Source organism: Onthophagus taurus, chromosome 1 (genome assembly GCF_036711975.1).
Source record: "Onthophagus taurus isolate NC chromosome 1, IU_Otau_3.0, whole genome shotgun sequence".
NCBI lineage: Eukaryota > Metazoa > Arthropoda > Insecta > Coleoptera > Scarabaeidae > Onthophagus > Onthophagus taurus.
This window is the reverse complement of record NC_091966.1, coordinates 31,768,997-31,841,085: the sequence shown is the minus strand read 5'-3', so window position 1 is coordinate 31,841,085 and position 72,089 is coordinate 31,768,997. Positions and strand designations below refer to the sequence as shown.

Genomic DNA, 72,089 nt, shown 5'->3' with positions numbered 1-72,089 from the left:
ACGCAATACAAGAACCACTGAGGTGATAGTGTAAAAAAAAATTAAACTTCTAAGAAGGCAACTTACATTATGTGGTGCGCAGTTACGTTTAATCTTTGTATAGAAACCATACTAAGTTTGACAATAATCAGATTAAAATAGGTACAAAGCAGATCTCATTGATAGTAGTTTTATTTTAACCTACCATACCTGTAATCTATAAAACGTAGAAAGAGAGGTTATAGAGGTTTTATTGGAACATAATAGTGGGTAATACTGCGTTATAATCGTTCTTTTGGGAACTATTCAATAAAGGAACGAGAGAATATCGGGTTAGAAGTCAGACATGGATATTGGTATTTAAAATATCACCAGTCATTAGGCTCCAGTTGCTAAAAATTGGAATTGTGTTACAAAGTAAACCATTAGGTTAAATAAAAGTAACAATACCACAATGATTAGTGATACTCATAAAACCGTTATAAAATTAATATAAAAGTGACATTCAAAGAATTGACGAAGTAATGAAATGATTTGTAATGGACTATTATGCAAAGCAAAGTTGATGATGCCGATGAATCCTCAATTTATAAATCAAATATTGAATTAGAAGTCATACATCTCAAAACATTACCGCTTGGGCATAAATAATTTTATATGCGTTATTACTGATTGGACAAGTTGTATAGCAGGTTTCTGAACTCCAATATAAAAACTTTTGGTCATCAGCAAGGATGTTATTAGCAAGAAAATTTTCTGAAAAAGTGTAATGAAAATGTAAAGACTACACGAACCTCAACAGGATGAAGTATTCACGAGGACGAGTGATTTTTGACCAATATTTAATATCAAATATTTGTATGTGTGATAGTTAAAGCTATGGGCATGGATGGAATTAAAAGTTTCCATTGAAATTTTCATAACTTCTTTGATGTTAAATATTTTCGACCAACGCCAGTCAAGATTGAAATTCCATCAATGGTTTCGAACATCCCTTTACCACGAGTTTCTCCTTTTTCTTTTAGCGGAATCCTGGACAAAAACTCTTCATTAATAGCAATCTGCATATTCTTCAATATCTTTTTTGTTTACTTCTCATATTGTTGCTCATAATCTTGAGATTTTTGGTATCAGTGTAGTGAGATAATCATGCTCTTTTATAGCAGATATGATATCTGTTATTTCTGAAGTCTCCGAATAATACATTTGAAGTCTTCAACGTTCAAAAAATACTTTTTACAAGTAGAACGAGATTTAAGAAAAGAAAGAAAAATTTCTCGAAGCCATCTTATTTCTGTATTATTGTCCCATTTTTTCAAATTTTAAGTTAAAGAAGATTTTTTGTCAATTTAATCCACTAAAACCACCTACGCAAAGAAAATTTTCTTAGCCAGTTTATTTTTTCCTTTGGGAAATCGATTTTCTTTGAATTTTTGCAAATTTGGTGTTGATGACAATTTCCGATCAACTTAATTTCAATTGCAACGTATTCCTCATTCCTTTCACATTCCTCATACAAATATCTTCGATTTCCAGATTTTTATAATCAATTTTTCTTGAATTTTTGAAAATTATCAAATTTTCTATTTACCAGAATTTACAAAAGCTTCTATTTAACTTAAGTTTAATTTACCGCAACAATACATCATAATAAAAACATTACCTCTTTTTCTTGTTTTTTTGCAAGTTTGAAGTTTCTTTGCTACTTTCCATTTTTTTTTAAATGATTTTTTGAGGTTGTAATAGAAAAATTTGTCTTTATTTTATTAAAAACGTCTATTTTAAGTTCCACATAAATTCCAAAGGTAACATTACCTAAAATCTTTTGAAGTCAAACTTATTTTATTTATTAAAGCAATAAAAAAGGGTTTGTTAAATAAAACGTTGAAATATTCTCATGACATTTACCAATATAAACACAAAAATGATATGTCTTCTCGCTTTGAACTCGCTTATGTTGATAACAACGCTTCCCTTTGATTCTTGGAGATTAGATAACGGAAAATAATCCCTATCGTTACCGCATTCAGCCCTCAATAACCCACACAGAGTTTACTTTTACCTTCCCGGACTTTCTTTGATACTACGATAACTAAAGCGGATCTGAGCAATTTCCGCACGCAAATCAGTTTTGAATCCAACATCCTTGTAATTTGCTATATTAACTCGTCTCGCTGTTTTTATGGTGTACGATAATAACATTTTGTCTCCTCAAGCTTTTGTTGCGTATCAACACCATAGCATACAAATCTTGACTCTGTTGAGTGATTTATATCAGTTTGCTTGAAATTCTATAACTCGAAATTTCTGTATGTTTAGTTCCTCCTATTCAATATTAGCTTTTACGATTTGTGTCCATGGAGCCTTATCCTGTCCATGAAAGTTGTTGTCGCATTAAAAGCTTGAAAAATGGCAAAAACAGCGATCTAAAAAGTTTCCTTATTGTTAGCCACTCTAATTATCTGTAGTTCTGGTTTAATATAGGCGATTCTTGGAGTGCTACTTCTTTTGAACTCTTTAATATTCTTTAGTCTTTAGACGTGTTGCACTTGTTGAAGCAATATTGGTGGAATCCGGATAGGAATATGATGCTATCTTAAAGCAGGCTTCATAGAACTTGATTGTGTGCAGTCTTAATAGAAGCAAGGTACAAACTTAATGTGGAAATGATGTAGACTTCATATAGAGTTACTGGGATCCCAACTGACACAGTTGTAACTAAACCCAATTTGATGGAGACATTGATTGATTTTGATTAGACTGTATACCATCAGGGGTTGTGTTGCAAGGGTGTTCAGCTAATCACTCTTGCAAAACTTTTCTTCTTGCAACACCCATCGGCAACCCAAACAAGAATACACTTAGAATTAAAAACTGTTTTGGTAGCCGTATTAAAAGGTTAGATATGTTCTGTGGCCCAATTGATTAAAGTAAAAATAGATAGCCACTTACACAAATAAGAAAGATACACAACCATAATGTGTAATGGATTTTCTGGAAAAATCGTCTAGCGCCTTAGTTATTACACACAGCTTTACGTCTTTTTAATTTAACTACTAAAATGCAGAGTTAAGCATACTTAATTTTATCCTTACCAAGTTCACGTTAAGATATTGTAAATTCTACACTTTTACAAAGACAATTTTTAGTTGTAAATTTTGAAATGAAATACCGGATATCTTTTAGAATTCACACTTTTTGTATTTAATATTCTAAGGAATGAAATCTCTCCATAAAATTTTTAATAGCGCACCTACATGTAAACTGCATATAAATTTTACATTGCTAGCTCGACTCCTTTAATACCCGGTGCATCGATGTTCCGCATCTGGGGCAATAAGAGGCCGTCTCGGCGCAATATCCGAAGTCCATAATATCACGTCTTCGGCTAACACAATGGGTACCGAAATAAGACGCTGGCGAACGGCGAGGCGGGGAATCGTCGTCGTCGTCTACATAGTCTGATGCGCGTGAGTACGAAGAAGAAGAAAGCGATGCGATGCCGGCAAATCCGAACCGGCGATGGAACCTACATTAGGAGTTATTTGTGAGGGAGAGCACAGAGAAGATGAAAGGAGACGCCCGGAGTTCCCTAAGGAATCGGGAGGGATGCACAATCTGCTTACCGCTCTTGCGAGGTAAGTACTCGGCACACCGCAGATCTGTCGTCTACAGAAACTCACATAGAAACACAATCAAAGGATTACAAGGGTGTTCCGCTTTGAGGGCTAATTTGCAAGAACGTCGCGACGTTCCATGCGCAAGCTCTCTGATCCAATATTGTCAAAATTCAACTGTCTAGATTATTTTACAAACCTGTTCATAATATGCTAGTTTTATGCTTAAATTGCCGCTAAAATCTATCTTGTCCATGTATACATGAACATTTTGCGTTCGAAAACGTGTACTCGTTAAATAACGGTTCGTTATTACTCCGTTATTGTGTTGCCGCCGAAATATCGCAACAAAAAGGTTTGAATTGAATTTACCGTTGCATGCACGCGCAGTGCTGTCGAGGGGTTTGAATAAAATATGAATATGGAAGTTATTATGCGATGGATGGGTCCCTCGTTTCCAATATTTCCGAGAGCGGTCTCTATTTTGGCGGATAAATTTAGAAAACCGAACAAATACTACACGTAGTATTTACGCACTAATTTCGACGGTGTTACAAACAAAATAACACTGTATATCAAGTAAATATAGAACATTCGGAAGTTGAAAAACAACACATGGTTCGTTTCACGCGGTGACGTCCCGGTCTAAATCATCGATTTTTTTGCCGGTCCAAGCGTCTAGAAACATCGGAAAGAAACAAACCGGGAAAAAAGCCTCCAACCCAAACATAAACTTGCCGCTTAAACATGTATCATACTTCCAAAGAGCATGTATCTGTCACTCAACAAACGTAGATGGTCGGGGAAAGAAAATAGACTTATAACAAGCTTATAAGTGGAAGAGGGACGAATAGATCTTCAACTTGTTATTTTAACGTGACGCCAGCTGTTAGTGGTGACATTTTCCAAGTCGGAAAGTGCTTGTGGTGATACATTTAATATCCGGGACATACTCTTTTTATAATTACAAATTATCTAAATATTAATACCTCGATTTAACGGATTAATACAGGAAAGGGAATGGGTGTTATAGCCAAAAGTCCGTTATAAGAATAATTTTAATGCACAAAAATTCGGACGGTTATAATTGTACCAAGGACGGTAGAATCTAAGAGTCAGCGCTGAAAAACAATTAAAACTGGAACTAACACTAGACCTAGAACTAGAAGCATTTTAGAAACTTTCTAGTTCTAGGTCTAGTGTTAATTCTAGTTTTATTTCAATAAAAATATACAACATAGCGATATGTAGTGCTAACTAGTTCCAGCTAGCATTGTTACTGGAACTAACATTAGACCTAAAACTAGAAACATTAGGGTTTAGCCGTTTGTCTCTTAAGACGGCTAAACCCGAATGTTTCTAGTTCTAGGTCCAGTGTTAGTTCTACTATTAGTTCAAGAAAAATATACAACAATCCAGCGCAGAATAATAAATAAAATTAGAACTAACATCGTCAACAACTAGTAGTTTTGAGGAACATATACAATATGTTCTTATTCCTATAAAGTAATTGTTCCAAATACCTGTTATAACTGTATAATAATATACTATAACGTAATGATATATATAAAACTATGCTATAACGTAAGTACTAAAACTGATGGAGAAAGATGTTGTGAATAAAAAATATTCCTGATGCATCAAAAAATCATAATCCACACTTACTTCATATTTATCTATCAACAGTTTCCAGTGATATTGCATAAATCACAAAATGTCAAAATTTAACTATGTTTTTTAATAAAATCAGCTATAACGTAAGTACTAAAACTGATGGAGAAAGATGTTATGAATAAAAAATATTCCTAATGCATCAAAAAATCATAATCCACACTTACTTCATATTTATCTATCAACAGTTTCCAGTGATGTTGCATAAATCACAAAATGTCAAAATTTGACGATGTTCCTTAGTAAAATCATCTATAACGTAAGTACTAAAACTGATGGAGAAAGATGTTACAAATAAAAAATATTGCTAATGCATCAAGAAATTATAATCCATTCTTATTTCATATTTATCTTTCATAAGTTTCTAGTGATATAGCATAAATCACAAAATGTCAAAAATTGGCGATTTTGCATAATAAAATCAAACTATAAGGTAAATCCTAAAACTCATGGAGAAAGACGTTATGAATAAAAAATATTCCTAATGCTTCAATAAATCATAATCCACACTTATTTCATATTTATCTATCACCAGTTTCTAGAGATATAGTCAAAATTGGACGACTTTTCTTAATAAAATAAACTATAACGTATATAAGTACTAAAACTGATGGGGAACGATGTTATGAATAAAAGATATTCCTAATACATCTATAAATCATAATCCATATTTGTTTCATGTTTATCTATCACCAGTTTCCAGTAATATTGCATAAATCACAAAATGTCAAAATTTGACGATGTTCCTTAGTAAAATCGTCTATAACGTAAGTACTAAAACTGATGGAGAAAGACGTTATGAACAAAAATATTCCTAATCCATCAATAAATCATCTATCACCTATCATTTATCACCTATCCTTTATCACCTATCATCTATCACCAGTTTCTATTGATATTGCTTAAATTACAAAATGTCAAAATTTGACGATGTCTTTAATAAAATCAGCTATAACGTAAGTACTACAACTGATGGAGAACGATGTTATGAATAAAAAATATTCCAGGTGCATCAAGAAATCATAATCCATACTTGTTTCATATTTATCTATCACCAGTTTTTAGTGATATAGTCAAAATTGGACGACTTTTCTTAATAAAATGGCTTATAACGTATGTACGTACTAAAACTGATAGAGAAAGATGTTATGAATAAAAAATATTCCTAATGCATCTATAGATCATAATCCATACTTGTTTCATATTTATCTATCACTATTTTCTAATAATATAGCTTAAATCAAAAAATGTCAAAATTTGACGATTTTTCTTAATAAAATCTAGTATAACGTAAGTACTAAAACTGATGGAGAATGACCTAATGCATCAAGAAATCATAATTCACACTTATTTCATATTTATCTATTACCATTTTCCAGTAATATAGCATAAATCACAAAATGTCATGATTGCAATATTTAGTACCTATTATTTTTCCAAGTACTTGTTCCAAATTAACAGATACAAATAGGTTAACACCTCTAATTTATACATCGTATAGACAACTCGGGGAATACCCCGAGTTTATCTATGAACATGGAATAGAGTAACTTGGGGAATAACCCGAGTTGGTTTCTGTCTATGAGCAAACATTTATATTTAAATATACTGATGTATTAAATAGAAAATTTTATCTGTTAAATCCGAAGTCCATTCTAACAAGGTCCGTTATACCGAGGTTTTACTGTATTGCAAATTTCTTTAGTACTACATCTTTATCGTGCCTTTGATTTTTTGTTTGTTTTTTGATTAATTCCTTGGCAAATCCAACAAACCTATAATTTGCATACAATACGATCGAAGGCAACGTTATATTGAACCATGCATATACACGTCCCTCTACGAGGTACAAGACACGGGTCGTATCCAATTTAACCGAAAGGCCGTGCGATTGGGAACGGATTATGTGGCCCGGGGATGCACTTCGAATAAGAAAAAAAATTAAAGGTCACGCCAATAAGGCCGGGATCGAGGCGATGCTCTAACAATGGTAGGTGTGTCGAGCCCGGTAAAAATGATTCAATCAGGGTAGACGTCTCTATTGTGAATAGGTAATGAGATCATGGCGGGATCTTCGACAATGCAAGCTCAAACATGGCTCAATTATAATACAATGTTTATAAAAGCTTTCTAAAATACGTGTAGTTAAAATGGCGCGGCGGTTAACTATAACGAAAATTAGATGTCAAATGTATTAAAGGAGAACACGTATAGCCTGTATCCGTGTTTAAGTGGAAAAATATATCTGTGGGTAGAGAGAGTAAAGGTTTGGGGACACGAAATGGCTCTTTAGCGAACGGTGGAAAAGGTCCAGGTAGGGACGTAATCAAGAAATATGTCCGCGGGGTAAATAAATTTGTTGCAACCCCACGGTTGATTGAAATAAATTGGTCAGAGTTTGAATCGATAGATGCCGGTGGTATGCCATTAATATCTCACTTTCAATTTGGAGAGCTTTATTTTTTAGTTAATATTTTTTATCAAACTTTCTTTCTAAAACCATAACGTTTTATTGCTATTACCTAACTATACCTATTGATTTCACTTTAAAAGTAAAACAGAAAACAGGTTCGTATACTGCACCTTATCGTGTCCTACACGTGGTTTTGCATACATACTTGGTCGTTCGACTGATAAATCAGCATAACCTGTTCGATTGGCTGAGAATAACGCGATAGCAACCAATGGAAAAAGGAAACCTATACACAGAGAGGAACGAAACCGCTTACGTCGAGCAATAAATTACGGTATCTAGCTTAGACAACCGTAAATTAAACTCTCCGGCGTTTGACAAATATCCAAGGCGAGTTGATACCGGGCGCCACTAATTAAAATATCGCCTTAGGACAGTATCGCTGTCTGAATAATTTAATTTCATTTAAATGGTCCGTTTATTACGACGTGATATCTTTGACATTTTATAGAAAAAAAATTAAATTCCGTTCATTTTCCAATTAAAATGTGATCTTAACAACTCTCGTTAACACCGTAGTGAATTTATAAACCTGGTGCAATTAAAATCGTTTATTGTGAAGTGCCAGTTGCACACCTGTTTAATGGGTATCACGTCAACGAACATCACCAAAACGTTTACCCCACAGTGTTCTTCAAGGACAATGGACCGCTAAAAAAGCATACAAAGGAGCTGGCGGTCGCTGACAAAGGTAATTAGGACGAACTGGTCCAGGAGGAGAGAGAAAAATAAACGAAATTAACGGTTGACGACAGCTAGAGGACCGACAGTCACAATGATTGCCTGAAGGGAGAAGGGGGATTTTTATTAACCGACGACAAATGTTGAGAATCGCGCGACGTGAACTTGAGCGTAAATTCATTTAGCTTGAAGAGCAAGGGTTTCTTCGTTCTCCCCTGCAGCCCGACTTACAAAAGCGGACGGAAATTCCAAGAGACGACATTTAAAACACACCGACCGACCGGTCTTGTTCCTTCTTGGCGCTTTATTACAACGGAGAAAAAAGCTCTGGAGAAAGAAATAACAAGAGAACTGGGTGCGGGAGGATTCGGAGGAACAAGAACCGTCTGAGAGTAGTTTTGAATGGGCCGTTGGACAATGTGTAAACAAAAAAGGGCCAGACTTGGATTTGCTTGTTTTTCTGCTTCAGACCCAGCTACGAAACACATCTCCATTTCACGAAATTAAAAAGAAACATCGAAATCTTTCATTTCCTTGTTACTTAATAGCGAGGATTTAAAATCTCCAACCAACCGACCTCCGCTTTCCTCGGAAAACAAAAACGGTTATTTTTTTTCCAGCGTAAATTACCCGCAAAAATGATGATGAATAGGGCGGCTGGCTTTATTAAAAGCCCGGTCTGGTCGCATGTTGGCCGCCCCTGGTGCCCCCGAGCTCGTTTTTGATGCTTCCCCGCACCTCTCTTTTAGGTCGACCCATGGCTTTCTTCGTAAAATCTACTCGATTTAACAAGGGCAATTACACCAGAATGCTGAGTAAGCGCAAGTTAAGCCGACGGGTGCATGTGGAGTCATGGCTTCAAGGCGGCCGCCTCTTCCGTACGACTTTGTGCCTCACATGTGGGGCGTCGGAAGTGAGTGATAATTGACAATGTCGGGCTCCATGACGCGGACGTAAAAGATAATCGTTAAAGGAAGCAGCGATAAGACTATATGAGCTGCACTAGATTTACCGAGACCTGAGATAAGGCAGGAATTATGTCTTTTTTAGTATTCGTTTCTTTTATGTCGACGATTTTTTTTTATTATTGTTTAAACAATAACATGAGCTTGTGTTCGTCCACGCGACACATAACGACTTCATTGGAAGGTCAAAACGAGAATCATCGAACGCGTTCACAAGAACAATACACGCTTTATCTCTCATAATTCAATAGGCACGTTATTAATCACGTATTCTGACAAGTAACAGGCTCGTCAAATACCAAATTATAATCGGAGTTCCACTCACTAACCAATATTCTTTGTAATACGTTAACTGTATCTTATTGTTTCAACCGATTTGTTGTTACATCTATTAAAATCGTTGTTAACACCATCAGTTTGATTAATTGACCTTCTAAGACAATTAGATTTCAAGTAAAAATTGTATACAACTAAGGATGAAGGATGCACAAAATGTTTTGCGTTCTATCTCTTTTGAAATACATAAGCCTGTTGATTGCGTTCTCCACAAAGCAATCCACACATCAAAAGCGCATAAAATAATCCGAGAAATTCCCTTTGAGTTTTGGCCACCCGCCCCTATGCAAATATTTTGAAGGTCCCCCCACGAAGTCCAGGTATGGACCCTTTGTTCAAGAAAAAAATCGACCCTCCGTAGAAATCCTAATTCGCACCCCGACGAACGCCCCGAGAAGCCTGAAACAGTTTCTTCCCCTTCGGTCGGACCGTGATCTCGGCGTTTCTGATGCGTGAAATGGTAGACTCTGGTTCGGAAACGGCTCCGTCGTCGGCGTCTCGGCGCTTTGATTCACTGCGGCGCGTTTTTTCACCACCCGAGCTATTATCTGACATAAACAGAAACACGGTGACCGTTCCGAACAAAAGGCTTTTACCGTTTTTTTTTATTTTCTTTTTGAGTATTTTCGTTTGATATTGGGAAATGGGGGACTCGAGTTTTCCTGTTGGTTTTGTTGGTGTACGTGATAGTCTACGGGACCGCTTTCTCGTTCATTAGGGAAATGGACACGATGTAGGTACTGTATCTACCTACAGGTCGATTAAATGTGTGTGGACTTTTAAATTTGAACGATAGCTTTTTAGGATAATTACTACGTTTTTAATTTATGTGTTATTACTTTTATTACGTAACAACTAAATAACCGTTAATATTTGTGTAATAATTATAATAATAGTTCACTTTATTGCCCAACAAAGACAATATTACAAGAAAACAAAAAAATAGCACGTGCTATAAAAGAAATATAACTTACATAAACACTCCTACACTATTATCGTCCAATAAATTACACATCCTCTGCACGGGGGAGTTGGCTAAAATATTGGATTCTCAGTTCCTCAAGCTCTAGTTCTACACTCCGAAACTGATTCGCGACAACAACCAACCACAATCCAATGCACCTTGCATTAACTTTTGTAAAAACTTGACAAACTGGTCATCTCTTCTCACGTCCAGTGCAGAAAAATTTGTGACGTTGCAGCAGGGATGCTCAATCCGTTCCACGATTCTGGTATGATCCTTCTAAGCGTAGAGGCAAATATTTGAGAAATCTCCTCTGACTTCTTTCCAATATATGTCTATGACATACCGGGTGTCCCTCAAAAGTGGCTCACCCCCATATTTTTCTTCATTATTGGTGATATAAGAAAACCATTTGGAATGCATAGTTAGGTCGCTAAAACGGATTATTACGACATGAAATCATTCTTTTTGTACTTCCGGTTATACCGGATGTGAGTACTAATTTCGCTATTTTTTTAAATCTATAATTTTTTTTTCTTCAGTTGGGTTGATAGTATAATTTCACATAACTTTTACTTGAAAAAATTTTCACGATCGCTTATAATTTTTGAAAAAAAAATTATTTTCGTTATTTTATAACGTTTTAGTATTTCGGAAAATGTATTACTACTTTTGACGCATAGTAGCTAGGTTAATAGTATAAACTACGTTATGTCCCTCTTGATTTGCTATTTCTCGAGCAGTGATCACAGCTATGCTTTAGTCAGTGGTTCTTTTTTAATAATGATGTAAATTAACAGTTGTATTAAATTAGTTTTAAAAGAAAAACGCGATCAAACAATTAAGTTTAATTCAATTATTTTTGATTTTTTATTTTTTTCTTTATATTTTGTTCTTTTACACTAAATGTTCTGTAGCTTATAGTTACTTATAATGTCCATTGTACATTATAATTTGGATTGTTTACTTTATTTTGGTTAAAACCTCTCAGATCACCTGACCTCACACCTTTAGATTCTTTTTATGGGGCAAAATCAAAAATGAGCTGTATAATACACCAGTAAGGTCTCATGAGGTATTAGAAAATAAATCGAGTTAGAAATTGTATTACCTAAATATCTCCGCAGGAATAACGTCGAGTCGTTAAATCGACAATACGCAAGATACAATTATATCAAAATCGAGGCGGGAGCATTTTGAAAATTTAGAAGATTAGTTTTTTTGAACTTACAATTGAATTAAATTTTATTGTTGTATAGCGTTTTTCTTTTAAAACTAATTTAATACAACTGTTAATTTACACCATTATTAAGAAAAAACCACTAACTAAAGCATAGCAGTGATCACTGCTCGAGGAATAGCAAATCAAGAGGGACATAACGTAGTTTGTACTATTAATCTCCTAGCTACTATGTGTCAAAAGTTGTAATACATTTTTCGAAGGTACTAAAACGTTAAAAAATAACGAAAATTATTTTTTTTTTTCAAAAATTATAAGCGATCTTGAAAATTTTTTCAAGTAAAAGTTATGTGAAATTATACTGTCTACCCAACTGAAGAAAAAAAATTTATAGATTTAAAAAAATAGCGAAATTAGTACTCACATCCGGTATAACCGGAAGTACAAAAAGAATGATTTCATGTCGTAATAAACCGTTTTAGCGACCTAACTATGCATTCCAAATGGTTTTCTTACATCACTAATAATAAAAAAAATATGGGGGTGAGCCACTTTTGAGGGACACCCGGTATATTGGAATTTACCAAATCACAGAGCCATATTCTATTTTGGACAATACAAAGGTCAAAAACAGTGACTTTTACACATTGATATTAGAAAAGGCATACGAGGTACGTACAACTCAAAATCAATTGAACCTACTGGTAACGAACAAACTGATTATGATACTAATCCTGTCACCTTTGGTATCTCCGAAGTCAGTTGCGACAGACTTTTACATTTGAACTATCTTTACTAGCTATAATGTTTAACTCTGCTAATTGATTCCAAAACTCATCTACTTTATCTAAATGTCTACGTACTCTATCTAACTCACTACGTCTTTTTTATTATCCTGAATTCTATTCGATTTAAAAGTAGAAACTATTACTAACAACGCTTCAAAATCTTCCATAACACATTATAATACTTTACCTACCTTAGTTTTCTGTTCTAAGATTAAGTACCTCCTGGCTTCTTGCTACTTCAACACGGATTTTCTTCTCCATACTTTTCTTACATCGCTTTTGTATAATGTATGCTACGAAAACGATTGCCAAAACAATCCCTATGATGATCGCTAATTCTTGCAATGTGTAATGTCCATTTGACGCTGATACACCACCACTATTTCCAGCTTGCGAGATAATTACTCTTTCTCTTCTTTACTCTGGTTGTAACTCATAATGTAGTAAACCCTCTTTATTTATAAATTATTTAGTGTTTTATATGAAACTCAAAGAATAATATATATTAATATCTAGTTCACAGTTTGTAATAATAATTGTCCAATAAGCACAAGTCATCACATTACCATATTTATTAATTGTTTTATAAAATAGAAATGTGCTTCCTTTGCAGGTTGAATCTTTCAAAAAATTCAAGGTAAAGGCTACAACGGGCCCAGATGGGATTCCTGCATTTTTAGTTAAGGACCTAATGATCAAAAACTCAGAATTTCCAAAGATATGGAAATTGAGCAGGATTTGCCCGTTTTACAAGAAGGGAGATAACTGCCATCAATAACTTTGCAAAGTTATTTGAACAAATTGTAGCATCCAAAATTGAATTCTACATTAAGGCACGAATGCCGGAATGTCAGCATGGTTTACACAGAGGTAAATATACTACCACTAATCTACTAAGTTTTGCTCAATATGTATTTGCCGCACTGGACGGTCAAAACTACAGAGATTTGGTTGCGATTGCTCTCTTATACATCTCCTTACGTCTTATGTGTCTGATCATAGACAGTACGTTGAACTGTGTGGTGTTAAATCTAGGTATATAAACGTAATTAGTGGCGTACCTCAGTGTTCCATTCTGGGCCCTCTAGTATTTAATGTCTTTGTGAACGATTTGTCTGCCGTGTTTCACTACAGGTGCACTTCTTTACGCAGATGATCTCAAATTATTTACCACTATTGGTAGTGAACTCGGCTGTTTATTGCTTCAATTAGACCTGGATAGGCTTTCTTTATGGAAGGTTATGACATACAGCCGGAAAAGTGTTAGATAGTTTCTATAGAAGAACATCTTCTATATAATAAATGGAAGGAAGACGAGACATCTTGTATGTAAAATGCAAGGTTTAATAGGGAGTGGTCGTTGTAGCCAAAAGTCCGTTATATGAATAATTTTAATGCATTCAAATTCGGTCAGCTATTTACACCGTTGCTTTATATTTATACCAAGGACGGTAGAATCTAAGAGGACTGTTACATTCCGGAAACAGGTGCACAGTTCGAAGGCCCGTTCGTGACGTCAGCGGTGAATAACAATTAAAACTAGAACTAACATTAGACCAAGAACTAGAAACATTCGGGTTTAGCTGTCTTAAGAGACGCACGATTGTTTCTAGTTCTAGGTCTAATGTTAGTTCTACTTTTATTTCAAGAACAATATACAACAATCTAGTGCTGAATAACAATTAAAACTAGAACTATCGTCGTTGATTTATACATCGTATAAACAACTCGGGAAATACCCTTTATTTATGAACATGGAATAGAGCACCTTCTATTTACCTCTATTTACGAGCCCTAACATTTATATTTAAATATATAGATTTATTAAAAAGATGGATGAGGGAGGTGATGGGGGCGAAGGTGTGGGGAGGTATATATATATATTATATTGTATTATATTAGCAAAGGGAAAATTGTAAATCTAAAAACAATAAAACGCTTATTAAAAATATAGATTTATTAAATACATAATAGTATGACTTAAAAATATTTTGTCTTTTTATATATTTTGTTAAAAATATATTGAGGTTTTACTAAATACATAAGAGAATATATTACAAGTATAAGAAAGAACATCAAGTATATAATTAAAATCGGAACATCTGGCTGACATTGATTAAAGAGAATCTTCACACGTACCCAAGAATGGAACTCTATCATTTTCAGATGCTTTGGCAACACTTTATTAACTTCCCATCAGATGCCAACCATGGACAGACGTTTTTCTGGGGCAAAAACGTCTAATAACCCGACAATTATATCTTGAGCTCGTCGGGCACTTCGCGCCAATTAGCGGATGGTTTGCAGTGTGGTCCAGACACCAGTCAAGCAAACTTGCCGTCGGTTGTTGGTGAGACCGCGCCCCTACTATTACCCTATAAATCATGTTTAATTATTCTTCCTGACGCCACAAATATCAATAGGTTCCTTAGCCATCATGACGCGTCGTCGACCGCGGCAATTTATTTTTATGGTCAGCTGCCAATTGCACTCGAGCAAATGACGCCTGTAAATCATGCTAAAAAGTTACTAAAAGCAAACGACTTCCGGAATTTTACAAAGTTTCTTCATATACGTTATTTTCACTCGGTTCAGAATCGAATTTACGTCGCCCGTCGCGATGCACTCGACTTTAATCATTGAAAGGCCGAAAGTGTTTTCCAAGTGGAATTCTTTCATATTTAATACGTCCGGTGGGGCACCGATACGAGGGGCGATACTTCGACTTCCGCCGCCCCCGCAATAAAATACATAGGGCCGCCTCTTGTGTCTGTCGAGGGCCGAGATCCCCATTCTGTTTCCCCCCCTTTGGCCCGTCCGTCGCCGCAAATAAGAGTACGCTAACGACGTCCGCAATCAATAACGAGAGTGCACTTACATAAATCGTGGCTCAGGTGCGTTCCGTTGGCGGACGAAACGCAATAATCCCGATAAATTCGCCCCACAGAAGTATAATCGGGCTCACTGTTCGTGCAAGCTCAAATTGTTTTACTAATTAATTGGCGGAAATTAATATCGGTCCAGCGAGATTACCGAATGCCAACTCCCTATTACAATTTCCAACAGTAGTATCAATGGATAAACAAGTTAATTAAAGTTTTTTTTTAACAAAATCGAATTTTCGGGATAAATTAAAACGTGGTGAAGACAGTTTTTATTGATTTTTCACCAATTCTAACGGCGACACAAAAAATCCATCTAACACTTCAACCCTTTTGATAGATTACTGCCTTTCCCATTTAGGATAGGGTTTCCCTTGAACGTTTAGCGCTTCCCTAAAGCTTTTGGTTCTATCATTAATCCATCTGGAAATCAATACTTAAGTCAAGAAAATAATAAATGTCGGTCATAATATGTTGCTGGTGTTAAAACCACCGCATTTATTTCTACACAAATAGAAAATCCAATTCCTTTTCGTAGAAAACACAGATATTCCCTCGGATTGTCTTCTGTCACTAGAATTCCCCCCGGTTGCATTCCAGAAGCTGTTGGGGATGTGCGAAGTGAGTCCTAAGGGAAAGTGCGAAAGCGATTAAGTCCCTGATGGATCGAGTTTAATATAGCTGCGCTCATCCAAAGGTAGAAACAAGATGCCTTGCGCCCATTAAGACCATTTCTCTTGCAATCTAATAATGTAGGAGTGAGGGTTAAACGTACATCTACCACGTGGACCGATGGTCATCGATCGCCCTGTTGCCCGTTTGATGACCATCCGCACAACAATACAGAATTTAATCGACCGTTGGACGTCACCCGGGCCGCCCCCGGCGATTATTATTTATAATGGATCGGGGCAATATTCGTTGACCGAATGGGCCATTGTTTATGGTATTACGAATTCCATTAGGTCCTATTGTTTTATCGTTCGATTTTTTAATGGACGCTTACGGTCGGATTTTATGACCAGGTTACTTTGCATGTTTGCATTTTATATTTAAACGGTACATAAATAGGGAGAATGTTATAAAAAAAGGTAGAAAAAGGCACGGCATTTTACACGTTGAACATATTACATTATGATACAACCCTTTCAATTAATTACCACATGCGAGTTTTGTCCGAGCATTATGTACAACCCCCGATCGATCTTCGCTCCATAATTGAGCTTAATTGACAAACAATACGACGCGATAAAATAATTACGGCTAAAATCGATTCCGTGTAAAATTTCAATGAACGTTAATTGCGGATGCAAATCTATTTGGAATGGCGTTGGGTGAGAGTGGCCGTTTGTTGGCTTTCAGCCACGTAAACTTCGTCCGGAACGCGTTTAATATTAAAGTACCATGAAGTAATAGAGGTTTATGTGGACATTGTTCGACGTCTGAATCAATATCAATTTTGTGTATTTGAAACGTTCTTCTTGTTTAGAAAACATTTTTCTTTATAGCCATGATTAGGTTACTTTTGAGATATTTCAAGATATCGCCGTGAATGGCTAAGCCCCTCTTATTCTTTATGGGCAGTAAAGAGTAATGGGCAACACCACGCGACATAACTACATTCGAGTAAAACATCGGATTATAGGTGTCGATAAAAAGGGTTCCTGCCGCCTATCTTAGTGACGTATCTAAATAAAAGCAGGAATCAAAACCGGTCCAACGTTATTTTGATTCTGTTAGATTTAGTTAAACGCACCTTTACGAGCGGGTTTTTCACGCCTCGATGAAGAACTGACTCTAATTAGTATACTCGTACACGGATCGAAAGTGGCGGATTTGAATAAATCAATATTCAATACGCCCGGCTTATCAGGCATGATCGATACGATAGATTACGATGCGGCAAAGCAGACGTTGAAGGGAATTATGATAATTAAGTGTCAGACGGTCCTATTTAAATATGTGGTCAAAAGTGGTAACGAGCCCAATTTGCAAGTCCGATCGGTTTCTTTCAACCAGCTCGTTATACCATTCGAATTGACTTCTTCCTCTTTTTTCGATTAGAGAATATCTGCTAATTGGGTACAAATTTGTTGCGTATATTTACGATAGGTATCCATCATTTTGTATCCTATACTTAAATAATTGACGATTCGGATTAAAAAAGTTATTGTTTACTGCCCCGTCTACATTTCTTCCTTTATATTCGAGAATGGCGCCATCGTAGCCGTTACGACTCCGTTCGCCACAAGGTTAAATTATTAACCCCTGAATGATGACCGTCGTATAACATACAGGCAAAAATAATTACGGGCGACCGTTTTACGGCGCTCCATTGTGCTGAATAAATAATCAGTTTTCCAAGAGCGAAACCCCACTACTGTTGAAATTTTAATTATCACGCCCGAAATTAGACATGCAGACGACGAAAAACGCATATAAAAACTATGTGGTTGTGTTGTAAAAATTTATATTTGCCGCGTCGCTTTGCTTTATGGCCGGATGGCATGTATAATTGCAATGCGTTTTGATTAAAAAAGAAATACTACCGTATTATTTTCCTATACAGTATATGTGGACCTCCAAGCGAGCACGTCACGCAGCTATCGCGTTAATTACCTATGATATAGTAGGTTATTTGAATTTTATCATCGTTATGCAGACGAGTGTAACCATTCCTCATACTTTTCTCTTTATTGTAGAAGTATTTTTTGATCTCAACAATCGATAAAACAACAGTTAATCCAAGAATTTTATTCCCCACCAACACGTATTCTTTATCTAAAATTATAAAGCTTTATGTAAAGAAAGTAAATATCTTCACAAAGATAACCAGAATTAAGGTTATATACCTAGTTGAACCGATTTTACGAGGATTACCTGTCACAAAGTCTCGGTGTATTAGCAATACCTGACAAGGCAGAAACCAGAAATGACTTAACCGGCCTCCATCCCCACAGTCTTAACGCTGACGTCTAAATCCTTCGCTTTCAACACGGCATCCGGGCGGCAATGGCCCATCCAGCCTCGGAATCCTTTCTAATACATGGAGATTTCCCCGGGGATGTAAGAGCCGCGAGGAATCCCGTGGAAGTGTGGAAAAAATCACCGAATCGACGCCGAATGTATAGAACTTTAAGGTTACGGTATTTTTTTTCCTTTCCCATCCTCACGTTTGCGATGAGACGATGTTTACGCGTAGGATTTATGCCCTTGTAATATTGCTATTGCGTAATGAGATGCCGCAGGACCTCTCAGCGGGTGGATCATGATATAATTTAGTACACGCGGATATTTATGACTATAGGCCGTTTGAAAATCGAATTGTAAATTATAAACTGGCGACGGTTCCGTGTATGATAATGGTGAGTCTTTGGACGCCCACGCATCGTTGTGTTACCTGACTAGAATCGGTGCGGCGCCATGTGCTGCAGGTGCTTTGAAAGGTACCTTTCAATAAGCTCTGTATACACTATAAAATATGACTCGTAAAATAAATTTTTGTTCGCAGTCAAAAAAAGAAATCAATATCTGTATATTAGAATTACTGTTGTAGCGAAACTTCGCCAGTAAATCTTGATTATGGTAATCCTGTACAGTATAAGAATATATCGCCCATAACAATCACGTACTGAAATCCAAACAAAACCATTTTAGTTACGCAAGAAAGAACTGAACAACTTTTAGAAAAGACAACGTAAAAGCGAATAAATTCTATTTTTGTGTGCCGTGGTGTGTAAGAGCCTTGGCATTGCCTTTATCGGCACGTACCGTTCTTCACCGTTCGTACAGACGTACAGAAGGTTAAAACAATTAATCAACTCTATTCGATATTGGTACGCCTATCACGTTCGGGCTATAATTAAATCCGACTTAAAAATCACGACCGCTCTCAACTTTACGACTCTCGGCGATTACAACTAATGTATTGTGAAACGGCAAACGTGGACCTCAGTATAACGTAGGGCCAATAAATTCACACGATTTCCTCTATTTAGAGTTGACGTGTGCCTTTCTTCGACAAATGAGCTAATGAAATTTATTGCTCTACAAATGCCGTCTTAAAATCCATTTCGAGCACGTCACGCTATTACTATAGATAAATCAAAAATCTTTTTGCCATCATCGTTATCCATTGATACAAATTTAACATACGAGGGAGTGATTTTTGCTATCCACTCAAACAATGGGCTTGGTAACTTAATACAAAGCACAATAGTTAAAGCCCGGAGCTTGTAATTGCGAAGGGATTAGATATCGGGACGACCCCGTTCACTAATGAATCCCGCATTCATAATACGTTGACCGTGCCACGGGTACAGTCTTCCTTTTTAAATGCGCTCTATTATCTCAACTAAGCTCTTATTACTCCTGGCAAATCAAAAAAAAAACTCCCCTTTAAACACGCTCCTGCAGGAATTCAAACCCATTACTAACGCGTATCAAATATCATGGATTTAAGTATTGTGCTAAGTTAAAAAACAGACTTCGCAAAATTTTTTATTTAATATTACCTAGAAGGAAATGTGTTACATTTACAAAAAAGTCTGCAATTTGCTTTTTTTACAAAATACAGTTTTGCAAAAACGTTATCTTTTTTTTAGTTAGTTTTTTATAGTTAAAATAGAGCAGAAATAGCAAACATACGGCTGTAGAAATTTCATTGTTGAGATTCATATAAAAATCGCACAAAAGCTCATTTTCTCCTAATAATTTTGATTAAAATTCTAATGTTTTAATTTAAAATAAATTAAAATAAAAAACAGTAAAAGTTAATACAAGTAATGCGGGGCCACTTTGGAGATGATTCTTGCGCCACGAAAGACATTGCCTAACATAATCCCAACATTTCTTACTACTACACTTTATCAAGTGGAGACCATCGTGAAGGATGTAGTTTAGCAATAATCAGTAGTTGGAAAAACATCTTTTTCTCTTGATTGTTATCTAGGTGCGAATAAGATGTTGGGTGTATTGATTTTCTCATTGACTCTCAAAAATGACATCATTTATAAATCATCAATGATCAAATGCTAATAATCAAATATTCCAGAAAACTTATTTTATTGCAACTAATTAACTTGTAGTATTTATAGGAATTAATTAACGATTTATATCTCAAATTTACGTTTCTGAAATGTACTATTTTAAGATTCTAGGTGCAAAGAATCAACTTTCCCAGAAAACTGATTTAAGTGCAACTAATTAATATGTAACATTTTGAGCTTATTGGAAAGTTTAAAAATTCGTGATAAATAAATTAATCAAAAGTACTACAAATTTTTATTCAAAGTTTTGGTCATATATTTTAGGATGCCAGTATATATTAAGATGATTTTTACAAAACCTTTTTATACACACAAAACCAGGTTTGTTCTATAAAACCGATTCTGGGTCATTTTGCGCCGAAGGCGAACGCTTTGTTCGTGATCTTTACTGATTTCTAGAGTCAAGCTAGTTCAACGAAAAGCTCAAATGATTGGTGCGTAAAATATTTACTAAAAGTGATTATCGCAATGAGAATGCGATATAACTCCGTTTGGTAACATTCAAGGTATGTTTTATGTTTTACAGTGCCTGTTTCGAGTGAGTTGGGTTTCTCTTCATATCCTTCGGCACTAGGAGTTTTATCCAACGTTTTGTGCAAAAACTGGATTAATGTCAGAATGGTTCATTCTTCTCCGAGGATGATGAGGTGGATGGGAAGATGGTAGGGTGCATATTTGTTGGGCGTTTATCCAGTGTAAATGAAGGCTTTATGAGTAGTGTTTGTTCGTTGCTCGATCAACAGTTCGACGTCTTTTAAAGATAGGTCTTCCATTGTCATTCTGAATACTTCTAACATTGCTGTTTGGTTGGCTATCCTGCACAGAAAAGACTAATAAAAAGAAAAATTAATATAGATCTTGACATTTCATTTTAAATTTTGCCAGAATATCATTCATGATAGAGGGCATAAAAAGAGAATAATTTAAGCATATTAGTATATGAAAACTGAAAACGCATAAAGGAATCTATCATCGGCTCAAATTGTAAATGAGGTTTGATAGTCATACATTAAAATGGTCTACTAATATTTTCATTAAGGTTGACATTATCAAGACTGAGCAACACATATATTTAGATCTTGAAGAACGATTACTTGAAGAGGAAGACATGTCGGCCGATTTATTTTAAACGGTTACGATATGGTATTATCTCGACTACAAATATTTGTATTGTCTGCATCACCAACCTTATAATTTACAGTTTTTAATGCAAACAAGTTTTTTGACTACCATGCAATTCATTTTGAATTGTCTCGGTTCAGTATTATCTTGGCTACAAGAAAGATTATCTGTTTTGCTAAAACAACGTCGATCACAATCTCTCAATTCAGTTTTTATAAGATTACATAAAAAAATATATTGTGAACTTGTATTGCGTTTATGCGATTGTATACAAGAAGTCTCGGCTGCAAACGCTAATGTATATGCTAATGTATACAAATTATGTTATGTTGTTCTAGTCATTATAAGCTGCATAAGTTTCATTGAAACGCCAATAAGAAGGAAAGGCAATATCAATCTTAACGTTTCGGCAGATGATTAATCATCTTTACGTAGATATACGTGGTTTTTGTTCTAACTATATTTGAAGTACAGCATTGCCTTCGAGCTTGGCAAGCGCCAAAGTCGGAAACTTATTTTATTTTCTACTCATCTCTTTTTTAATTGTTAATGTAGTTGTATTGAATATCTTCTTGAGGGTCTTCTTGAGTCTTCAAAAGTTTTGTCTTCTAAGCTTCTTTGTTAATATTCGTCAATTCTTGAATTTAAGAATTTAAGATACGTTACAAACCCATGGAAACTCGCTATTACGATTGTATCATTTAAATTTATTATTGTATAACTATGAAATATTATCAATTATCACATTCATTATTTTGCAGTTTCAGGAAAAATCTGATATCTCATATACAAATTTCTTTTGCTAGATCAAAATATTACGTTTTGAATTGCAAGATACTGTTAACATAAAGTGGAATTTTCATCTCTGAACCCAAGAAATCAATTTTGGTTGAATCTATTAGACAGAAGAACACTTTTCTGTACCATCTTCTAGTTATATTGGGGTTGAATACTATCTTTTCACTGGTCTGATTTATCTATCCCGGGCATGAATTTATTGTAAGCGAAAACACATGTGGTTTAGTTGTTTGTTTTCCTTTTATAATTATTGTTTCCACCTTCTTCTTCTTCCTCTTTGCACGACAAGGAGCTAGTCAACTAGGCTTTATAAGTATATCTATAACCACCACTAAATGTGGTGATTCTTGTTCTTCCTGTTCTTGTTTCTACTACTCGGTGTTTATGCATTGTTGACATCATTGCTATCGAACTTTCGTCCTTCAAGTGAGTCATTGAATCTTTTCTTTTCCAGCAAATATAAATACTTTTTTAGTAACTCAAATATGCTTAGCTCGTACAGTTTTATGCCTCTTGTTCGATATACATATACTGTCTAAAGTGTAACTGTGTCTAAACTGTAACTGTATCTAAAATAATAGATTTGTCGGTAGAAAGCTGTTTCCTTGAAGAAATCAGCTACTGAATATTTTGCAGCATCTTTACAAATATGGGTTGTATTTCTTCCAAGAGATGATTCGTATTTACACTACTATGCTTTGCAAACCGCAACAATCTTAGAATAAAAAAATATGTAGGACAAATCCTACACATTTTTTAAAAATTTTGTGAACGTGAAGAGAATTTGTATTAAATTGTTGTCAGAAGCGAGAAAAGTATATGGTTCCTGATAAAAGCAGACTCGAATAAATGTAGTCTATTCAGGATGTGCTAAATCTTGAGAATGGTAAATGATTGTAATATCTGAAGGGTAATGACACGAATAACGTCATTGTTATAGCTCGATTATTTATCGGAGCTTCGATAAATACACTTTGCATGTATAGCAAAGGAGGTATAAATTTATGCAGATATTATTAAATCCTCAGATACACTTATTGTTCTTTCTAACATAAGAAATACGACTATCATCTAAACACAGCAGTAAATAATAAGAAGTCTGTGTACTAAATGCACAACGTCAATAGATCATTCCCTTCTAAATTTTTTCTACCCATCTCATATATTGCACCATATATTATGGCCACTAACACTAAATCATGGAAATTTGGACGAGTTTTGATAAATTACACTCTTCACAACTAATAGATGACTCCTCTGTTCAATTTAATATCTGTTAATCCAATTAATATTACGTTTAATTAGAACTTGATGTTTTGTTACTGTTTATTATATTTCCTTAATCAGTCTATACAAATATAAAAACTTTTGCATGTATATGGATACTAATTTGGATTTATATTGTTTTTTGCTAAGATGTAATAAAAATGAAAGCTGTAATCTCTTAGTTTCAGTACACAGAACGGTTGCGATATACTAAATATTATCGCAATTATTTAGTGGTGGTATCTCACCGGGAATCTCGTGCAGTTGTGCACTTCACGCTGTTTCTGTTTGTGGCACTTTCATGCACCAAGGCAATTTATGCACCTGGACGTCTACTTGCTGTTCCACAACATCCACAAATCACACTTTCGACGATAATGTAACGTGGTGTTATTTATGGTTCACGAATCCATTCAAAAAAATGCTACCACATAAATTATAAAACACGATAATGAAATTCTTCTTTTTTTCAGAAACATAAATGAAAATAGTTGGTAAATAAAATTATCTAAACACTGTTGCAACTTGGAATGGTATGTAAATACAATTCTGTCTGAATCGATTGCACATTTATTCCAATTAGAACAAGTAGTGAAAGTTAAATGTGACCCACAGTCGTACTCGGTCGTTTGTTTGCAAATGTTTTTAAAGGCGCCCGGCTGTTGTGTAATTCCTTTCAATGGGAAACAAATTTACAAGGAAATATACGTAAATGCGGCAGGAATTTAGGAATTTAAACTGAAAATACTTCCACGAGGACGACAACAAGATATACAATACGACCAAACAGTGTTATTTAATGACTCCTTTACACCGCTGAGAAGCGTCCTTCGACGCGCCTTTAATAATATATTAGGTAATCAAAAAGTTAAGAGAAAAAGCTTGTTACGGTACGGTTATCTCGTAAAGGTTGACACCCGGGTTTCCACCTGATTAAACGACTTGCTATAACATCATAAACGTCGGGAGGAGAACGTGTAATTATCGATGGAGGCGACTAAATTCGCCCAAAACATAGTTAATGTTCGATCTCTCCTGAGATAACCCGTCGAGAGGACACCGCTTTATTAATACGTGCAAGATAAGCTCCAGAACCAGCTGCGTCGGCTCTCATCTACAGAAAGCGGTAATTACCACCGGTACCATTTAATTGATATGTTAAGCCGGTAATTAACACGTTCTGTACGGTCTTGCTTAGTTATCTAAAACGAATAACGATAAAGGAAATTAACCGTACAACATTTATGCTTATCTGGCTACTAAAAACGGTTTGGTTATCTTATAGTGGAATAATAAGTTTGTACGGAAAAAAATTGTTGAAAAGTCGTTAAGCGAATTTGTTAGATTTTATCTGATGGTTATGGCATAAAATTAGAGATCAAAGAGATCAAGTTCTACTAATGCCCGTCTGAAACTAATTTTCTTTTGGTTCTTAGTGACGTCACGCCACTAGCGAGATCAACCCTTAATAAGTTTCTCAATAAATTTTAAATTTGTCCCGGGTCTCTGACGCCGCGAGATCCGATTAAGGCGTCCATTATGAACCTTAAATAGTTAAAATTGGTTTTAACGGAGACTTAAGAAAGCAACCATAAATTTTTTATGCACTTCCCTGTAGAGATTGCTTTTTATTCAATATTTCTCTTTTTATGATACCAATATTCGTCTTAAACACTTAGGTTAATGGTAAATCTTTGACTTTTCTCATCGATAAACCATAAAATGAGAACTAATAGGGAGGGCTACAAAAGAAATATGACCGTCATCAGCATTTACTCGCGAAGAGCCGTTATAAAAATCTACCCCCGAGTTTTCCGATGGTATCAACGCCATTTGCATGTACTAAATAAATTTGATATGATTTAATTTCCTCGGGGGCGTTACTCTTTTTCATTACGCCATTAATATTTGCAAGTAAGGGTTAGAAGACCCTCCTTACCCTTATTTCTATATGACATCATCACCAGATAGATTATTTATCATTAACATATGGTTCTTCCCATTTTGTATAGTCACTGTTTTAAATTAACCATAACCTTTTTGATTTTTTTTTTATTTCTGAATGTTAAGACTTTGTGAATGGGGAGTAGCCGCTGGAATTTCTATGAAAAGTCGGTGTTCATTAGGTCGAAAGGCGGAAGAGCGTACCCACCTAATAAGATTTCGACCATAAAAAGGAAAATAATTCGCCGTCGTCAATTTCGAGCACCGCACGTTCGGTAGTAAGAAAAAATGAACAGAGAGAGGGATAGATAACGCCCAGAGTGCCCCTATCTAAATTAATATTCCGGCGAGGGTGGAAGTAATCCTAAAAAATGCTTCGTGTAAATTGGATTTCAGCGTGGCGACGCTTCATTTGCCCGTGCCCGTTCCCGCATTCGGGAATTAAGGAGCCTAATTTTAAGATGTAATACTAAAATTTACGTCGAAAACTTCATTAGTACTTATACTAAGAAAAATAATGATCCAAAAATTTTCACCAAAAAAAATTTTTATACGCTAAATTATTTAGTAGAAGTGTACAGATATTACAGATTTTTTTTGATTTATAAAGTTTGTGGGTGAACGGGTACATCAAGTGCACTATGCTCTAGTTTGTTAGTGTCACTTCCATGCAGTCCGCTTGCATCAATCAACTGGACCGTAGCGGATCAGTTATATTGAATGTGGTGGGTATTGGTTTTCAATTTGAGGCCATTTAATCACGGCATCGTGCATCTACCCGGGGCGGCACCACTTTCCACTCCATGACTCCTGCCCTCCAGATATGCCCACATTGATTAATGTTAATATTTTCTACTCTAAAACTATAAACACAGCCTGCCGGCTATTCGAAATTAATATCAACGTGTATTGGTGTTTTGAATTTATATTGTAATTATTGTATTCAACCGCTTTTAATTATCTGACATCGCTTATTATCCGACCAGGTGCTTGGACTTTTCCTTCGATTATAAGTTTTGTTATATTAATATTGTTATATTTTCCAAGTTAAAACTGGATATAACATTGCCTACTTTCGATAAGTATAGAAAACTCTATTCAATTATGTATTTTATTCATTACCAATTTTCTATAACTCCTAATTGTGATTAAAAACATCAGCAGTACGTTAAAGAGTTTGAAAAAGTGTACTAATCATACTTTTTAATTGTACTTTGTGATCAGGATAAGACTTGAGCGCCGCATAAAATATGCTAGGTGCGTGTTGAAGATTTCTTGTTCCAGTGATTTGAAAAAAGTTGCGTACCCACATTAGCGATTTTTACTGTTTACAGTTGATTTTGTTGGTTACAACTCAAAAAATTAGAAAGCGATAACGATTGATAACACCGGTCTACAGTGGTTTTGTTGCCCTAGATATAAGATTGATTTTGGATATATTTATGCTCATAATTCAAGAAACTATCAATGATTTTGTAAGATTTGCTCTAGTTTTTTTTTTTAATATTTATTTTCATTTTACATTACAAAAATCGGAAAGCACGAAACAAGATAACACATATGGGAAAATGAGGAAAATGTCGAAAACATATGTTATATTTCTATAAAACACCTTTTATGAGCTTTTCTTTTATAATTTTTCAGGGGACAATCTTTTTTTAAAGACCATCAGTAATCTGCCATTATGTGACAATTCCATCGACCCTGATACCTTTCCTCCATCACTTTTAGATCCTGGTGGAACCGCTCTAGCTGTTCCTCACTATAATTTCCTAGATTATCCAGAAATTTATCCAGATGATTACAGAGATAGTGTAACTTGATACTCATATTTGCTCCTAGAGTCTGAAAGTTTGTCAGCATATTTTGTACAATTTCTTCATAATTTGGTGCTTTATGGTTACCCAGGAAATTTTCGACTACCAACACTAAACTTTTCCAAGCTTTACTTTCCAGAACAGTCAAAACTTTAATAAAATCTGTGTCTTTCATCAATTGCCGTATTTGAGAACCATCAAATATTCCACATTTCAACTTTTCCATTCTAAGCTTCGGAAATTTTCTACAAATGTAATTAAACAACCCCCTTCCTTGTCCAACGCTTTTACAAATTGCTTTATCATTCCTAACTTAATATGTAATGGTGGAAGTATGATTTTGTCTCTGCTCACCAACGGCTCCCTTATTACATTGGCTTTACCGACAGTTAAAGAATTTCTTACAGGCCAAACATCTTGTTCAATGAAGTTGCTTTGCTCTATTGACCCACATATAAAAGAAGCAAGAGTATTTCGTGTATCCACTTTGTTGACCAAATAAAAAATTAATCATTTTCAAATCCACACAGATGCTCCGAGTAATTAATCTTTTATAAAACTAATTTTATATTTTCATATTCTTTCAACTTTGAGTTTTGTTGAATGGGCAATTGGAATTGATGCAAATTTATTTCCATTGTGCAGTAAGACGCATTTTAAACTTCTTTTATAACTGTCAATAAAAAGGCACCACTCAGTAGGTTTGTATTCTTTTAAACCCATGTCTAGAAGCAGCTTCGTGATATCATTATTCGTAATAACTCACTTTCTCGCGTTCTGTATGTTGTAATTGTTACTGTTGGAGCCAATACATTTTTTTCTTTCAATCCTGAGGCTAACAGTTCTGCTCCTTGTTTTGATAAATTGAGATCACGTATTAAATCACTGAGTTCATTTTGAGAAAATAACTTCGCCGTAGATGTTTCACCTTCCCATTCACTTCTACTGGTAGATTGTCCCGATTTCTGTGAATTTGGCAACATCATTGTTTCTAAGGGCATGCGAATTAGTTTTGAAACGTAAATAGGCCGAGGGAGATTTTCACTGTGTAGAACAGAACATTTTGTAGACTGTAAGTCTGGATATCTCCACGTTTGATTTCGATTAAAACCTTTAGCATCTACTACGCAAAAGTAACAATCATCGAAATGATTCTTAATCTCCATCCAGATCATAGGAATACCAAAGTCTAATCCAGAACGTTCTCCTTTTTTCCACAACCGTAAAGACTCAACACAGGACTTACAAACTTTATGAGGAGCCCATGATTTATCTAGTTTGTCCATTTTAAAACCGAAATATTCAACAAAAGTCTCCTCGACAAAGTCTGTGATATTTCTTTTCTGTTTTTTTTTGTTGTATAAACATCGCAAATATAACAAAATAAATCACTACTATATTTACACTTTCTTCGTGACGAACTAATGTTTTAAAAGACAAGAAAAGTATATTAGAATGGACATTCAGTAATTGAAACAAAATATTAACACATGACAACTTATCAGGATTCGCGTGTAAGTACTTCAATATTGTCAAATAACTATGATCTCAGCTGTTCTGCGGAACAAGGGGTCTGAGAGTGTAAAAATCATAAAAAACAAGAGCACATTCAGGACTTTCATGAATATATTCGTAATCTGGGCAGTTGAAAACATAAAAATTTGCAAAGATATCCAGGGCAACAAAAAGTGTGTAATATTGGATACTGAATATCTCTGTGTATATCAGATGAAGAAACAGATGGTGAGTTTCAATGCATAGAAAATTTAATACTTAATATGTTTATTCAAGCTGAGCTAAATGATTTGATAAGGGATTTGATTTAGCAAAGAGTCTCAAAAACAAGAACTTATTGGCCTCAGAAACTAACTAAGATGAGAGACGTTCATGAAGTGACTGTCAGGAGAGAAAGCTTTATCTGGAGCTTTCAGGAATAAAAGGAACCAGTAGAACCTCGATAAATGGGGACATTCTTTGTGCTGAAATTGATCTAGAATAACCGGAAATTAACTGTACTCAATTTTCACGCAATTTTGTATGACACTGATGGAGTAATAATATTTGCTAATCGTTCGTTTAAATGATTTTGAACTCACAATCAGATAAACTTTATGACATTTTGTTAAAGTGCCAATAAACTTGCAGATTATTAATGATGTTGATTTTTTAATGATGACTTAATATGATGATTTTTTGTACCTGATGTTATATTGTTAGAATGAAAATAATTTTTTTTCTTAAAATTTGTAGCAAATTCTGAAAACAATTCTGTGTTATATACCGCTTCGATTGCGGCACACAATTAATTTATATACAATTAATTAATCTATACGTTTATTATTTTCATTAGCAAATAATCGACAACTGTCCTATAATAGTGCAATTTCAGGAGATTTCATAAAAAAATGTAGTTGAGCATTAAGTTCATCTTGGCGGGGATTTTGTTGCTTACAATTAGTTGGACTTCTTTTGCATCTTCTTCTAGTCTGAACCTTCCGCTGGAAGATGTGAAGATACTTACTCGAGTCGCTGTCCTTTCCCAGATAGTGGTCCTTTCTGCGATAAACGTCATTCTGTTTCCATTTTTCTTTCTTCTTCAGGTATCATACTTTCCGCCAAAGGACTAGAAATTGCAGGAAAGTAATGATTTTCTTTCTCTTGTGTTTATAGATAATGTATGTGTTGAAGAGAAGTAATACAGATAAGCTATAGAAAATCATCATTTGCTTGATTTGTGATTTAGTTCATTTAGTTGTGATGTTACGGCACACTTTGAGCTTATTTCTGAAGAAGATTACAACAAAGCAACTGAAACAATAAATAACACACATTTTTTTAAGTGGCTCGATTAAACCCGGAAGTTTCTAGTTTTATTTCTAATAACGGTGGCCGTGGAAACCTTCGAGCTGATATTGCATTAGTTTTTATGTAGGTCAAACAAGACGAAAACACGTATCTAGAATCCATTTTTACTTTTATTAAACATTTATGAAATGAGAACCACAAACCAATGATTAACCACATTTCATAATCAAATTTACAACATTTAAGTTTTCAAGTTGGTGTTTCAAAATACACAGTTTGCCGTTTTTGCAAAATAATGTTTTGAAGCATTTTTTGAATTTATTCCATAATTTTGCCGCACCCTGTATATTTCATATTTTTTATTTTCTTCCTTGCAAATCTTTAGTTAGAATTCCCCTCAATAAAATGTGTAATTGAGCGACTCCATTATATGACATACTTCCCCAAGCTAATATTTGAGCACCGCCCTGTTTGATAGCACCTACATAGTCCTGTCGCAATTCAGTATTTGGTGTAAGCAAACCATTTGTCGACCACCAGATCCGAACGTGTTTCAGTTAATTTTATCCAAAAAAGCTTCAAAGGATTCTTTGTACATGTTTGCATATTCTGCGAATTTATTTTTTTTTAGACTCATTAACAATTCATAAACAAACAAGCGCTTGATATTAATTTTTGACTTACTTTTGCATTACAAGAATAATATGGTTATCAACATCGCTTAATTCTCATCCTTTTCTGCTGACCTATGTTGTAAACTGCAATAAGACACTTTTATGATCTGGGCCTCCTTAAATTTCTTAAGATCAGTTGTTCAACTTTATTAGTTTGGATTTGAGTCTTTTTAATATTTGTTATTTCAAACTTTATGTAACATTATCATGAAATACTCGTAGATACTTTATAGACAAATTGTATTAATGTTTATGTACACAAAAACGTGCTTCTTTGTGATGAAGCTAAAAATTCTTGATTTTATTGCTCAGTCAAACAACTTAATGACTGAACAAGAACTGCATAATAATTATGTGCTGATAATTACTTAAAGACATTAACTTAATAATTCTCCTTGATGTTGCTTTAAAAATGAGCTGTATCATAAAAATTTTTCGTTGAAAACAGTATTACTTTTGAAACTCCCTATATCTCCGTACATAAAATAGATTTTTTGCACTTAATTGATTTCTCTTCGTTGACGGCGCGACGATCGCATCGTGCAGTGACCGCAGCTTTCGTGTTACTCTTTGCGGTTCTTTCTGGTGGAAGAAATGGTCTACGAGATAGCGTCGCCATAACAAGTGAAATGGCGCTTATCTTTGAACTTTCTTTGCGGACCCGTTCCGTTCCAAAGTGGCACGCACAATCTTACGCCCACGTATAGTGCTAGAAGCCAGAAAATTCCGACCGAACGACTCGCGATTAAATTTATTAATCAAAATACGTTACACGCACCCCGCTTTGTTCCTATAGTAATATAGTACGGGCGCACTGTGCGAGGCGTGTGAGCGTCGCGACGCCCTCGTGTGTGTATTAATGAGCTCGGTTGCGTGTCGTGCGATAAACGTCGCGTTTTTGCACGTCACAGTTCACCCGTTCATATTTTATTCCGCGCTAAATAATTATTAATCTGCCGCTACAGGCTTGCTTTCACTGTATACCCACCACATCGACGACCCACGGATCGCGTAAAATATGACGCGGATGTTACTCTACACCCATGTTGGTGAATTATAAATGAACCTAAATTTATTAACATTAAAATAGAAAATGTACTTGTTTTTGTTTAGAAATTGATTAATTTTTCGCTTTTCTTTATTAATAATTTGAAAACATAAATAAGAAAACAATTTTTGTAGCCCGGGTAGCTCAGTCGGTAGAGCATTGGACTTTTAATCCAAGGGTCCAGGGTTCAAGTCCCTGCTCGGGCGGCCTTTTTTTTTTCTTTTAGTCGTTTTTATGAATTATGGCACCTAATACCACAATATTTAACAAAGTCATCTTACTCAGTTACACGTAAAATTATTAATTATTCTTTTAATATTAAAATAGCATTTGTGCAGTCTTTTGAACTAATTGTAAGTTCACGTCCCTGCTTTTTTTTGCTAAATTTTTAACTAATTTTTAAAATCAATAAATTAATTGAGCTTTAAGTAATTCCGCTTTCAAATTTTGTGATGTTTTAAAAAAAATTCTTGAAATTAACTTAAATGATTCAATCAATCATTACAAAAAGTAACACTGAAAAACATACAATAATTATTAATCTGATTATAAGTACAGTAATACTTAGGCGACCCCATCTCACGCGAAATCATAGTTACGCGATTTTTTAACTCTACCTCCCTTTTTAAAAGTAGGTCTACATCAGTCTTGTGCATGCTTTAACACGTATGAATACATTCCTTTTGAACACGTAAAAATTTTAACATTTTCTTTTTAACAAACATAAATACGCAATTATTAAACTCAATCATTGTTCAGAAGCCTCATATACTGTTGTAAATATCGTCACTTGGTCCAATGTCGGTTATCAAAAGTTTTCAAAATATATCAACTGCAAAAGTGTGAACCATGTCGGTGTGAAGAAACACGTTTGAAATGGAAATGATGCTAATTTTATACAAAGTGTTTCTTTATTGTTACTACTGCACTTCATGAAAATTTTGGTCAATTTGTGGCATGTATTTAAGTATTGATTTTAATATCTGCCTTTTTCTTTACTCCAACGATGTCTTTTTGGAAACGCATTTTACATTATTAGTAAAGTGGCCTATATTAATATTACTATTGGGTCTATTGCGTTGATTTCAGTTACGTCCATTCTAATCTGGTTGTCAAATATCATTGAGGAAGTTTTATATCTACTATAAAGGGACTTTATTGTAGGTAAAGTTTTTTGATAATGTTTGAAAATCAAAGTCTGATGCTCTCATCTGCATTACAACAAGCTTTTTTTTTATAAACGTGCTTATTTAAAGTGTGTAATTTTGACATTGTGTAATTTTAGCACGTTTGAACGTGCTAACATTTTGGTAAACAGATTCCTCAGTAATGAGACATTGGATTAAAAATTTCGCTAAAACCCATTTTTCTTTCTAGAAGACTATGCACAATATTTACTTCTTGGACATTATCATGCGACAAAGGTCCTCCAGGTTTGGAGAATTTTTGTTGTATCAATTCTATTTGTGGATGATTTTTGATCAAGAGACGTTATTCCTATTCTGGGGAACACAGGAATCAGACCAAAAGACCAATTCCGGAAAATCTGTAACAATTTTGTCCAAAATTCTCAGTAGACTGCAGCTAATGTTTCTGCCCTTCCGGATATCATTTGCCAAACTGCACAGTAGATTTTCTTATTTTTGGTGCAGTTAAATTATAAACACTGAATTTACGTTTTTCAAGTCAACCAATATAATAACGGTGTTTCTTCCACTTTACTTTCTTCTTGTCCCTTCACATGGTTTACAAATACTTCAATCTTTTTTGGGTTTATCATGTACTAAACATGCCATAACCGGAAATACATTAGTAGACACGAATTAAACGTAACCCCCAGGAGATACTAAAATCTGTGTTGGTAATATATTAATTCGTATTTTCAGTATCACTATCGAGAGTATTTGCGACCATAGTTGTCTTAAGTTATTGGAGATTCACCTGCAAACACTTAGCCGTTAGTCATTGACTTGGTAAACGATTAATCCAGCACTTTGAGCATTAGACGAGAGTATTTCTCTTCTCCTATCTTCAATGTTGCAGTTCGAGTTGTTGCCATATCTCACTGGATAAAGGCTCAACTTAGTGAAATCAGTCATGGCTTCGAAGTAGAGAAATTCTATTCATTGTGGCTAATAACTCGGAAATACAAAATTTTTTCTATTTTCAAAGCCCGGGTAGCTCAGTCGGTAGAGCATTGGACTTTTAATCCAAGGGTCCAGGGTTCAAGTCCCTGCTCGGGCGACCTTTTTTTTTCTTTTAGTAGTTTTTATGAATATAGAGTCCACAATATTTAACAAAGTCATCTTACTCAGTTACACGTAAAATTATTAATTTTCCTTTTAATATTAAAATAGCGTTTGCGCAGTCTTTTGAAGGAAAACTTCTTAACTTCGTGTTTCTGTTAATTTGGTCCAGAAATACAAGAGTTGAGGAAAACACAAGCCCGGGTAGCTCAGTCGGTAGAGCATTGGACTTTTAATCCAAGGGTCCAGGGTTCAAGTCCCTGCTCGGGCGAAGATTCCTTTTTAGTATTTGTATGATAATACCAAGCTGCACAACGTATGATAATGATCAGAGATATGTAAAATTTGAATATATATATCTTTTGATCTCAATATTGTGTTTTCATTGTCATTTTAGGGAGAATAGCTAATCCAAATACTACAACTAACGACCACTTTTGAAATCTCTTCTTAACTCTATTTGACAGATTGTATGTGGCGCCAATAGTAGTATTGGTAAAGAAAACTAGCAACTGTATAAACGTCTTTGTATAAAATCTTGTAATAAACCATCCAAAGATGGCCATCACAACAAATAATACTGTTTTTGGAAACATATGAAGAATACCCGTGTTTGTGGAATCATAAAATTCGAGAACATAAGGACCGAACTGCAAGAAATGAAACCTTAAGAAGGATAGTTGAGATTATGCCGAAGACAGTTCCAGTGCAGAAGTGAAGCATCAGCTAACCATGTGCATAATTATGCCATAATAATGTGTATAATTATGTATTTTCTCTAAGTAAAGTACTTGATGCACCTAGGTAACTTCTACGTGCAATTATCATATTTATGTGGAAACAAATTCTGGCGCGACTAAACTGGCTTCTTACAGGCGTCAGTAACCCATGCATGTGGCATGTGGAAACTTAAGTTTCTGCGCAGATTATTAATTTGGCAGCAATATTTTGGAAGTATAAAAAAAAAGTTCAAGCTTTCAAGCCCGGGTAGCTCAGTCGGTAGAGCATTGGACTTTTAATCCAAGGGTCCAGGGTTCAAGTCCCTGCTCGGGCGATTACTTTTTTAAAGTTTTTTTTATTGGACAATTAAAAAATCTGGGCAAAGAAAACTTCTTTTTTTTAAACGATGTATAATTTGTAGCAAATACTTCTTGTTGAATTGGAATCTTGTCACAAATACGTCTTGACAATGCTGCTAACTCATTTTATTTAATTATTAACATACAAGATAAGTTTACATTTTCATTCTACTGTAATCCCAAAATTAAGTTTGCACAGTTTCAAAGAATGAACATAGTCTAATTACTATCTTTATTTTAGTAAGAAATTATATAAAAATGATTCTAATTTTCATTTTTCTATTAATTTGTTAGCAATAAAACCTGGTAATACAAAAATTCTTAAAATTTTATTGCCCGGGTAGCTCAGTCGGTAGAGCATTGGACTTTAATCCAAGGGTCCAGGGTTCAAGTCCCTGCTCGGGCGTCTTTTTTGTACTGTTTTTATCTAATAAAAAGCTTCAGTTTTGTTCATATATCAAAATAAACTTTATTTATTTATTCATTAAACCGAGCATTATTGTGGGTGGTGTTAAAGTTTCAAAAACAAAAATTAAAAATCAATTATATTTGTCCAAAACAAATTTTGAACAACACCGATTTCGCAGTTAGTGCTAGTTTTATGATATGTAAAATTAGTAAGTACCACTCATGAGACACTAACAATTGATAAACGGTTGTTTATTAGTGTACTTACTGTCAAATTCACAGACCCCTGATAGATGTGTCTTTGTTTGTAACTCCGATTTGTCAATTAGTCATCACATGCTTTATTTTGTATCGTCATGATTTATATATTTTATAATTTTAATGATTAACTAACTACTCTTATTCGTTGTGTGTTATGAATTGCATTTTGTTGTGACATACCCATAACGCAATACTTGTAAAGCCTGATAATTTAGAAAAATAGCTAAATCTATTGTTTACATCTTTCAAAGCACAAAAACGTCGTGTCGAAAAAAACTGTCAAGAAGGATATAAAAAACGTTCTACATAAATTGTTTTTTCTGGTTTGCTTCAGCACTTTATCTTGAGGTTCGTCGTAAAACCGTTGTCGTAGTTTTCGTTTCTTATCCTGAAAGATTTCTCGGAAATATTAAGATTCTCTTAACCACTTCACATTCTTTCATAATTCTATCATAACTGCCATAAATGCTATAATTTTATGATTGGCCTTTCTATAGGTTATACTTCAATTACCGACGTTACTTCTCTACCTTGTAAGCTGCGATAATTGATATGTGATACAGCTTCTTCGTCTTAATTAGAAGAACAAATATCTACTTGAAATTATCGAATGTATGTATATCTAAGATGTGTGATGATCTCGTGTAATATAACTTATAATGATCGTGAAGAAAAGACTGAAACATTTCTGATGCTTATAGAAAACTAATAGAAATAAGGAAAGCTCCCGTATGTTGTTTCCTACACAGGAACACATCTTTTAAAAATTATACAGGGAATAAGATATATCAAAATATGATACCGAAACACCATTTTCTAAACTATACTCATAGTTAGTAAATTCCAGTAAATATCTGTTGTTCTTGGGTGTTCTCACTATGTAAATATTCACAACATAAAAGATCCAATTATAAAATACGAATAACTCGAAATATGAACGTAAAACGCAGTCTTTTCTCACGCCATTTCTCAAAAACTTGAAAACTCGCAAAAATCATCCTCCTCTTAAAGACAAACAAACCTAAACGAGATCTATTAAGCTACCAATCCATAAGCCTAATTTCTGAACTAGTTAAAGTCCCTAAAAAAACCTACATAATCGTGTAGAACAAATCGTACATCAACGTAAAACATCATTTCCCCTACCCAACAAGTGGGTAGAATCACAGAACATAGCAATAAACACTTCCTCACAGCTACATCGACCGCCGTAATATTCTTGGACATTGAAAAAGCGTTTGACAAAATATGGCGCGAAGGTCTTTAAATCAAAATTGTACAAAAGGTTCACTGAGAAAACAACTTCAGCGGAGGTACCACAAGGGTCAATCCTCGAACTAATAACTATATAAAGTCGCACAACTAATATACTATAAACCAAATAAATGTGACAGACTCTTTAATATACAGACGATACCACGAAGCTTATACGAAGTTCTATTATTGGTAATAGACATCATCGTTGCAACATTGCCGGTAATATGCCAATACGCTGACATTACCACAAAACAAAGTAAACAACCAAAAATCAACAAGTCGTGACAATGTCCATTTTTGAAATGTTTTCATTGTTCGCAAAGTTATCGGAAAACTATAAAAAGTTGGTTGATGATTTATTCATGTTTAGATGCTTTAGCTCACTTTGTATTAAAATCGAAATATCTCTAAAACTGTTAAAGATACCGAGATATATTTTATATGTATTAAATAAGGAAAATAGAGACAATTGAAGTAGCTAGTAATATACAAACACTAACAGATATAATGCTATAACTCTTATTATAACTCTTAAATGTAACGAGCATTTGTTTTTTCTTTGATTTTGAGATACCTATCCTATTCGAAAGGCAATCATGCTGGTAATTACGATTTTGTTGATAGCAGCTCGAAACCATTCTGCTGAGGTTTTCCTAACCTAAGTTCTACACTTTCGTAGCGACGAGATTCTTCTTCTGCCGAGTCTTCTTTTTCCTTTAACTTTCCCATAATTATGGATTGGAGCAGGAAATATCGGTGTTCATTTCTAATTATATGTCTCAGTTATTCGAGTTTGCTGCGTTTGTTTGGTATATATGATTTCCGATATTCAGTCTTTGTAGCACTTCCCTCTTCGTCATTTGAGCTATCCATGGTATTTTGAGCATCGTCTATACAGCCACAAGTAAAGGCTCCAGTTTTTTAGTTGTGGAACAGTGTGGAAAAGACAGGTCATCCTAGATGTCTTTCGTTTGTTTGGAGGGATATGTTGTGGCTTTTGAAAATTTTACTCATTTTATTGAAAACTGCACTCGCTTTTCCCATACGGTATTTTATATCTTGTGCATTGCTTGTGGGATTAATTTTGTATAAAATACTGATTAAAAAAGCTTTTCTGGACTTCCGATAACTTTGCAAACAATTAAATCAGACGTGAACTAAACCTAGTAAACCGAAACACGAAAATAGATCATAAAAAAATTTTAATCCATAACCAAAATCTCATTAACCCTGTCATAATGGACATACTTACACCATACCTGATAACGCGGAAAGGAAACCCAGGACTCAACCACGCAAGTACTGTAAACAATGGCAATATCAGGAGAAATGATAAAATTAAGATAAATTTTCGGTCCAATACCAATATAAAGCCACCAAGAGAGCAAAGTATAGGATCAGATTATATAGTATTTTTGATTTCATAATTTGACTGAAGTTTTAATTTGAAACACAGTAGCTAATACTCCAATTTAGGTAATTTTAATCGTTATCTCATCGTGATTGGTGATATCTTGACTCATCGTGACTGATATCTTCCTTATTATTACAGATAGCGAAAAACTAAATGCACCACTTGAAAGCTTGAATCTTTCTCTATCTAAAGCCTTTCCGTCTGCCGATAAGTTGATATTAAGATCAATAAAAAATGAAGAACACCGCCCTGTAGTTAAAATAGCTCGAAATTACCAAACTTCAAGGCCTTGTGCAATTGTTATAAAACTGTTATCATAGTCAGAATGGGCGCTCCTTCAACTGTCTTAATCCGGATTAATTCGGGATCAAGATCTATCGGCGTCATGCGTCAATCACCCTTAATATTCATCCCTACACGCAGAAACGCTTAAACACTCTTCCTCTAAACAACTTCCTTATTTGATAGGGGGAAAACTATATCCTATTGAAAATTTTCTGCTCTTTCTAATGGTATATAACACGCGGCGATCACACGCTTGCACAAGTACGTTTTTAGCCAAAAACTGCTAAATTCATACGTTTTAGCCAGTTCTAAATCTTGTTCGGGTCGGTAACTTTCTTATATAACCAGGAGAAAACTCTAGAACTATATCTATCTTATCGAAAATTTCCTGCTCTTTCTACTGGTGCATAACACGCGGCGGTCACGCGCTTGCACGTGCATTTAGTTTTTCGCTATCTCTAATAATAAGGAAGATATCAGCTAAGAAAGTAGATAGGAAATTACGGGTAAAAGTCTAATCAGTAATTTTATCTGGTTACTTAGTTCATTCTTAGATCCAGTAGTACGTTAAGATTTGTTGAGAAAAATTGAATATTGTTGATAAATTTTATTTATGATCTAATCATCGCCAAAAAAAAATGTATGTTTCGATATAAACAGAAACGTGATGTGAAAATCATCCAAATTGCTTCAAAATTTTCCAAATTACATAAACTCGTTAAAATATCCAGGACGAATTTTTACACGATTACAATGCTGCCTCTTTGTATACTGCATTAATGCGAGAAATAAAGCATCCATATCCGGTGAACTAAAAATGTATACAAAGTTAAACTGTAAAAAATTTAATTAACGTTAAATTTTCAAACATACCTGATTGTAAAAAAGTCCAAACAAATGCAGCAAAAGTCAATATGTCCAATTAAAAATTTCGAGGTACGTGTGGACAAAAGGCTTCCGTCAGCGGTATTTGTTTACGGTTTTCAACAAATTTTTTCGCTGTTCAGTACGACTGCTTTTTCCAGACAACCGAAGCCGTATCAGATAACGGTTGAAATATAATCGTTCGGCTCGTCGCCATTAACAAGTTTAATTAGGTATCGGTGTCCATTGTAGCGGCAGAGCAAAAAATCTAATTAAATCGGCATCAGCGACAGCTAGGGACCCCCCTTCTGTCACGATCGGAATAACTAGTTTGTTTTATGCGGTGTCACCGATCTGCACGAATAATAAAACGATCGGATCTGCTGGGGTGCTACCGCCTGTGCCGATCGTTAATTAGGCAAAAACAGACGGTATTTCTAGTGCTGGCCATGTCCGCGAATTTAATTCGCGCTTTAACTGGTTTTAGTTCAAATTCGAGTACAATATGTTGCCGTCTCTACGCTACTTTTCATTTAAATTATAGCACCAGTAACGAATGAAATAACTCTGTTTCGATTGTAACTTTAAAACATAGAAATTATATTACAAAACTTTTTTAATTAAACATCTTGACGCAACTAACCTTGCGTCATTACTCTCGTTTCGCGCTTATTGAATTATCAACTTCTATCAGTAGCTATATTAGATATCCAGTTACAATTAGGTCGCCGAGTACCGAACGTATTCAGTTTCAGGAAATTGATCAAAATAAAACGAAAAAATAAGACGACGACGACGACGACGTCGCCATCGTAGCCAACTACGATCGGGTTTCGTCGTTGCGATGGCGTCACATTAAATCACCATCACGGCCTAATAAATAAGTTTATCCTAACTGCATTTTCCTCTGGAAAATGGCACGGCTACTGCAACTTGGGTCACCATTTGAAAATTTTATGATCTCACGTAACACACATTCTTAAAAGAAGAGTTTGTTCTTTATGAGCACATCTGAATGTCAAAGTTCCAATTGATAATGTGGATAAGAAAGAAAGGACACCAACTGCTCTGGAGAGGAAATGTTTTAATCCATTAGAGGTAAATGGGACGCCTGACCTGCACTAACGGCCCCAGTCGCTTTATGTTGATTAAAAATGAATTATTTATCCAACGGAGAGATTTTTTCTTTCTCTTTTATGCTGGGTCTCTTTGATTCGACAATGTGTTTTCGTTAAGAGTAAGTTAAGTAAATCTTGAATCCATTAATAAAACAAAGGCTTTATTTATTTATTTTTTGAGACAAGAGATCAGTAGTAATTTAAATTTAATCGTTTTAGAAATAAAATTTAATAGGTTTTAAAATATATAGACACTAAATTGGTTTCAAGCAATATTCACAAAGCGGTAATGATCAAAATCATAAAATATACGCTCATAATTTACGAACACCATCCATCCGTTGCAAAGCTCACCTATCCATATGACGGACCGTGGTCGTTAGCAATAAACCATTCGCATTTTCATTTGATGACGTAGCAACCCGGTTAGCGTACTCGAAAATTCATTACGATATTTACCGATTTCACCAACCATTAGCCCTTTCGAATAAATTTGAATAAAAAAAAAACACGTCGAGTGTTATTTTAAAGCGATCATATTTTTAATACCTCTTTGAACATTTAATATCCGCTCTGCATATATTTATTTACGCCGGACATTATCGTGGAGCACGCGGCCATTCCCCGTACAAAGGGCAAATATTTACGGGGCCAGAGCAATTTGGCCTTTTACACACGCCCCGAAGGTCGATATCGCGGACTCGCAGTCTGTTTGCACGTCGGGGACGCCTTTAAACGGCTGCCGGTGCAGTCGATGGCGCCCACGTAAATGATGGAAGCTGCCCTTAATTTCCATTTTCACGTCGACGGCGTAGATCGTTTTGGCGATAACGCCGCGTTAATTTCTACTGTATGTGCATTAATGACCATGGTGTTTTCTGTGCCAAGAAAATTTAATTGAATTTCTACCATAAAAGTTTATAGTAAATATTGATAGTACACAATTTGATTCTTCATTATCATTTTTGTAAACGTTGTTTCTGTATCGAGTCGAAAAGGAAGTTGTTACCTGCAATAAGCCGAAGTTATACATTCTCAAGGTCGTTTCAAATATATTTATATTAAAGATGTTAATCACTGATCTAAATGAGATATAATCCGAGATGTGTTAAATGTGCTGGTGAACACTGGACCTAATGCACTAAAGCCAAAGAAATCTCGGTTAAATGTTTCAACTGTGGAGAAAATCATCCAGCGAACTACCGAGGATGCATTGTGATTAAGGAACTACAATCCATCAGTAGTAAGAAAATAGTAAACTCAAATAAAATAAAGCCAGGCGTCTCGTATGCCGAAAAAGAGAGTGGTGAAACTGCAGAGAAAAGTGTAAGTACAACATTAATCCATAAGAAGGCTGACAGTAAATTAGAGCTAATACTAGAAAAAATACTTCAAGAAGAAGAAACAATAAAAACATTATATGTACGTATAGATTTCATTGAAAGCAATTTAAACCAAGGAGGGATTCAAAAAAGAAATCAAAATGTCTAAAAAGCAGCAACTAAAAATAATGCTGTGGAATTCCAATGATCATCGACAGCATCAAAACACACTACTAATAATACTTAAAGACAACAATATTGATATATGTCTTTTCTCCGAAACTCACATTACACGAGAATCGTATATAAACATCAACCATTACAATATTTATCACACAAATCACCCGAGTAATGTGGCTCGAGGTGGAAGTGCAATTATTATTAAATTTAATGTCGAACACCTATTGCTTTATGACATACCTGATAATCAGTCAGGGTTTAGACCGGGTCATAGTTGCAATACTGTACTAATGGATGTTGTGGAGTTTTAAACATTATCTTCTGAACAGAAGGCAACATACGAAAGCTAAAGGCTCATTATCCAAACCAGAATTTGTCTCTAAAGGAGTTCCTCAGGGCAGTATATGTGGTCCTTTGTTATTCATCATTTATACTAGTGTGTTCTACAGGGGCTTGAAACATTGTGAATATCAAGAAATCTCGGTTAAATGTTTCAACTGTGGAGAAAATCATCCAGCGAACTACCGAGGATGCATTGTTATGCTGATGATACTCAGTTATTAATATCATTTCCTCACACCGAGACTAATGCTGCTGTCAAAATAAATTTTGATGTGCAATCACTTGTTGACACTTCTGAGGCGCATGGCTTAAAAGTAAACTCCAGCAAATCTAATGTGATAGTATTTGGTAACAGAAATCATAGGAAATTTGTTGATGACAATCTTAAAATTTGTGTAAATAATCAAGAACTACAACACGTACGCACTGTGAAAAATTTGGGTTTGTTAATTATTTTATCCAATTTTAATCATTGTGACTCGGTCTATGGTGCTTGCATAACTGGGGACAATCGAAGACGGGTGCAGTATGTCCAAAATGGGTGCTTAAGACTAATTTATGGAATTCGAAAGTACTGCAAAATTTCACATAAGTTAAAAGAATGTGGGTGGCTAAATATGTATAACAGGATCATTTTTCACAGGGGAGTAGTTTATTTTAAAATTGTAAATAAAAAAACACCTGTTTATGTGAGCAAGAAGATATCGTATCGTACTGACATCCACAATACCAATATTCGTCGAAAAGATGCACTTACAGTTCCTGGTCACGCGTCGGCTTCATTTCGGAATTCTTTCACTTATTGTGTGACAAACTTTTGGAATACCCGTCCTCGTTCATTAAAAATATTGAACCTGTCGAGTTTTAAATATAAATACAAGCGATGGAATGTGAGCGGCAGATGGAATCAATTTAGGTTTTCTAGAGTAAAATTTTAATTTTTGTTTTTTGTATTTTTTGTCTTGTGCGCTGTATTCATTTTCGCTACTTACTTAGAAGCAATATGTTGTGTTCATGGGGACTGGGGGAAGAGCAGACCTCACTACTTTGTGGTGTTGTCTGACCCAGCCATCTGTTAGCCTTTGCAATTTTGTTTTTGTAACTTTATACTTATTTTTTATTATTATTACGTTTTTGTATTTTGTTTTTTTTATACTTGCACACTAATTGTAAGGATTAATAAAGGCATTATTATTATTATTATTATTACTTTAATGCAAAACATATGTCTTGGGGTTCTCGCTTGACAAATACAAAAGGAAGAGAACTGAACCATGCAAGAGATGCCCTAAATTGTGAGGTGCTCTCCACTGGGAAGCCAACTTACTGGCCAACAGATAGAAGTAAAATTCCGGGTCTGCTTGATTTTTTTATTACGAAAAATATATCGCTTAACTTCGTAAACATAGAAGAAGAGTTAGGGCTGGACTCAGATCACTCACCAGTAATTATTACTCTAAATAATCACTAACCAATAAACTCACTAATTGGAATCTATTTCAACAAACATTAGATAATAAAATTCATCTTAATGGTCTTATGAAAACAAACGAAGACATTGACAATGAAGTAGAAAAGTTCTTAAAAGACATATAAAACGCAGCCTGGGCCTCAACACTAATTTTAACATCAAAACCTAAATCTAATATTTATCCTAAATTCATTAGAGACAAAATTGCAGAAAACGGAAAGCAAGAAAGAAATGGCAAACCAATAGAATTCCTAGTGATAAAACAAAATTAAATAAAATAACAGCCAAAATAATATCCAAAATTACTTAAAAGACCTTACTGACGATGCCAGCACGGATTATTCTCTGTGGAAGGCAACAAGAAACCTTAAAGTTCCAAAAATACATACACCTCCGATTCGAAATAATAATGGAAATTGGGTTAAGAGTAACCAAGAAAAAGTTAATTTGTTTGTTGAACATCTGAAAGAAACTTTTACATCAGACAGTCCAACAACTATGCTAAATATTGTCCCTGGCATAATTCAAAGTGATCAGCAAGAGTAATATACCATGTGTAAGAATGAAAGAACTGTATTATGAAATACAAAAACTAAATATAAAGAAATCAGTAAGCTATGACCTAATTAATGGAGAAACATTGAAACATCTACCAAAACGGGCGATTACAAAACTATTACACATAAATAATGCTGCTTTTAAACAGAAATACTTCCCAAGCATATGTAAAGCATATGAAATACATGATAAATATCGGTTCTGTACGTGATACTTTCATATAGATAAGGTGGCTTGCCCTTAGAGACAATAGAAACCATTCGACAAGTAATATGAATTTTACGACGCTCTACCTTGTTTAACCAATTTGCATTAACCAACTTATAAGATACTCTTTCATTATGACGTATGCCGTAAATAAATCTCAAACAAGATTTTTGAACGCTTTCTATCCTCTGCGAATCCTTCATCATTAAACGAGGACCATAAACAAGATCGTAGTGATTGAATGATGAGAGAATCAAGGTATCACATAACATTAACTTCGCATCTTCATTCAACAAATGTTTGTTAGGGTAGTGTACTTTTATCAACGGATTAAGCACTGTGGGATAGTGCAGGAAGAAATGCAAGCTTTGATAATGTGGCGGATCTCCGGTACAATCGTCAGCGTAGAATATTTTACAGATTTTCTTTTGACTCATTTTATACCCATATATAGGTTCAAAGTAATCACAACCTCGATTGTTGTGTCCATTAATAAGTTGATCAAAAATGAGCAGAGACTTCGTCGGATGCAACCTGGTCGGGTATATTTTCGTATAGTTTTCTCTGGTCCTTACTTCAGTCTTTGCCCTTACTTTGGACAAACCGAACGTAATAATTTATCTGACCACATCTTTTTTCCTACAAACTGTCTCTTTAAGTTTTAAAATTTTAATGAAATTGTAGACGAATTTTGAGAAAACTAATTAAATGAAAAATAAGGGGCTTCCCTTTTTTCGCATTATTCTTTTTATAACTATTTACGGAAAAACCAATTAACCTTTAACAAAATCAGTTAATTTTAAAGGTATTCCCCGATTATTACGGCTGTCGTAAACTTATTTTTTATCATTAACTAATTTAACGTGTTTTAATAAATCTCAATCTTTAAATAACTCGTGATAATAACCAAATCAAAACAAACCCGACAGCAATGATAATGGAATTCCCCGTTTACGTACTGCTTTAGAGATTATTCGCGGAAACAACAAAGATTCGGACATAAATAATGTTTAATCTCACATGAATTTCCCCTTTATATCAATTTTTTTAACAATCAATTTCACCATATAAAAGAAGTAGAAAATGTGCAAATCTTTAAACCACTTCTACTACTCGAAGAGTAAATTTAACTTAATATCAATACCAAATCAAAACAACATGAAGGGATTCATCTTCTTTTTTATTTTCGTTGCTACGAGCGTTTTTGCTTATGAAATCGTTACCGATGGTCAACAAGAATATCTTTTGGTTCCTTTCGAATCATCAAGTTCTTTAGGACCTTTAGATTCTGAAGTTACAGCGCGAGGAAGAGCAAAAAGGTATACAAAATCTTTTTTTATATATTTTATATTAATTAATTAATTTGCAGACAAACTAGTGCAATCTATGATAGTGCAAGTAGACGAGCAACTATAAGTCATACTGGAACTATAATTGATAACAATAATCATAACCTTATGGGAACAGGTGCAATTTCTGGTGGTAAACATCAACCTTTTGGTGTTGGTGGAAGTTTGGATTATACTCATAAGCCAAGTGCAAGTACTCTCAGTGCTTCAGTTAAACATCTTGATGGATTAGGAACTAATGTTGGTGTATCCGGTCGTTATAATTTCATAAATGAACGGAATACTCAAGCATATATTGGAGCAAATTATGATAGACAATATGGAGGACCTTCTGGAACGGGAAACCCCAACTATGGTGTATTTGCTGGGTTGACACACAGATTTTAATAACTCAATTTAAAAATTTATTTAAAAAACTACAATTTATTGTTAGATGTGCCATTAAAAATTTATGATTTCATCAAAAATAATATAAATAAAAGTTGTAATTTAATATTATAGAACATTAATCTATATTAATTTTAACATCATTAGAAACTTATAGAATTTAAGTATTCGATCCTAGGTGAAACCAATACATTTAAAAGTAGAACACAAGAAGTTGACTTTGTACAGGTTGACTTTTATGAGTTATAAATGGAATTCTTGGTAAAATCGATCAACGTTTGTAGGCTCTGAACCATAGATTCTATGACTCTTCCGTGTAAAACCATATCGTCCACTTAAAGTAAGGCGTTAGCGTTAAGATCAAATATTTCTCAGTTTTCAATATAAATGTCGTGACAATATCCTGAGGGAGGTCTTGGGAGGTGGTGAATGAACGGTTTGAAAGAAAATAATTTATCAGATTGAGAAGATAAAGGCAGTGTGTTCAACTTGTCGAACTTGAAGGGTAGATCTTAATGCCACACAGAATCAAATACTTTCTGGACTTCTAGTAATATAGCAGCGGATTAAGTAATTGAGAGTGTACTAATTGAAGAGACGTTGATCTATTAACTTGGAATAGTGTACTGGGATCTTGCGCGTCATCAACTACCGCAAGCTATTCATCAGTGTATCTCCAACAATTTTCTTATAACGTTATGCGTTATCGCATTCTCATAGGGCCCATTAACGTGACCTGAATTATCAACCAGCAATGGAATTTCTCAAAGATGTCTCTGAGAGTTGTTTTCCTGATACCACTTGTTGTCAGTGAAACAGTAGGCCTTCATACTGAGATCGATCAGAAAACGATAATTGCAGAAGATGATTTTGTTTCATTTCGTATTCATGAACTTTCTTCACGAGATGAACTGCGGAAGATTTTAGCCTTACCATAGCTACCAAAGCCGTTTCCTTAATATGTAGCTAATTTGTGATAATATGAAATTTGTTTGGATATATTTATGAGGTTGTTGAAATGAAAGTTGTATTGCCAATACAGATAATCTCTAGTAATTGTTCCTTAAACTGTTCCGTGCTTAGCCTTTAATTTAACGATTAGTTTTAGATTGCTCTTAATCCAGCAACGAAATACCGAGAAAATATTGTGCTTTTATAAAGCTATCTTTTTTCCTGAGAAAGACTTCTTGTGGTCCAGCACATTGCTAACCAATTTGATCACTGAATGAACAGCGTAAGTTTGCTCTGTGTGCAAGCTAGGAAATAGACTCTAATCAACGATCTAATCGCTGATGTAACGATGAAGTCTTTTTAAGAATGTCTATAAAAAAAGGAAGAGAAGGTAATGGTCTAAAAGATTTCGAGATGAAGTAGACTTGCTTAACCAATTTAGATGTAAACTTGTTATTGTTAAATTCCCGCTAGGTATAGCAAAACGCCAGGCAGACCAGGAAAGCGGCAGAAAGAGACGTGGCTTCACTTCTGTTAGAGAACCAGTCGGTCCCCAAAGACCAGACCCACCGGGAACTACCTCAACAGAACTCTTTTTAGGATAATTGTAAGAAAAATGTTACCGTCGAGGGTAAATCGGATACGAAAACCAGTAACATCCCAAGAACCATCGTTATTAGCGGCCTAAACCTAAAAGATGATTAAACTCTTGTGACTCTTTTATATCACATATCATCACAGATCATCTGCAATAAGAAGTCACTACAATGGTGGTAGTAACACGGAGTGAAGCGTCGTTAGCGAAGCTAATTATCCAAATCTGAATTTTGATGTATGACATAGGCTTGGTGGACCAATCCGTCCATGCAGATATTACCAGCTTTTCCCCAACGATGGATAAAATCCAGAACCGTCTGTTGATCTTTGGAATTGCGATGAAGGACTTCTTTAGCACTTTCAAATCCAGTTCCAGCTGGTGAAAAAGATTTCGTGAAGCGAAACGAAGAGCCTAATAAGACATGATAGAGAAGAATCTTTTTTATCAACTCATATAGCATGATATTTCTTATAATTTTGAAGGACGTGCTGGGTGGAGAGGCAGAAACTGAATGTTCCTGATAAAAGAATGGATATCAAGATTTAGTCATCTCTGAAATCTTCCTGATATGTGTTGGTTGCCCAGTGGAGTATTACAACGATCACAATTTTGTTTCGGTAGCAGAACGAAAGATTCAGTAGTTTTCTTCAGTAAATGATAATATGTGCTCTAGGTAGTCAACATAAATGATGACCATCTGATTGGGTTTAGAGTGTAGAGGAACATCTTTGGTGTCATTGGTCATGAGAAATTGGAAATTTTTAATATTTCACCTCTTTTAATGAGTTCATTAAATATTCCCTTAAGAGCGGGATCTTCCATAGCTTTACAATTATGACAACTTTTTTGTATTGCTGTTGCAGAAGATCAGATTAAGGATCGAATTGGGATTATTCATTTTGTCAAAAGCAAGGAGACTAAGTTTAAAACAGCTATAAATTGCCTAAAGCACCGATGCTTCGGGCGATTCGTTTTTATGATGTCGATTACAAATTAATAAATTCTGGTTGATAATAAAAACTATTATCGTAAAAGCGATAGGCTTTCTGGTGCGGGTTTTTTTCATGAAAAAGCACATACTTTTATCACAGTGAGCATTTCAGTAAATATGAATTCTATTTTTTTTTATTTTTAAAAAATGATTGTAGAAAATAAACTATTTTACAAAGTGGTAAATTTCTGGTTAACATCAAAAGTTTTTACCCCAAAAAGTAATAGAGCTTTTCAATTGCGTTTCCGTTCATTAAAAAGCACACAGTTTATATTGTGAACTTTTCAGCAAGATATCTTAAGAATATAATTTTTTTAATAGATTGTTCAGTATACATATATGCACGAATTTTCATCTTTATTTCTTACTTAACATATGTAATTTCTGAAAAAAGATAAAAACATTAAACATTAAACATTAATTAGCAATTCATTTTGAATAAAGTTCCGAGTGTAGAGAAAAAACTGTATATGATGTTACTAATACATTATCTATCTACATTATTCAATATCAAAACAATATGTCTTGGTGTCATGTTCTCAAAATCAATTATAACGGTGTTCGAAGAAATAAAATTGATACGATATTAAAACGACACAGTATCATTTATTTAAGAACGAGCGTTTAGCAGAATTAATTCTTCCGATAATGTATTCCGTTCCAGGGGGTATAAATTTGATTCATGACGCTTTATAATGGTCACGCTTCCTCTTTCATTGTTATCTTCGCGCTACAATATGCGTGTCATTATTTCTGAGAAAACTTGCACGTGTTTGATAAGGGTACGAACCCTCCTTTCAAAATAGCAAGGGGCGGTGGTAAAGAACTAACAAAAATCGTATTCTTAGATTACTACCGATTACTACCAACATCAAACATTCATGATTATCTACATGAAATTTAATTTTTAATTTACAGATTTGTTGTAGGATATTTTTCAAAGCTTAAACTGGAAGTATTTAATAAAATCCTACATTTCATGTTCTCCGCTCCCATTTTCCATCCAACTTTGTAGCGTCGAGCATTTTTTATTATTAAAAAGTAAAATATTATTAAATCAGTTTATTAACTTCGCGCTAAACGCTTCGCATCTGATACCTACCCGGCGCAAGTACTCCCTCTTTCTCATTTTTCTTTTCCGTCTCACATTTTCTTTTAGAAGTCCCGAGCTGCGACTCGCAGATTCCCCTTTAAAGCGGAAAAAATATACCTACACACCTAGCTGTACGACGATGGAAAATTTTCCCCTCGGCGGAAAATTTGATAAAGAAAAACGCGTCAGTAAATTTTCCACGATAAGCTTACTACCGAAACGCGGAAGCGAAATATGGTTTATGTTTTGAAATTTATGCCGACGACCGTCGAAATTGTTGATACGAGAACAACCATTTCAATCGGTTTACAATCGTCAACGACAATCGCCCCCAATCTAAATTATGACCCAAACGTATGCAATCTGGTTTGTAATATTGTCACCATTGTAATATTCTCTGTAATATAAAGTTTTATAACACTTTGTAACTACATAAAATAAGCTGTCCACACACTTTGCATTAATCTGTTTCGGGTAGCGAGCAGGCAATTTCCAGCTTGCCTAATGGGATGTAAAATTTCACAGTCGCTGTATAGGTGGTACCCAGCAAGTAAGCAAAGGAATTCCATTAACGCCAGTTTCAAACCAGAATCACAATGCAAGCGGTTGGTTCACACCGAAGGATGACACTTCATCCATCATGACAGGGTAATTTAATCAAGTCAACTTTGAAATAATTACACACATAATGGCGCGAAATATTTTTCAAATAGTATATACTATATCTAACAAAAAATATCAAATTATTATTGTAACACACACTAATTAGATGCATTCACGATTAATTGCTTAATCGGCAATTAGATATAACTACTCTGTCAGTGGAGAAGCAATTTCTCAATCAAGCTGAGATAGACTTACTCAGCATATCTAATCTAATCTCATCTTCAACGGTAAAAGACATATTTGTGTATTACCACAAATTGTACTTAAGATTTACCTTTTTAAACCTAAAAGGATTTCCACAGAAATATTAAACGGAATTTTTATTTCAATCTGTTGAACTTAAACGGTTTACTGGTACCTGACACTATTTCGGTGGCTTACAAAAATTTTTAACACTCTCATAACAATAACCATAAGACACGCTACAACGCACGTGTTTATATTCGAGGTGACCGACCGAAAAATCACACCACAAGGTCCTCCTCTATAATGACGAGGCGTCTGAAATCCAATTTACCAATAACGTCTTTTCCCATCTTCAAAAAACACGATTCAGGTATGAGGATATGAGGAGAATCTTGTACACAGGCGAATATTGGGATTAAAGATTTCTCATATAGACAAGCGCTCAACATATGGCCGAAACCGGAAATTTTATCGACGTAAATTTCGATAGAAGCAAAAAGTTCGGATGAGAGGCGCTCTTTCCATATGGTGAATTGTAACGACGTAGTTCTATGCACCCCCATTTGCAGGAAAACCGATGCAAACTGCCAAATGGGTGATTGATGGTTCATCCGTTGCAAAGCAAAATGTCGATTTTTGTATTGTATCCACGTTTAACGTGTCAATTTCCTATGTTATTTCCATAAAAGAAAGCTTTGGGAAGTTTATTAGTCACTTGAGAGAATTATGAAATAAAATAGATATTGGAGCTATTTTTTGGCTGAAATTAAAAAGATTTAAAAAAAATACATGTTTATCGTGCAGTAACGTACAAGTAACATTCAACGTCGTTTCACTGTCACGTCGTGGTAACATCTCGTATGAAGTTCTATTAAACTTTTTTACGTAGCGTCGCGGCGTCAGCATCGGTGAACGTCGTCGTAACACCGAAATTTTAAAACTAAAGTTTTAATGTCGAACGTAAACATCGCGTCCTCGAAATTCACGTTCCATCTCCTCCGAAACCCTTAATCTTTAACCGAATCGACACCCACCCTCCTTGTGCCAGACTTGAATGTTAAAAGACAAATTTCGTCTACCCCAAGTAGTACGTAAGAACGAATTTGTTCTACTCGAAATAATAATAAATTCTTGGGCGCGCTAAAATCTCAAACGCGCTCGCAGACGTTGAAACTTCAAAGAGTTTTGCTAGTTAGCCGCCACCACCGCTCGCCGTTCTATTTGAATATTCTCTTTATTGTTGCAACCGCGTACGATTAAAAGAAACCGGAACTGTGGGACAAGTGCGATCAAAGGGTCTTACGCCATCAGTTTCCATTAGTGGTTACTTTACCCTTACTGACCGTACGAAATGGACTCTATACTCTGAGACCCTTCTGAAATGTAGTAGTGGTAAGAGGAAGGGAAACGAAGTTGTTAATTTCGTTTGTGGTATGTTAAAGTGGAAAAGAAGGGTGAGATATATATAAAATATGATTTAGAACAGAAAAGTTAAACGGTATACTAAAGCAATATGGCAAGTCAAAAGATTAGCTGTATAATCTAATCAAAAAATGAGCAATGTATTAGAGAGATTCTAAAGGCATGAACTTTATTCTATGTTTCAACTTTACTTTACATCGATTAGAAAGTCTTCTTCCGACTGCCATATTCATAAGACAGTGGGACTTGGAGTTATAACAGCTCATTGACCTTGCAATTGTAAGATGGAGTTCACAGTATTTAGCGTGTTGTTTACCGTTATAGTGAAGTCTAGGAATAATTAATAGAAAACACGTGGAGTATTTGATAATATACTCATTATAAAATGGTGTGACAACAAATGTGTGACTATTCCAGTAAACAATACAAGAATATAACAACCAAAATTAGATGACTTGTTCTACTAACTGGTCAAAAAAGTGCACATTATTATAGCCAATGTTTAGCCAATCTGAAAAATTTCACTAAATGTTACGATCATATATGATATATTATAACATATATATTCCTCAACGACCATCAGCACAGATAAGGAAAAATTCTTGAGTTCTAAGAAGGCTACTGGATATGATTTCACAGGTGTAGTATTCATACGGCATCGTGATGCTAACGTACCTATGCAATGAAGCAATTAGGGTCAGACATATGCCAGATTGCGGGAAAGTAGCAGAAGTCATCATATTGTCGAAATCGAGTAAGCCACCGAACGATATAATGTCGTACAGGTCAATATCATTGCTTTCTACTATGTCGAAGATGTTCGAAAACGTTCTATTAAAGATATTAAAACCATTCATAGAAGAAAAACAACTGATTCCAGATTACCAGTTGGGATTTTGCAGTCAACATTCCATCATAGGTCAAGCTCATAGGATTATAGATCAAATCAAGAATAAGTACATTAAAAATGAAAGGTAAATCAAATGCTGCTTAGCGATTTTCCTTGATGTAGCTCAGGTTGTTGATAAGGCTTCGTACCAAGGATTACTTCGTAAGCTAAATAAAATGATACCAGTTCAGTATGTGCAACCATTGGAATTTTACCTACTTGTAGGATCTACCGTAGTACTTGGCATACTCAAATTTCAAAGACATCAGTGCAAAAATAGGACAACGTAACCATTGCAAAATTCGCTGATGATATGACAGTACATACTTGATATTGGATTAACAATTCAAAAGGCAACTAGTTACTTACAGAAAGCTAATAACATAGTTCAGCAGTGGACGTGAAAATCGAAAATTACATTCAATGAGCTAATGATGAAAGTCTTCCCACCTAAATTTTATATTTTGTAAAATGGGGGCAACTCCTCCAGTGCATACAACTGTTGTTGTAATGTCATATGCTAACACAGCAAAACTATGCGAAGAACTCGGCTGCAGTCTGCAACAAGTGGTGAGTGCGAAAAATAAACCCTACTAAAAGTAAAACCTTAGCTGTCAAACAAACCACTATAATTGTAGACTAACATAGATCAATCAATTTTGGTGCTAAAGAAATTTATATTCAAATGCATTAATATTAATAATTGCTCAGAATTGTTTCTGTTGGGATAATCTTCAAATATAAATTGTTTTACTATGCGACGTCAGATATGATAATAAAGGATACTTTATAAGGAAGACAAAAATAGTGACGTTATCATGGTAAAGTATCCAAAAACTCTTCTCGTGTATTGTGTAAAATACTATGTTGTTCTTGGCCAATATTATTTGGTAAAATGACATCAAAAATAAGTTGCTGTGTTGTATTGTGTTGTGTAGCTGAATGGAGACATTAGTTTATGCCTATTTTATGCATATTTTAATTTATGTCAAAATTAGTCATGAAGTAATACCTAATATCGAACCATTAGCAGAGATACAATCAATATAGGAAGATAGAATAACATCGAAATCATACAACCTCGAACCCAAAGGCAATAAATAACTTTTGGTTGAAGAGATTCAAAAGAACCCAGCAACTAATCTAAATTAGGAATATAACTCTTACGTATAGTTTATTAAGTATAAAACACGGATCCAACCTAAGAAGTGTCTAGTTGAGTTTGGCGTCGATTATTAGAATAATGATGGTGTGCAGACTCTTACAAACTAGATCAACGTAGAAACATACATGCCATGTGGCGTAGGAGGAAGACAAAGGATGTGCCTGTATTAAAAACGTTCCCTATAGACAAACTATCAGGATAGAATGTCACATGTTTTATAAAAACTCGAAAGTGTCATAGCTTTTGAGAATGTTAACATGTACTGACTTCCTTCAAAGTTACGTGTCAAAATATCGGCTTCCTCATTCTATTGTACAAGGAAGTAATGGGTAACCAATTTAAAATACCAAATGCAGAGAAATGACTATGCGTACCTACCATAAGCATGGAACGCACAATAATGCCTTAATAGGGCTGTATGACCAACTCAGATCAGTCTTCTGTTTTATCTTAATTAAGTTTTAGGTTACTGCTGAAGAATCACACCTACATATACGCGAAAGCTTGAGTTGATAACATTTTCAGCTTATAGTAGGCAGAAATATATAGATGCTTGCTTACTATAGGTTTAGGTGTCAAAAACCTGGCAGAGTAATCTATGTAAGCTGTCAGCCCACTTGCAAGCAACGTTTTAAAAACTTTAGACAATACTGGAAGCATCGATATTGGCCTATAATTTTCAAAATTATTTACCGTATTTTCTCGAATCTTATCCGCACTCGAATCTAATCCGCACCTCGATTTTAAAAATGCAATGTTGGTAAACAAAGTTGGTTTGTCAATGTAATCCACATCCGATTGTAATCCGCATTTGATTTTAGAGCATACAAAATTTGTAAAAAGGGTGCGGATTAGATTCGAGAAAATACGGTATATTACATATTAATCTTCATTTTTAGTCCAAAAAACTACCGCCAGAGCAGACTTATTAATATCAAAGCAAGAGTATATTTATTATAGTGTACAGATTAGTTGTATTCTTCATGACACTCACATTCAAACCGTAGGTATCACTAGCAAACTTGCACTTCATCTATATCAAATCCTGGACAATCTTTAGAGTCTATTAGACGGAAGGCGAATGTCCGATTATGTTTTTTGAATGCCCTTTATGATTTTGTTAACTATGTTGATCAGTGTCAGGATATTTTTCTCTATTAATTGGCTCTTGCATCAGTTATTCTGTACATATAGTCATTTTTATATTAGCAAAAAAACCGAACTCTTTGAACTAGTAAAGGGACCTCTCATGAAGTTGCAGATGAAATTTTCAGATTCCAATAGCACTAATATTGACGTTAGCGATTATATTATCGATGCAAGTATAATGATTCATTAGTTAATCTCGGTGAATTATCAAATAGCGCTTTATAGTGATGCGATCTAAAAGGGGACAACGACCTCATTTGTATCCTCGTCCGTATTCAAGAAGTTTATATAGAAGTCTCCTATGACAAACACGTTAACCATACTCTACGACAACAATACATTAAGAAGAACACCCACACAGTTCACAAACATGTTAACACCCGCAGATGGCGAACGATATAAAACGACAATTACTGTTTAGTCCTTTCTACTTTAATTGCCACAGCTTTAAACAGATTTTCCACTGATAAGTTTCTTATGTCAACATGTCCTTTATAATTTATGTATGTACAGGATTTTCATGAACATTATACACAAAAATTTTTGTGCTATCATATATATGTTCCTGTTTCAACACTTTTCTTCTCGACATTTCTCTGTTTTTATAAGATTATATATATATTACAAAGCTTTGTATATAATCTATTAAATTATGTTTCTTGATCAAAAATGCTTGTAAAATAGCAGGTGAGTTGATTTCAGCTATTACCTACCTTAGACGACTTCAATAATATTCTGAACAATTTTTTGAATATTTCTTGATTTTGGAAGCCTAACAACCACAAAACTGTCAGGATTTTATTTCAATATTTGAAAAATAATATAGACATGTGATTTAAATTAATCAACAAAAAAAATTATTCTATTTGAATTGAAATAAATATTTTTAAACTGAATTTCTCGTAAATTTTAACTTCGATTGTCACTAAAAACGTGCCAGAGTATCAGTGAGTACCACCGGGGCTAATCACGTTGAGTGACTCTTGACCGGATGGTTGCGTATGCCACCCTCATCGAAGAGAGAGAGCAAAGCGGGTGGGGTGGGTTTTTGCCCCCGTAAACAAGTGCCGTTCGCCGGTTAATTACAGTTTTAAATATAGATGGAACTGCAACTGGCAGTTGAAACGACTTTATTTCGAATTAAATTTCAATACATGACACTCAATCGCGATACAGGGCTGCGATTGGAGAGTCTGTGCCGAAAAGGGAGGAAAGAGGACGGCGGACGAAAAGGGCGTCCGTTTTGGGTATGCCAGGGGGACGTAGGCCCCCCTCTTTCGGAATATAGGTACGCACTTCAATGGGGCCGCATTTACTGGAAACTGCCGACTAAAACTCGTTACGGAGTACTTATCAACTCGAAATAAAATTATTGCCGAGTTGCACTCAAATTTTAATTTTGTTTATTGCGTCAGATGCGCTTCGGTTCGGGCTTATTCAGGCTTGTAACTGATACTACGGGGTTTCGGATTTTATTAAAAACAGGTTGTTATAGTTTCAAAACGTAAACTTGTATAATGCGCTTAAATATAATATTTTATTTTTATTAATTTAATACGCGAGAAGATTGTTTATGCAATAAAAAAGCTCAATGTTATTTTATGCTATGTACATAATATAATACAAATTCAATATTGTTCAGTATAAAATTACTGGCAAACATAAAATTATTTTACGAGGGTTTATAAAATATTTATTTCAGATATTTTACATTTATTTTCATCGATATTTGATATGTTTAATTTATTTATAAACTGCCCGTTTACCTCATTTACGTTCTGAATTATTCTGATTTCTGTTTTTATTCAAATTTATTATTTTATGGAATGTAATCATTATGATACGTCATTTTCACCATCGTTGAATTATTTTAAAAATCAATTTTGATCGAATTACGGTGAAACCTCGATACTGATAAAATATTTTTAAAGCCGGTATTACACTATTATAGTTCTATATCAGAGATCTATTATCAAATATTAGTAATATAATGTTCAATGAGAAAATATTATGAGAAATATTACATTATTATTGTTGACTCTCAAAACCTTCTTGAACATTAGCTGTTTGTATAGCTTGGCTAATTATATTCACCGCTGCTGATAAGAACAACATGGAATTAGGATTCTAACATGATGTTACTGACCATGCATATGAGTTTGAACTACTTATTTCATTAGAAATTGTTATGAGTGGAAGCAGTAATTTCATCGATTATATCCCACATTTTCATTAACACATATTGAATGTTTCGTATTGCCATCCTGACTATATAATCATTGCTGTTTTGTCGAATTGCCCATTCATCTTCCTTTTTTGAGAAGTTTTTCAGTTGCTAACTTGGATAAGTTCCTTCGTTGTACTTGATGCTTAAAATAATAGTTTGTCTACATTATTAATTCCAGTTTTTATTTTTTTCTTTGAGGTTGTATACTGCAATATATACAGTGTTTGGGGTTGATCTACTTCCCCAAGATCATGTTGTTATGTGTTGAGGAATCTAGAAAATAAACAAACCAATAAATTGGGCTTGAACTATAACATAATTGAACAAATTATGTTGCTTTATTTTACAGATTCTGACCACTTCAGAAGGATTTGACAATATTGGAAAGGAGTTTGAAATTGAATGGAATGGCTACAACATCATTGCCACAATATAGTATAAACATATCAACATTAAATGTCTTGAATCCAATTTTAATTGTTTCAATCGCAAGCATTTCAACAGTATTGTATACTATTTGCTTTGGCAGATGCAAATTATAAATTTCTTTATGTTGATGTTGGTGCTAATAGCCGAGTAGGCGATACAAAAGTTTATGCAAGGAGCACATTGAAGCAATGTCTCAATGATCACCAGCGTAGTTATAATTAAGGATTGGTCAATGTAAGATTCAGTTGAAATTAGGATGACTAAACCAGTGGAGAAGGTGGATATAGTTACTATCCGTCAACCTGGAATTCCCAATGCCTAATTAACCAGCTTTATCTGAGAAGGACAATGTCTTTCAATCATCGATGAATTTATTATATTATTTGCTTTGGCAGATGCAAATGATAAATTTCTTTATGTTGATGTTGGTGCTAATGGCCGAGTACGCGATGCAAAAAATTATGCAAATTAAAGCAATGTCTCAATGATACATCTCTTTTAAATATTCAAAAAGACAGGAAACTTAATACAAATGTCGTGCTACCCTATGTTGTACTTGCAGATGATGCATTTCCTCTAAGTCATAATGTCATGAAGCCTTACCCGTTAAAGAATATTAAAGCATGGGTAGCATGAGTACCAGCTATGGGACCTATACAATAACAAATAAGTAGGACATAAGTACGTTATGAATTTAACACATTTTTTTTTTCATTGGAGCAGGAAAACTACATTTCATAGGCTTAGTTTAAACTACGGCTTTCATTACAGCATTGCACATTTTCTTCTCCTTCGGATTGTACTTTCTGTGGAATTTCTAGATTGCATTGTCAGGTGTAATTAATGCATCAAGAAAGTGCAGCATAGGATACAAATAAAATATACAGTTGCATAGCAGGCACTGTATAACTCGAATGTTTCAAGTTCTAGTTAATTAGTTCTAGTTTTAATTTGTTATTCAGCGTTTATTTCTTTGTTATATATTTTTATTGAACAAAGTGGAACGAGAACGAACTAACACAGTTCAAACAGTTTAATTAAAGTGCAAATTCTTCAAGAAATGGAATCTAATTTTTCAATAATCTGAAAATCTTGAAAATTTCAGAAGAAAAAAAATAAATCGCCCGAGCAGGGACTTGAACCCTGGACCCTTGGATTAAAAGTCCAATGCTCTACCGACTGAGCTACCCGGGCTATATAAAAGAACATCGATTTTTGTATTTCCGCCTTATCGATCTAACAAAAATAGAGTCTAACATGCTATCTCAATAAATAACAGTTTATTTATTCACTCCAATTATGTAGATAACTTATCTTTTTATTCTAATTTAGTTACAATTTACTTAATAGGACACTGTTACTATTTGAACATCCTAAACACAACCGCATTCAGTAATTAATAGTGTTGTATTTTGAATTGTGCCAACGGGCATCTGAAAATTAATATGTCCTTTGTAGCTACCGGGCAAATCTGGAACGCTATGATACACAATACGGTATTCGCACGGAATTATAACGGTCGGAACAATAGTTATTTCAGGTGAACCGGTAGCGGAAGTATCGATCGAATACCTCCTGAAACTCAGCGAAGAGGAAAGGATACACGTTATAATTCACCATCATGACGTCGATCGTTCTCTGTATACTCAGGAAAGTACGTCATATTATAATCTTAATATTCTTGTTATGTTTGCCAAAAGGATTTTGACCACCTTCGACCAAAACCATAAACGTCACGCTCGATCCCCGACAAAGCTTCTTACTTTGACTTTAGGATGTTAGGATTTCATTTCACTTTTTTTCGCCGTAACTTGTCGTTTAACTTTCTTTTAGGGGACGATTCAAATAGATTATTTTGTATTCATTGCTAAGATTAGAAAACTTGTTCAATCGAAATTCCGCGGCTTAACATTTACATATATGGCAGTGTTCAATTACGAAATTCAAAACGAGAAGGCTGCTTTAGGGGATTTTGTATTAACGTATCCATTTGTAACCGAGGAGGAAGCTGTTTGTGCGGTGACGACTGGGTCGTAAAATTTTAACACTTATGAGTGTTGTGTGTATGAAATTTTAGTGCCTGGTGTGAAGCATTACATATTAATGTCACGTCTTATTCTCGGTGTCTAAAATTTAAACTATAAACTGTTATTACACCTAATTGTGATTATTTCCTGTTTATATTTTTTTGTTTGTATAAACCCAATCACTTATCCTTCGACACTCAATAAAATCAATTGTTACAAAGAATGATTATTATCCTCAAGATCCACTCTTTCAATAAAGTCACAAGATTATCTGGAGACTTTAAAAAGACAATAGTCAATAAATAATTGGGACTGTACATCGAACCTAGATTACAATCCGAGCATTTCATGTGGGTATACAATTGTATATACAAGTTGAATTTACAACGAGGAACAACTGAAAGATTTTCTCTCTAGTTTACTGATTTAATGTTTGTAGCCGTCGGTTTCATTAATATTAATTTATATAAACTGTGTATATTACGACCAATTTAGAAGTTTATTACTTGTTTCGGAATTAAAAGACACAAAGTGATTCAACATTTAACAGCTAATAAGTAGATATAACAATTATTTATGTATTAAAACTTATTACTTAATTTACTTGTCAGCAATGAGAATCAATACACATTTTAGAGCTATTATTTAACAATTTGAATTTGCTCAAAATTATATTATTTGTATCATATGTAAACGATCCAAGAAGTACACTTGCATCTTTTTATAACTAAGGAAGTATTATAAGGTTACAGGAAGCCATAACGAGCTCCACATGTAGAAGTAGCCGTGCTCTATAAAATCCTGAGTGTATAAGGGTAATGAAGAGACCGAAGCAATTGTCACAATGATATTCCAAATTAATGTGCTTTCATCTTCAAGGTAATGAATAATCGTGGTGGTCGTATTCTCATCTACTGAGTTGAGCAAAAGTACGCCGACTAATTAAGGAAGAACAATGCCAAAATATACGATATTTTTACACACTCACAGCCCAATTTAGTTATCCAATTTTATCTTAAATAATTGATTAGTCCATTTTTGATCAGGGAACGAGGCAGGCTGAGCTGGCCTCGATTACTTCCTAGTCAGGATTAGCTCCCCACCAAAGAGCCAATGTCAGGAAAACAACATTAACTGGCGATAAGATATCATTACAACGCAACACCCCGCAATGTTTAGTGCTCCAAAATATTCAAGGTCAACCTTGAGTCACGTCATATCCAATTAGTGATGTAGATGTTTTGTGGTAATTTTTCAACTAGACGCTCGAGAGATACCCGTACGAGGACTATGTATTTTTTTCAAAGCCCGATCTGCAAAATAAAAATCACTGCAAAAATCAAAACTGTTTTATTTGGAACATTTAGATACATCTTACAGCTGCTTCTCTATATGTATAATCGTCGTTCCTATTAAGACATTTGTTGTAGCGTGGCATCAATTTTTCAATACCATCTTCATAGAAGGCAGCTGCCTGCACCTTAAGACAATTCCCGACGCTGATCTGCAGCTCGTTGTCTGAGACAAACTTCTGGACTCCTAGCTAGCATTTTATGTGAACAAAGAGATGGAAATCGCATTGAACGAAGTCTGGGCTATATGGTCGGTGACAACACACATCTCATTAAAAAGACTGAAAGAGCTGCATTGTCGCAACTACAGTAGGAGGCCGTGCATTGTCATGGAGAAGCACCTTTTAATCATCGATGAATGATACTTCGCACTTTTCTCGAAACTGATATCTGCGACATGACGCGATCAACGGGCATACTAAAGACACTCTGCAACATATCTCCGCATAGCGTTGTCAGATTTTCAGGAATTTTTATTTCGCGATTTATTGGACTTTGAAAAATTCAAATCTACTAACCACATCCATCATTATTGGAACCATAAGAATCTTCATATTTTACGTCGAGGGTATCAAAGACGTTAGAATGGGTGGGATTAATAAGTATTAAATAGAATTTTTAGAACACTGAAAGATATTTTTTGAACACAATACTGAATCGTGAAACATAAAGTAATTTTTGCGAAAACACTTTTATTTATTAGCACTCTTGGAAGACAATTCTTTATAAGGGCGTGTAATTATGTTTTATCAAGATTATGTGGAAAATTATGAATCAACAAAGTAGACTCACACCATTCTCTTAAAGATATACAAACCGGCTCAAGTGCCACGTGTTTTGAAAACTGATAGGATTATGTATTGATGACTGTTTTAGAAGTTCTCATAGGAAAAATAAACGTTACTTTAAATTTATACGAAAAGGCTTATCATGAATGCGCTATTTTGTAACTTTTCACGCGGTGAGTCATTCGCACTTCTGGCTGTATGGACTATATATCAAGGGTTTTTATTTGCGTTCATATTGCGAATTAAAGATTATTTTATTTTAGAACAATACGCATTAAAATTATTTCAGGATAAATAAACAAATTTTGAAAGACATAATAAAAGTCCATTGTTGAACGTGTTATTGAGCCTATTAGATTACCGTAATCTAATAGTTTCTTGTTTTAAAAATACGAATGAGTCACAAATAAACGTTGCTCTATATGAATAACCCAGATTTACCCTTGATAGTGAACGTGTTAGAAATGTTGTTTCATTGAACTTGAATATTGATTTTAAAATTAAATATTCGACATACTTGTGAAGGAAAACGTTACTCTCGTCATTTGTACTGTGAGTAACTATTTGTATTGTGACTACTTCATCAAACGTAGAACGTTGTTGACCTGTTTCGGGTTAAGAGGAGAAGTGTAGCATTCCAGAACTGTGACCGTTACGGTGGTCATCAAGTGGGCACTACTGTTCTACTACTAAATGTCACAATGAGTTTTACACCTCGATGTGAAAAGAGCTCCTAAAAAATCAATAGACAAAGAAATTGTTTAAAACAAAATAATTAGAATTTAAAATACTTTTTGCTAAAAATTATTTAACTTAATTTTCTATTAATTTAGTTCGGGTTGGTTCATTTGTACTTTCGTGTAATATGGATTACAATCACCACAAGTCTTAGGTGGAAATGCAAAGTATTACTGAGAATAATACAACAGAAGAAGATATGAATACAACAAGAGGAAACCCAACCTTACCAATCACAACCCACTCAAAAAAATAGTCCTAATGGTTTTATTAGTACTAATTACTAAACAAGACACGGTATAGTTCTGCTTTAAAATGAATACCGAGTCTTAAAATGTTAAAATGGATAAATGTTAAAATGGACTACGTGCTAGCCATAAAATAGCTCCATTTCATCCAATCCATTTTTGACGAAATTGTAAATTTAACCATTCAGTCACAATGTGTAAATGGTGAGCTGGGCAACCGTCTTGATGAAAGTACATTGACCGTAAAATTTAAGGGTAATTCATCAAGTTGTTCATTGAAATAATTTTGTAACATATCCAAATATTTCTGTTGATTTACATTTCCATCGAAGAAATATGGCCATACATTTACTTTTTTAAAATGTTGACTACGTCTAGAGAGTGTAAAATTTCGATTTACATCACTCCAATAACGACAATGCTGGAAAGAAATAATGCCATTTGTTGAAAAGGTGCTTTCATCCGAAAATACAATCAATTTATGTCTAATCTCAAGACAGAAATCCAAACGTTTGGCATCATCCCCGGCATCCAAAGTTTGTCTAAATCGTGGTCTAAATGATTTAATTTTATTTTCTTGGTAAATTCTGGAGAGGTGCGATTTACTAATTTCAATTTGTAACGCACTTCTTCGAAGTGATAATTTTTAAAATGTTAAAGGTTTTTAAAGTGTTTAAAAAACTAAATAAATCTGAAAATGTAATTTAATACTGCGGTTTTAACTTTCAATGTGAACAACTATTAATTATAATGTTTTTTGAGAAACGAATATCTGGTAAATTAAGACCAAACCGATTTCTTGTTATATTAGAAATGATACTAGTGCAGCGTTAGTAATCAGAAACTCTAAACATATTTTTATAATTATGATTTAGTGTATGTAGGCACAGTGAATTAATTGCAGGTATTTCATAAAATTGTTTTATATCAGGTAGACTTCTCTTTGTGTCCCAAATCTGTTGAAAATATTCAATGGTGTCATTAAGAGATTCACTTTCATTCTCAATTACTGTGCCATATTCTCTGCAAAATTCTTTATCATCAGATTGTTCCAAGTCATTTTCATTGTGTTATAAAAAGAATCACTTATCGCGAGTGGCATAACGGCCCCACTTTGTTGAATCGTACGGTATAAATATAAAAACAAAAACTAACTTTTATCTTCTTAAATATTGAATGTTCAAACGTGAGTGTGAATAACTTAAGCCGTAAAATTTTCAATTTTTGCATGCAAAACCTTATATTCCCATCAATATGGAAAAAAGCTACAATTACAACAATCCCCAAACCTGGAACAAACCATTCTCTTCCACAATGCTACCGCCCTATCACCCTACTGTCTATAATTGGAAAAATCTACGAAAGTATCCTTAACTCCAGAATTCTTCACCTTATCAAAGACAAAACCCCTATATACCAATTCGGCTTCTAACAGAAACAATCAACAATTCCACTCATTATTCTCACAAATAACATACAAGTTACGAACCTACATCACAGAAAGGTGCGATCTTATTTCTTGACATAAATAAAGCCTTCGACACAGTCTGGCACCAGGGCCTTCTATACGAGATGGATAAATTAGGAATACCTACACTCTACCTGAAAATTATAGATTAATATCTTCACGACAGGATACTGAGCATCAAAATTAATAATGCTACATCCTTCCCTTTCTCCCCCCTCTAAGGACTACCTCAAGGATCCCCAATCTCACCTACCATGTACAACGTCTACTGCTATGATATATACCCTCCAACCCATCCAGACACCAACTATATTGATCCGGATAGCTACATACTTTAATATGCAGATGACACAACACTAATATCGCATGAAAAAAACCTTCAAATAGCAATAGAATCACTCCAGACGCTATACAACAACATATCATCATGGTTCCACAAATGGAGAGTCACCCCAATCCGGACAAATTCAAACTATTGATCCCACACTCCAGAATCATTGATCAATCCCAGCACATCACGACAGGCACATCAATTACAAAACCTACAAACTTGGTCAAATATTTGTGCATAACCCTGGACAACAAGTTGAAATTCAAAGCACACTACAAACAGAGGTAACAAGACGAGCAAAACATTTTAGATCATTGAGCTACAAAGACCGAGGTATTTCTGTAAAATCTGCGACACAGATTTATAATAGTATATGCCGACCACTCCTCGATTATAGACATCTCACAACTATATGTTCCCCGGAGTCAACAAAGGAAGTAATCAGGAAAGCAGAAAGAAAATGTCTACGAATTCTGACAAAAATTAGACACCCGAACAATCCACTCCACAACATAAACAATGAGGATCTATATTCAAGAACGGAAATAAAACCATCTCAGAGAGGCATAAAATACTGAAAGAAAAATTCTCCAAAAATGCTGAGCAAGAGACCCTACATCAGATGTGCAAAACTCGAACAAACGAAGAAAGACCTAAAACATTATATGAAGAACTAACATAAATATACTGTTATTTTATAATTAATGTAAGCGGAAAAACCCTATAACGGTCGATATCCGAATAAAGCTATTTTCCCTCCCTCTTTCTAACTTTACAACAATTTGGCAGATATAGAAAGAACAAAGTATATCCTTTTTTATGATTTTTTCAGGAAAATTGAAATAATGGTTGTAGACAAAATAAAAGCTATTTACAACAATATTTCAAAAACTATGACATATTTTTCTCAATTTAATTTTCTTCGTATATCTAACAATTCTCGAACATAGGGATGAGGGCACGGAATTTAGAACATTTGTGTAATTTAGAAATAGAATAAGTTTATTAACCTCTTGAGTGGCGAGTTTCTCATAACGTTACGCAATCATGACAGATATTTACGTCTTAGTTAGTTACGAGGTTAATGATGGTAACGTAATTAACAATAACTTAGGTTCATAATAATTTATTAACGTTTATATTTACATTATTATACATTTATTTGGTGCTTTCCATAGCATGTATTCCAATATTTTAAGACTAGGTTTACAATAATATATCAGATTGTAGGTTCAAAAAATATTTGTTTAAACTAAATGTTTAAGTAATCTGTTAGCCTTACATAATGATTTACAATCACATTCAACAGGTATAAGGTAGAATCGATACTAATTCAATTACAACCCATTACACCCCATTCTCATTAGCTGTATCGAATATAAATAAAACGAGCAAATACGATCTCACTTCACAAGCGGTTTATCGTTTATTATATTTTGCAATTACATTTATTAGTAATTACCAATTAATAATGTTGTCACTTTAAAGCGGGATTTTGTATATAATTGAAATGCAAATAGTTAATGCCTATCTTAAAAAAGTATCATTTCGACCACCTGTAAAATGCGCGGGGTGCAAAGTCAAAAATTGACCGCATAATACATTTATGACGGGACGTGGTGGTGGGGTGTCTCGAAAAGACTGTCTAGAAGGGGAAGGGAAAGCTTTGTCGAGCAGGCGCGCAGGTTAGTTCGACCAGGAATGCCAGGGAGGTTATACTATAACGCTCTGCGTCCAAACGAAAGCGCGACGTTTTCGAAAGCATCAACATTTAAAAGCCGTTCGAATTAATTTTTTAATCCGGGTGGTTATGTTTCTTTTTCACCCCAAACAAACTTTTTTTATCACTATTCATCATTTTATAATTTAATTGTGATTGATTACTTTAAAAGTAAAAACTTTTTTTAAATAGTGCTACAAATTTGTATCATTTTTTGTTTTGTTAAATTTTGTGTATTATAAAATAAACTACATTAAAAACTATAAAGTGATTTATTTTTTTTGTGACCGAAATGTGAAATGTGGAGTTAAAAAATAAGCGAGAACATCCACAATTTTTAGGGTATGTAAGTTTTTCTTGAAATTTTTTACGGTGTTTTAAAAGCTTTAAAAGATTTTGGGTTTTATCAAATAATTGCAATGAATTGAAGGTAATACCGGACATGCGCTTAATACCCACCTTCTATAAAACGTTATTCAATAATCTGCACCCTCATTCAACTCTAATTATAGTCTGGAAAGTTGTCACGATGGGAGACTTACTTAGTGCAAATGACCAAACACCTCCGTCGAGACTTGGGGTCATTATAATTCCCATCTCGTGTCCGTCAGTGTCCGTCCGTTCAATGAACGTTCACCGATTCACGATTCCTATCGATATCACGACAGGTGTATTGTAAGGAATTTTGCAATAACGAGATTTGAATCATTATTATCGGATTTACATTCTTTAAAGCTTTTTTTAACATCCTCTATTAGATTTATTAGGATATCAATATCGTGAGTTGTTGTTATACAGCCTGATTCACAGTAAGCGCCTTATTTTTTTTAACCACACTATGGGTATTACTTTCAAAATATTTGGCAGTAATATGTTTTAGGACATTCTCTACACGATGGTGATATCATATTTTCAATTGGTGTTTTGTCCAAATAAATAAGTAGATGTTTATTACAAAATAAAGTTTAATTATTTCTTTTGTGTCTAGCACTACTTGATATTTGGACAAAAATAACATCAAGTGTAAAACATTTATGTGCTACTTACTAGATTAAAATGTTAGTTGCTTTTTGATGCGGAAAGAAAAATTTTGGCATTCCATTTAAAAAAAAAAAAGTTGGCAGTCGCCATTTTGAAATAATTCGCCCAATTGATAATATGATACCACCATCGTGTAGAGAATCTCCTAAAACATATTACTGCCAAATATTTTGAAAGTAGTACCCATAGTGTGGCTAAAAAAAAATAAAGCACTTACTCTGAATCAGGCTGTATATAGATTTAGTAAACAAATAATGTTGAATTACTGTACACAATAAAGATTACTTTTATCTTATGAATTTTCTTAACAAATAGACATATTATATAGTAAATACTTCATTTGTAAACCTCGCTCTGTATCAAACAAACTACTCTCTGTTATTGCTATCTCAATTCCCAAAACGTCACAAACAAAAGGCAATTATACAAAACGATCTAAATCCGCGATGTTTTAAAATAGGTGCGTTTGAATTGGCTGTGATACAATGGAGTTTGATAATACCACATTGGAGGTGGATACGGTGTGCCCATTTATAAAAGGGGTGCGAAGGGAATATAACTCAAACCAACCTGAATTTTATCGTACCCATTTGACGAGTTATTTTACGTTTAAATACGGCGTTATTTCGAAGTTTACATAAATCGATTTATCGATATGCCGGGAATGTGAATATAGACGTTTATTTTCGTTGCCCGGGTAGCTCAGTCGGTAGAGCATTGGACTTTTAATCCAAGGGTCCAGGGTTCAAGTCCCTGCTCGGGCGGTCTTTTTTTATATTGTATATAATAAAAATACAGGTGATTCTCAACCTATACGCGTAAACTTGGGTATTTACTCCTCATGACGAATAATGACATAGGCGAAAAAATTAGGGGTAAAAGATTTTCTGTTTCATAGATTTCCGTGATATTTATTAATAAAAAATATAAATATGTAGGTATATATATATTTTAATATGTTCGATGTATTCTAAAAATGGTTATTTTAACATTTTAAAATAACATCACAGCAAGTGTTCAAAGCATTCGTTCCCATATTTTCTAGGGCTCGGAATCGTATTCGAATAATTCGAATAGTCGAATATTCTAATAATAGTCAACTATTTTAATCATTCGTTAAAAGAAAATAATAATTTTGTTTGTACAATTTTTTGATTCATTCTTTTTTTTAACGTCTTTTTTTTATTATTTTATTTAATTTTCATATTTTATTAGCCGAAAAGTCGATTATTTGAATAGTCGACTATTCTAATAATAGTCGACTATTTGAACATTCGTTAAAAGAAAATAATAAATTAGTTTATTTGATACAAATTTTTTGATCCATTCTTTTTTTTAATGTCATCTTGTTTTGTTTATACAGAAGATATTTACCAATATTTTCTTATAGAACTTTCTTAACCCATTAACAGCCAAAGGTGCGTAGACGCACCTTTTCGTATTTATTTTTTTTCAATCTAAATTAAAACAAATTTTTGCTATTTATTTCATTAAACTATTAGTATTAAGTCTAAAGAATCTTGTAAAATTGTTAGTGTTAACAAAATGCACTATATTGTATTTAAAAAAAATACAGAATATTGCTAATTTCGGGTGCCACAGCATTGATTTAGAAAAAATAACAAAATTTGTTTATACATTAATTATAACAAAACTGTTTCTATGGCAAACACTTCCCAAAATATTGTTTTAAACATGGTAGAAATATATTTATTTTATCATAAACGAAACAAATTCTTTAACCAGTGCGGTAATTAAATAAATTCGAAAAGTTGTCTTACAACTGGTTTATTTTAAGGTTTATGACCATCATCGGAGGTATCGTAAAAATGACATATGAGGAATAACATATAACGTAATAGAGTAGCTGCCAGCAGATATGTGTGGAAGATGTCTTTGTGGTGATCCATAAAGACATCTTCCACACAAAAACATATTATTTAAATAGTAATAATGTTATAAACATTGAGGCTGCGTATACGCACCTTTGATATTTTGAAAGAAAAAGGTTTTTTTTGCAACGGGAACAGTGCGAGATAATCGGCTGGCAAACTGTCCAATCGAAACAAAGAAAGTTATGAAGAAAAAACAACGAGGTTCGTATATTTGTGTATTTGATCCCAATTTGGAAATATTAGTGGTACAGTGGAACGACAATTGGGTCGTCACAGTAATTACCAATGTTTGTAAAGTACTCCCTCTTGCCCAGGCTACACGGTATAACAGAAAAGAACATAAAGAAGAAACAATTCCACAACCCCACGTAATAGCAGACTATAATAAATATATGGGAGGAGTTGATCTTCACGACAATGGCATTGCTAATTACAGAATCAAAATAAGAGGGAAAAAATGGTGGTGGCCATTGTTTATCAACATGATAGATAGCGTAGTAGTCAACAGCTGGAAAATTTTTAAAATGGCAAACAGTTCTAAAATGTCGCATTACATTTTCGCTCCTCATTGGCTATAAGTTTGATGAAATTCGAATTCCAATCTGAATTAACAAGTGCTAACCCTTCTTCTTTTCATGGTAGAACATCGAGGCAAAGTTTACCGCAAGAGATAAGACTCGACAACATAGGGCATATAATAAAAAAATCGGAAGCCAATTTGAGAAAAAAGTGCAAAGTCTGCAAAAGCCATACAATATACTTTTGCAAAAAATGTAAAGTACATCTGCACGCTGATTGTTTTGAATATTTTTATATTAATGTATAATTTTAGTTATTAAATTACTCTTATTTTCCAAAGTTTGAATAAATTATTTTTCTTCTAAATGACACGATTATTTGCCAAAGGTGCGTAAACGCACCCCCATTTATTTGAAGCATTTGATTTTTTTTTAGAACATACTTCAAAATTATCTTATTTAAGATAGTTTAAGAAATATTCAATCTATTTTTAAAAATAACAACGGATTTTTATGATCGTGGCCATAAATGGGTTAAATCAGCTTTTTGTTTTGTAGTACGTTAATGATGTCGTCCACGTTAATATATTTTTCTTTTTCTCTTTAATGTTGTATTAATTTTTAACTTGACGAGGGTAAAATATATTTTTAATTGTATTTGTTTCTCCTGAAATTCTGAAAAATTAGTACTATACGTTTTGTTAAACAAATTATCCGAATATTACAAAAATTCGGCGATTCGGCTAGTCGACGACTATTCGACTAGTCGACAACTATTCCACTAGTCGAATATTAATAAATATTCGAATTAGTCGAATTGTTCGACTATTTGAACTGAAAATTATACGACTACTCGAATATTTAAATTTGTAAAATTCCGAGCTATAATATTTTCTATCAATTGAGCTCCCCGAATCCAAGATCTCACACTAGCGCGGCCTAAACTAGGGTGTTGGCGGATTATCTGGGCAGCAGCATGTATCTGATTTTGCAATATTTGCTAAGTATTAACTTCCGTGGCGTACACTATGCTCTTTAAGTGACCCGAAAGGTATAAACCAAGAGGATTGAGGCCGGGCGATCACTGTGGCCAGGCCATTGGACCATCTCGACTTATCCATCTTCCACGAAATATTATTAGATTATATTATCTAGATGTCGCCGATTACATCAAATATCTAGGAAACTAAAAAACTTTTACTACAATTTTTTTCATCTATTAGTCATCACTTGTCCTGAAGAATAAATCCCTCAGTTTATGCGTATAGGTTGAGAATCACCCTGTATATAAACAATACATCCACATATATTGACATTAATGAAAGCAATACTTTTCTAATTTAATAACATTTTTAACGATCTCAATTATTTTTATAATTTACTAGTTGAAT

General features: G+C 34.2%; 1 protein-coding gene and 6 non-coding genes across 7 annotated transcripts; 6 read left to right on the top strand and 1 right to left on the bottom strand.

The window, feature by feature from the left end:
• Positions 1 to 32,191: 32,191 nt before the first annotated feature.
• Positions 32,192 to 32,264, top strand: TRNAK-UUU (transfer RNA lysine (anticodon UUU)). Its single transcript has one exon. It is a non-coding gene; the product is annotated as a tRNA-Lys (tRNA).
• Positions 32,265 to 34,229: 1,965 nt separating this feature from the next.
• TRNAK-UUU (transfer RNA lysine (anticodon UUU)) lies at positions 34,230 to 34,302 on the top strand. The gene has a single exon. It is a non-coding gene; the product is annotated as a tRNA-Lys (tRNA).
• A 200-nt stretch (positions 34,303 to 34,502) lies between these two features.
• On the top strand, positions 34,503 to 34,575 carry TRNAK-UUU (transfer RNA lysine (anticodon UUU)). The gene has a single exon. It is a non-coding gene; the product is annotated as a tRNA-Lys (tRNA).
• A 710-nt stretch (positions 34,576 to 35,285) lies between these two features.
• TRNAK-UUU (transfer RNA lysine (anticodon UUU)) lies at positions 35,286 to 35,358 on the top strand. Its single transcript has one exon. It is a non-coding gene; the product is annotated as a tRNA-Lys (tRNA).
• A 10,808-nt stretch (positions 35,359 to 46,166) lies between these two features.
• LOC111423079 (uncharacterized) lies at positions 46,167 to 46,922 on the top strand. The gene is made up of 2 exons (XM_023056329.2): positions 46,167 to 46,389; positions 46,440 to 46,922. The coding sequence occupies exons 1-2, from the start codon at positions 46,229 to 46,231 to the stop codon at positions 46,804 to 46,806; spliced, it is 528 nt and encodes a 175-aa protein (XP_022912097.2). The 5' UTR covers positions 46,167 to 46,228; the 3' UTR covers positions 46,807 to 46,922.
• Positions 46,923 to 59,693: 12,771 nt separating this feature from the next.
• On the bottom strand, positions 59,694 to 59,766 carry TRNAK-UUU (transfer RNA lysine (anticodon UUU)). The gene has a single exon. It is a non-coding gene; the product is annotated as a tRNA-Lys (tRNA).
• A 9,210-nt stretch (positions 59,767 to 68,976) lies between these two features.
• On the top strand, positions 68,977 to 69,049 carry TRNAK-UUU (transfer RNA lysine (anticodon UUU)). Its single transcript has one exon. It is a non-coding gene; the product is annotated as a tRNA-Lys (tRNA).
• Positions 69,050 to 72,089: the final 3,040 nt, after the last annotated feature.

Bases quoted from the DNA above. Each gene is read 5' to 3' on its own strand.
- LOC111423079 (XM_023056329.2), top strand. From the start codon at position 46,229: ATGAAGGGATTCATCTTCTTTTTTATTTTCGTTGCTACGAGCGTTTTT. The intron at 46,390-46,439 runs GTATACAAAATC...ATTAATTTGCAG, and splicing joins GCGCGAGGAAGAGCAAAAAG to ACAAACTAGTGCAATCTATG.